Raw genomic sequence first — 72089 nt, forward strand, 5'->3', positions numbered from 1 at the left:
CTGTCACAGGGATGAGTTCTCTTGTCTTCATCATGAAAGACCCTAAGCAGATGGTCTTGCTTAGCTTCTTGCCAATTTCTTCCCTGATTTCTGATTCTGTCCTTGCACAAACAAAATTCCCATGGGAGACGAGGGGCTGCAGGATCAAGTTCCTGGATTTTTATACACTCACACTCTTCTCTCTTCCCCCCCACCTCGTCCTTTCTCCCAGCAGTAAAAGGGCACATGCAGAAGTCCAGACCAGTTACTGTTATACCTCAGGCTGATCTGCCCTTTGTAGAGTACAGGTATCCATCCTGCCCCCCACACTCAAATTACAGCCAATTCCCTCCCCTCTCGCATGCATTTCACCTTCCTTCTCCTCCCCCTCCAACCCCATTTCTTGGGAGTGAAGCAATAAGAGGAGAGAAGGAGTTACCAGACAGGCAGCCCTGTTTCAGGAGAGGCTTGGTGGCTCCAACAGCTGTGGGGGGTTTGAGTCTCTTTGGCAGATGTTTGCTTTTCCAGCCACTTCATTAATGTTGGAAACAAAACCCCTGATTATTCCTGACCAAAGCACTCCTTTTATGATTGACAGCCAGCGTGTGTTTCATTCCACATAACCCATCTTATTGCTCTAGCCTTTTTTCTTTTCTTTTTTTTAAAAAAATTCTCATTATTAACAAAGTTCGTTTGGACACTTCAGAGAACTGATCCCGTCTGCCAATTCAGCTCGCCCTGGGATCTAGCAGGGGAGTTTGCGGCTCCTGGAGTGGCTGATGAGAACCTGCTGAAGACGGAAGTGTCCGCGCCAGATCTACCAGGAACCAGACTTTCAGATGCAGGAGTGAAATAAACCGGACAATAAAGGACCCAAGTCCTTGAATCAGCTGGGTATAAAGAGGGACAGCTCCACTGAAATAGATTTCTGCTTTGCAGCTTGCCAATTTCATGAAAGGCTGTTTCACACTCAGCATCTGTCCTGCACCCTAAAATTAGCAGATGTCATAGATTGCTTTGCTGTGTCTTGTCAGCTTTAAGGGAAGCTGACATTTCACTCCAGCAATGCACTCTGAAATGCAAGGGGAAATTGCCCGTCTCCAGCTACCAGCAACAAACACAGAACGCACAGCAAACGCAAGGAAGTATCATGACCCCATTCCCTTTCCTATATTGTGGGGTTTTCCCGTTTCAGGAGGCAAACCCCCTGACTTCTTTAGGACTTTATTTACTTATGATCAGCAAACGTTCGCTATTTTATTATGACCCTGTGAGTCATCCTGAGCTATTTTATTTCCATGACTCGTGTTATCTGTTTGTTTTTCGATTTACAAACTGAGTATTGCTGTTATTACTATAAATTAATCTAATCTCTCGAGGTTTTGGGGGGTGGTTTAGCAATTTAAACAGTTCTTCTTCAATTTAAAAATAAAAACAATTTTTTGAACTCATCCCTTCCCCTTTTAGTGAAATTCCTGTTTACTGGAATCACCTTTAATTTCCCAGCAGCTAAATAAATAAAAATAAAAAAAATAAACTAAGTACGTTCCAAGCAAAGTAAATAAAATACTATTTATTTTAAACATTGATGCGTTCCTCATCACTTTTAAGGAACAAGAGTAATGGCAGGTTTCAGAGGAGCAGCCGTGTTAGTCTGCATTCGCAAAAAGCAAAGGCGGACTTGTGGCACCTTAGAGACTAACCAATTTATTTGAGCATAAGCTTTCGTGAGCTACAGCTCACTTCATCGGATGCATTCAGTGGAAAATACAGTGAGGAGATTTATATACACACCCATTTTTTCATGTTCTGTGTATATAAATCTCCTCACTGTATTTTCTACTGAATGCATCCGATGAAGTGAGCTGTTGCTCACGAAAGCTTATGCTCAAATAAATGGGTTAGTCTCTAAGGTGCCCCAAGTCCTCCTTTTCTTTAAGATGAATGGTGTTCTCTCTCCCCCGATTTATAAAAATTGCTGATTGGGGGTTTTTAAAACAGCCATCTTTCCATACGTTTAAAAAATTGCTCTATCTTTGAAGAAAACATCAAAATTAGGTCGCCTGTTTCCCTGAGCTTGCTCTTCCCATTTTTGACCGTGTTTAGAAAGGATATACATGTTGTTTTTATGGTTCTCAAAACAGACAGTAAAACCAAACTATTTGCAATGGAAAAAGAAATACTGATCAAACGGAAGACAGTCTGAATAGGATTCCCATATATGTTTTTAAACTGGAACCACAGCAGACAAAAAGTTACCAAAACAAACTCCATGCTAAAGACTCTGACCAGATTGTTTTTTCTCTTTCAAACACAGTACTTTCCAAACAAACACGAAATCGATAATTTCTCAACTTTCTAAAAATTAAAATAGATGGTTTGTTCCCTTAGAGGTCAACGTTACTTTGAAAATAAAAAAGGGAGCAATACGGTTTTGGGGAATATATTAATGTATTTATTACATCTAATAATAAATCTATACTGAGAGAAATTCAGTATATAGCTACTTTCTTAATTAATTTAACAATTGTTTGCATCGTAGAGTCGATTGACGCGATTTAGTTAATGAGGGATAGACCAGAATCAACCAACAATTGATGTCAAAAGTAATTCAAACAATTCTTGTGCTGAAAAATTCCTGTTCAAAACGAGGCGTGGGATCATTTCTCAAAGCAATACAAATCCCTGTCTCAAGAATGATTCTCCCTGCACGTCGGGAAGAATTGACACAGTGTGAACATAAACCAGAGAAATGAAAATCAGAGCTAAGTCACCAGGAAAGGTTTGGCTTCTGCAAAGCGCAGGAAAATTGCACGAAAGCCCAGAGGGATTTGAAATTAAACAACAAAGAAAAATTAATAATCTTTAGAATTAAACGAAATTGACACATGATTGCTTAAAAGGAGACGAGAAAATGAGCAGCACTTAAGAAGAACAATTATGGAACATTAAAAAATAATTTCTGCAAAACACTTGCAAGCAATGAAAGTGACGCTATTTGCCAAGACTCTCTTTCCATTTTAATCTGTGTGAGCTTTATACTCCGGAGCGAGGTGTTCAGTAGGGGGGAAACCTGCATTTCCGAAGATCACAAAGCTCTCCAATAAACAGCGGAGAGAAAATGGCCAGGCAGAAACTCATCTGAAAACAACCCACTAGCGACTAATGCTGCATTGGTGAAGAAAGTGTTTACAATACGGAACATCTCTAGTTTTCTCTGCGTAATATTCCAAGCCCTTGGCCGCAAAAACAGCAAATTCCTTGATGGTTTAGCCATTTTTAAAGCTCTATTAGCTTCAGACCACTTAACTACTTTCTATTTTTTCTCCCTTTACACGAACTGTCGGTAAAGAAATACTCATCTGTGGGTTGGCGTGTGCACAGATATAAACCCACAAGTACATCTCCCCCCGCCCCACCCCAACGAGTATTTCTTAGACAGTTCGTGCAAAGGCAGAGAAGTGGGTAGTTAATTGTTCTGAAGCGAAGGAAGCTTCACTCTCTCTCTCTGCAACACATTTCAGAGCGCTGGTGTGTATTTGCTCTCGGAATACAATTGTTCCAAAGTGCTTAATAACTTCCTGATGGACCACATTGCTACTTGAATTTTCAAGCCTCAAACTAAGTGGAGGGAGGAGTGGTGGTGCTGGGGGGAAGTCACCCTGGAACCTTTCCAGCATGAGAAGGCAAAGCCGAATTGAAAACACACCCCGGTCGCTTAAAATAGAGCGAGCGCGCCCGTGCGCCCGGGATCCTCCCAGCCGCGAGCTGGGGGAAGCATGGAGCGCAGGGGATGAGCGCAGGAGAAGCCGGAGGCTGCCCTGATTGACAGCTGAAGTGTCCTAAAAAGGGCTCGGCGAGATGCTTATCGGGAGGTTTATATAGCAGCCGAGCGAGCGCACGCTGGAGAGCGCTCCCTCGCCCCTGCAAAGCCAGGCCAGCCGCAGAGACCGCGCCTGGGGTGCGGGCCCCCCTTTGGCAGCCCTGCTCCGCTCCCCGGGACCCTCTCCGCTCCCCGGAGAGAGAGAGAGGTCCTCCCCCCGGCGTCCTAAAGCCTGGGCCGCTCTTCGGGGAAGGAGGCTGAACCCGCGGCGGCTTCCACCATGCACTGCCATGGCGAGCTGAGGCTCGCGTCCCCCGGGCAGCTCAAGGCAGCCAGGAGGCGCTACAAGACTTTCATGATCGATGAGATCCTATCCAAGGAGACCTGCGATTACTTTGAGAAACTTTCCCTTTACTCTGTCTGCCCTTCCCTCATCGTCAGACCCAAACCTCTGCACTCCTGTACTGGTAAGAGCTTGAATTTTCTCATCTCTTCCCCGCGCCCTTCCCCTTCTGCATCTACCTCCCAGGAAGGTGGATCTGGGGGGTGAGTGTGTGTGTCTGACCCTGGCACCAAGCTCCCTGGGATTTTGCAGCACCCAGCCACCACAAGGGAAGGGATTTTTGTCTCTGCAAGAACCCTGGGCACTAGGGTTTAGCCTGGGATTGGCACAAGCCAGTATGTGGTGGGGAGCTGAGAGGGCACAGAAAAGATTTGCAAGCAAAGCCCTTTTTGTGTGTGTGGGGTGGTGGGGCAATAAAGTAGCTCTGTTTCCCAGTGTGGACTCTGCATGCACAATGACATATTTGTAGCGGAGAAGCTAAGGGAAACCCTTTCCCCTAAACTATCTCCTCTCTGGCCAAAACGTTCACAAACTCCTCAGCCAGTCCATGCATCTTTCCTCTACTCTCTGTATTTTTCTGTGGTTTGCTCAATATCCAGTGACACCCTATTTACTTCCCTATTTACAACAGACCCAGCTTCAGCTCTCTCTGGAACATCCACAAATAAATGGAGGGGGGGGGGAATCCAGAACATATATACCCCCTACGAGATGGATTAAAGCCCTGATCAAGACTCATAAAGTCACTTATAAAATTGTCAGTGACATCAGTGGGAACACGAATAAATAATAATTATTAATAATAATAATTAATAGCCCTAGTAATAATAGTTCCACTGTTGTTCAATGGCTTGATCTTGCATTATTTGGATACCCAAATCTCCCATTAGCTTTGGAATAAGTTAGGACGTACCAAATGGGAAAATGGAAAACATTCTGTTCATGTTACAAACACAGGGCTGGATCCTATATACAGATTTGCACTAGTAGACCCCTGAACGGTTGTGGAGCCCACTCACTTCAACTGATGGATGCCTTCAGTGGAAGTGATTTACAGAATCAGAGCCATATGTGCTTTTGAAAACAAATTAGTCTGATACAGTTTGTTAGGCGTGCACCCAAAATAAATGCCACTCTTCTGATACATTATAGGCAGAAAAGTTTTCTCCTAGCTAAGACACTGTGAAGTTTGCAAGACTGCTAAGCAGTTAGATGGCTCAGCAGACTTTTATTCTCCCCAAAACTCTGTGTCCTCCCCACACGCTTTTAGTAGAGTCTCCAAAGTTATAAATGTTTCTAATGATAAAAATGATAATTTTTTTAAAAAAATCAAAGTTATTTCAAAAAATGTTTCTAAAGGACCAATTCCTGGTGATGCGGATGTGAAAAATACATGGAATGTTCTGAACCTGAAAATACAAGAAGTCTCTGCTGAAATCAGTGAGGAGTGCTGCTTACAGATTGATGCCCCACAGTTTGGCCCCTGATTCCTCTCTCAATTACCTGGGAGTAAATGAAGAGGAACCTCACTGGTGTGAATGAAATTATACTGGTGTAAAACTTGATTTAAGTGACATCAGTCTGACACACAGATTTTTAATTTTTTTTAAAAATCGGGACTTATTTCGTTCATGCAAGATCTACAGCTCCCCCTGCCTCGATACCCCAATTTGAAAATATTATTCATTAAATGTCAGGAAAGGTGCTGGAGACCAATACTGTAGAAAATGCCAATTATACCTGCTTTTGGAGGGAGGGTGATTATAGTGCAGTTCCTATTCATAATAAATTTCCTCATATTGATTCCTGCTTGGTTTTTAACCAACCGATGACATACTTCTGGTGGAAGGGATAGTTATTAATCAAGATCCCACTGGCAAGGGATTTTTTGCAGCTAATCCTCTGCTACAGTTTAGCTAGTGAAACTCCGTCAATAGCAAAAGTGGAATGAAAGTCCCCAATGGCTCCAATGCACAGCAGAGTGCAGGCTGCAAATCCTTACGGAGGGCCAATCCTGCCCATATTGGAGTCAATGGCAAAACACCCGTTAACTCCAGTCATGCAGGAATTGGACCAGACAAACCTTCCACTCGGAGTAAAGATTTTTCTATTTTCACTGTAGGAAAATTCTATTTTACATAGAGGGGAAGTACCATAAAAGACAGTAGGTTACCAAAAATGCTCCAAGACTTTCAGAGGGGCAAGAACCCAATAATTTACAGGGCTGTAAAAATAGCTCAGCATTATAAAACAATTCTTAGCTGCTTATCTGGGGTAAGCGCTTCTGATTTAGTTTTGATGGATGAATAAACGGTCTTTAGCTGTTACGTTATCATCAAGCCCGTGGGAAGGTTGAGTGTATTTTTATGGGTGATTCCATGCCAGCTATGGAAAACATTGGTTTTGCAAGGTTGAGATAATAATTCATAGTCAAATGAACTGACTTAGCAGCTGATCATGGATGATGCTATCATGACACACATGTTCTAATTATTTAAACCCTGTTACTTTCTGTGTTTAGTAGTTCATTGAATTTCCACTAGGGATTCTGTTAATAGCCCCAAATCCATCTGATTTATACCATGACTGGGTTGACTGAAGATTCTGGTTTCTACTGGAATATGCTTCATAAAGTTTCATTGGTTGAGAAGCACTGGGAGGGATTTGCTGGTGGGATTAAAACCATAAGAGAAGAGGCTACAATAGTCCACACTTTCAACCTGTAAGCCACCGGTTGTGTGCGTGTCCTCTCAGGTGTAATTCTTAACAATAGCTACAGTTAAAAATTTAGGTCATGTGCATCCTTTTATTATAAAAGAGAGGAAATTCTGTCATTGGCCAAGAAATGGAGTTAAACCCATAAATAAAATAAAGATGAAAGAAAAAAAAAACATAAAGCAAATCAAATAATCACCTACAGTCCACACCAAACATTTCAAAAGAAAAGGTCGCACTATGGCATTTGCCCTACTGCTTGGCTGTCTTTTTACATTTTGATGCATTTACTCTCTAAGCTGGCTAAGGGAGATAGGCCAAAAAATTTGTTTGAGGTCCCCTTTCAGGTTGATGATATAAAATGTCTTATGTCTAAGCAGCACAGGTATCCAACATTGCCCTTTTCTGATCGGAAGAGAGCTCTTAGAAGCACTGGAAACCAAAGGGAAAACATTTTTCTTTTGCCTACGGTCAAGAGTTAAATATTTAACATGTGCAGTAGAGTTAGCACAGAATGAGCTCACCCTGCAGAGTGTGCTAGAGAAGGAGAATGAAAGTTCTGAATCGTTTCAACGTATCCAAAAGGGGCAGACTGAAGTTCTGATTGAGGGGGATGTTCACATCTCTGAACCTAAGCCTGTTGAAGTCCATGGAAAGACTCCTGTTGGGTTTGGATCATGCCCAGCGTAAAATTGGGAGGGGCAGGGGGAATAACCTCACTATAAAAGAGACCCATTATGATGTCCATACATTTTCTGCAGAAATGTAAATGCCTGACATTTGTTGATAAAAAGCAATGAGAAGGCCCTACAAGTATATAACTTAGCACAAAACAGTTAGCCAGGTTCAACTATATGTGATGGTTAAGATCCACCATAATCAGATGCCAAAAATTATATATTCCTAATAAAGAGGAATATTTTTCAGATGGTTGTTAATAGCTCTCTGATGCTAGCTTCTTGGACTCTGATATCTCGGACTGTAAGAATATCCCTGTTCATTCATTTAAATGGCCTCTGCATATTATGTAGCAACTAACTAACTAACCTGACTTATTAATTGCTGTAGTTCTATTGTTTAAAGTTTTCTATTTTGGGGGTTTTGTTATTGTATGATTTGAAGGTCAGAGAAGCCTTCAGACATCACTTCCAACTGAGTAGGAATCCATTATCAAAATGCATAATATTTATCTTAAGTAAACAAAAATATGCTTGAATGAAACTGTATTAATCCTATCCTGTTTATTGGCTTTTTTTTTTTAATCTTGATTTCACTCATTAAACTTGACACCCGGTTAGCTCTTGGGGTGATGTATACTGTAAGTGTTTGGAAATCAAAGATGTATCAGTTTCTAGGGCCAACCTGTAACTTCATTGTGTTTTCCTGGAATTGGTCCCTTCAAAATAAGTTGGATCCTTTGAAAAATAAAAGCCAGGGCACTGGATACTTAAAAACAAAATGTTATCTCTGGAGTCCCTGATGTTAAATAGTAATAAAAACAAATAGTATTTGCTCTACGCAGCTTCTAAACTATTTACATTCACTGGGTTTGTTGAATATAAAAGAACCCCAAGAGCCTTGTGTCAGGGCTCCATTTCAGTTCATCAGAGCTGACATTGCAGGGCATTCATTGTGTTTGCCTACTCTATGTATTCCATCTCCCACAACATCTGTACTGTTGCTCAGCAGAACTTGAGAAAAATTTTCAAAATGCCCTGATGACTTAGAAGCTTGGTCTACACACAGTTTTTGTATCAGGATAACTATTTCAGTTAGGGGTACGCTTTTATTTTATTTTTTTAATTGAAGTAGTTACACTGATACAACCCCTAGCGTGGACGCAGTTATAGTGGTAACAAGGTGCCTTTCGCTGGTATAGTTTATTTGCCTGCCCATATGGGAATGCTATTCTAGTATAAGCACTTCTATAACTGCATCCACATTGATGGGAGTTGTACCATTTTAGCTATATCAGAATAGTAGAAGTGCTACAACTTTTGTGTATAGCGAAGGCCTTAAACTCCTAAATCTCCTTCGGCCCTTTTGAAAATGTTAATCCTCTCCTAGTTATCCTCCTTGATAGATACCAATGGAACAGCATGCTTCCAAAGGTGACTTTCCTAGCTTTATTCTGCTCCCACTGAAATGATACTTTCCGCTGATTTCAGTAGAAACATGACTCAGTTATATATATATATATACATATATATATATTTTTTTTTACCTGAGATTTGAGAAATATGACTCTCTAATGTAAAACCTATTGGAAACTTGAATAGTTGTTTGACATCTTTCCCTAAGGGAGATAGGGAGAGGCCCAGGTTAAAGCTTTTTGGGCTACTGTTTTCTTTTCTCTCTCTTTTTGGTATGTGGATTAAACTACAGGGCATCTGTAAATGTTGGATCCTATGGGAAGTTGTGGGCTTACGCAGCAAATATTTGATATTCCTGAACTTCTGTCAGGCTTGTCAACTTTTAGGAAACCACACGGTGAACGTAGATTTCTTATGTCTTAACACAGCTCAGTTTTAAGACCAATGACTGCAGAGCAATATGAAATCCCATGTGGTCTGGGTTGAAAAAGCCTAAGAAATGGACAAGCTAACTCCACTTTGAATTTGATCTGGGACACAATTGAAAATCAGGGTGGAAACCAATTGTGTTGGGTTAATGTTTAGCCAGACCTTTTCCTTTTAATTGAAGGGATACTGTTACGGAGCTCCTGGGGGAGAGCAGGGAACTGTGGGAAAGGAAAGGGGAATGGATACAGCATGTGTATCAAAGTGTGGAGAAAAATGAGATCCCCTTCCATCCATAGCCTATGATCTGAAACATAACAGCTGTATTAATCCAGTTAAATAATACAAATGTAAAGTTGTGGGTAATACCTTCTACCAGACTAATTTACACCTGAGTACACCAAAGCTCCTGTCAGTCATGCATCTTCAACTGGGATTGAATTGCCATCACAGGAGTATAACACAACTTTATCTGTCCGGAACTAAAAACCAGAGAGAGAGGCCAAAATCATCAATTTTTTTAATATAGCCCCAAAACAGCAGCAGGTGCAGACTTCATCAGATTCTATCGAGTTCAACATCTATAAAAGGTTCTGCGAACAGGAACTGATACTGCTGTCACTTTCTTCTTGTACAGTGATGCAAACAAGAAAACAAGTCTCTCTTTTTAAAAACCATTTTATCTGTCAGTTTCAGTTACAACGGCAAATAAAATCCTATTGATTGATGTCAAACAGTAAAGACAAAATTCAAAAGAAAACAGTAACCCTGGAAAAAATATGAATAATTATTTCTCAAGTATAAGTCTCCAGATCACTCTGGATCTTTTATTAAGATAATCCTAAAAATAGTTCCTAAATATTCCTAATATTAGTAAGGCACTTGAAGAAATACTTTACAATGTAGGGAGACTGTATGATACATCCATGTTAATATACAGTGAGATATATCAGCATATCCAAACATTGTAATTTTTCTTGAGAAAATCATAAAGGCTAGACTTTGCCATAAGACTCTCCTCCGAACCATCCACGCACACATTGTTCTGCCTTTCAGTCATAACCTAACAAAAACTTGAGCTTTGTCAGAATCTCAAAAGACAAACATCTTCCTGTCTAGCATAAATCAAAGTTTGGCAGGAAAAAGTACTGATGCAATTATTATACCAAAGAAAAGCCAGATCCTCAGCTAGTGTAAATCGGCATAACTCTGTCGACTTCAGTGGAGTTGTGTCAACCTATAATGACTGAGGATCAGTCCCTAACTGATCTAATAATAATAATTTTAAAGATCTTGGTGTGCTTCAGGTGCCTAGACTTTGTCCTATGTGTTCTGTATATCTGCAGCAGAAAAAATAATTTATAAGGTGGCAAATGCCAAAATATGACACATGAAAGAAAATAAAGAGTTGGCTAATGATAACAATAATTAAATATTTAAAGAAGGGCCTGAGCCAATGTCTCAGACCTGAATACACTCAGTCTTTGATGGTGTCTGAGATTCAAAGCTGAATCGGGGGTCTGCATATTGCAAATGACCCTTCTCTTTCTACTGAAACCGAACAGAAAATCCCAGATCTGAACAACTCCAAATTTTGGGGTTTCTAACATTTGAATCCAAACCTGAATTTTGTAGCTTTAGCCCATTGCTAATAATAATGAATAAAGTAACTAACAAAAGGGAAAACTGCCTGGCATAAAACAGTGGCAAACACATCAAGGGAAGAGGAAATAGGACCACAACACGGGAAGCAATCAAAGTTCAGTCCAGTTGCGGTTAAGTATGATTCAGCATTACAAAGGAGCCCTATACTATATCACTTTTGTATCACTGTGTGAAAAATAAGCACAGACATAAGTAAGCCAAGATTTTCACTTGGACAACACGTTTGCTTAAAAACTTGACTGAGTACTACCTGAGCCCACCCAAGGGTATTTTCAGTGCATTACCTTAGAATCATGTGCCAGTAGGGTGACCAGATGTCCTGATATTAGGGGCTTTGTCTTATTATGCAACTATAACCCCCTGTCCTCCCGAAAAACTGTCCCTCATTTTTCACATTTGCTATCTGGTCACCCTATGTACCAGGGATTTTTAAATAGAACACCCATTGGAATCAATGGAGCACTCTGTTGGAAAACTGATGGTGTGATACGGCACATAGTATTTTATTAATTATTAGTGGTGGTGTTTTGTGGGCATCCGTAAAAAGCAGGCACCACAGAATGAACATCTCAAAAGTTTTGAATTCAGGAAGGACGCGGCCATCGGCCGTGGTGGGGGTTAATTTAGGGGGCTTGGACGATAGAGAAGGGTTCCGGAATCTGTGATGACCTTCAGATACTTTTGTGTCTTTTGTCCTCATTGAAAAATGTATAAGTGAGCTATGGTTATATGCTATTGGAGGCAATATACAGTAGAAATATGATGTGTGGAATGGGCCCTTGACAATTAGCAGCTGGACACTGCAAAAAGATTACTAGATGTATTCATTGTACATGTTTATTAACCAGTGCTGATGTGTGTTGAGAGGGGGGCCAAACTCTGCTCATGGTTACTATTGTGCAGCCTCCTTGATTTCTGTACATTTGGATACAAGCATTCGGTTCTACTCAGAGGGGCTGCATGGGTGTAAGTGACAGCAGAATCTGGCCCACAAAGGGACTGGACCCTGATTTCCTTGCACAGCCCCAATCGTTCCCTGATTTCCATGAGAGTCTGGGGTGTACTCTGGGTCGGACCATGGGTCTTCAGAGTGTATAAAAAACAACCTTCCCATCAAAGGGAAAACATGAAGAGTCCCTCCAGCTGGGTTGTGGAGGCTGGTAGCATATACAAGTGTAGGGAGGTACCGGTTTCACTAAGGGCTGTCGATCCTTACCTGCTTTAAGTGAATTAGCTAGAAACAGGACATAGGGCCTGATTCTGCTAACATGTACACCAGAGGAAAGCAGGTCTAAATTGATGGAATACACTACAATACAGTGGTATAAGGGAGAGCAGGAGTAGGTCTCATGGAAATGACCTCAACTGATATCCACCCATACCGTTCAACATAGATACAGATGACTGTCCCTCGTTTGCTTTGCTTTTAGTTTCCAGGCCTGATAGGAATGTTTTCATGGAACTGTGTGCTTCATCGTTCACACATGTTGTCTGAGTGTGAAGAACGTGTTTCAGAGCAGGCTTAAGTATAGCACATTATCCTGAGGTCTTGTAAGTGTTTGCATCCAGGAAAACACCAGAGGTGGATTCCTGTTGTGTATTTCTGCCTCCGGATGGCTTTTATTCTGAGTGTGCTTCAGTTCCTAGCAACTGAGCAGGGTCTTGCTGGGAAGCTTCTTGTGGGTCAATGTGAAATTGACTAAAAAGTTTCATTTTAGTGGCATCTTTGAAAAATTCTAGTATTACGATCTGGGCTCACAAAGTAAATATTTAATATTTTTCTTCTTCCCCTCATTTTACCGTCCATTTTCATTTATTAACTGAATCCTTTCCACTATCCCTAATGGACAGAATGCAGCTCTAAGGAACTCTGGGTAATCAATAACATGCTATGGTGAGGAGGCCATTTAAGTACTTAGGTGGAACCTGAGTTTAATATAGACCAGGGGTCACACAAAGGGTTTGATTTTGCTCTCAGCTTCCCTTGTGTAAATCAGGAGCAACTCCAATAAAGTCAGTGAAGTTATACCAGCGTAAAGTGTAAGCTGTAGCAGCAGGAGGGCCAAGCTGTTTATTTTTGAAGAAATATACTTGCTTCCTTGTGACGATTCCCCTCTACCTCGAACATGAGATGACAATTCAGAATCTTGCTAAGTTATCTACCCCAAATTATTTTCTTTTAGAGCATAACAACATTTATTCTATATGTACCTCTGCATAGCTGTGCGGTGTATGTATATATATTGCAGTAAGGGAATTTGCTCTCAGTGAAGTCAATGACCGGTTTTCTGGGATACCAGGATCGTGTCCATTATTAGAGATGGCTGGGAAATGATTTGTTTTTTCTCCTCTGGAAAAATGTTGATTGAAAAAAATGTTTCTGTCAGCTTTTCTTTGAAATGTTATGGGTCTAAAAACCACAATCCGCAAACTAACAAAAAGGCTTATTTTCGGGTTTCAAGGTTTTTTTTTATGAAAGCCCATTTTGCGGGGACAAAAACGGACATTTTCAGCAAAACTTTTGTTTCATTGAAAAAGAGACATTTTTTTCACGGAAAAAGTTTTGATGGAAAAATTTCAAATGTTTTTGTCTCTGAGGCTTGGAAAACACCCTAACAATTGCGCTGTGTGTGTGTGTGTGTATTCTAGTTTGCAGAACTTTACCGCATTCGTATTTTTGACTCATGTAATCAGTTGACTGATTTTAATGGGACTGCTCATCCAAGTAAAAACTTGAACTATCAGCTCCTACATTTTCTGGGTATGTCATGTAGTGTTCTTACACTATTTATAGATTTCTTTCAAAATAAGAGAGAGCTTTCAATATAAACCTAGTCCAAGTACAGTACTTCACTCACACTGCTGTTTTGGAGGAGAAGCCCTGCATTTTAGGGATCCATATATTAATAGAACATTTATACTCCAGATTACGCATGGCAAAAACAATATGTTACTCAGGGCCATATCCTCAAATGAGGCAAATCCCTTGATTTCAGTGGATTCATCCAAAAAATCCTGATCAGCTTTAATCCTCATTATTAAAGCAGAAGAGGGAACAGGATTCTATCTCTTTAGGCATACAGGAGCCTATTCCCTGTATACTACACATATATAATAAAACCTCTTTTAAGTAAACACACAAGGATGGGTGGCTTGAGAGAGGTGTTCTGCAAGGCAAAGAAATGTTTGTGGTTACTTAGGAGATCTTTTAAGATTAATAAGGTTGATCCCTAGATATGATTCATTGTACTAATGTACTTATATGGAAGAGCTTAAAATGTAGCCACAAAGCTATATTGAAATATATAAAAGCAAGCAATAAAAGATGTGAAAAATCTCACTGAAACCTAGAATAATAATGAATAATCTCCTGTTTTATTGCCGAGCGTTTCCATGAATATTTTACAAACACACCTGTCTTTATCCTTCCATCTGTTTTTGTTCAAAACTCCCATTAGACCTCAACAGTTGCAATGCTTTTTATTTTCTGAGGGCTGAATGCTGGAATACTTGATATTTGAAATAGTCTATAAAGCAGGAGGGTGATAGAAGGAACTGTAGATAATTGCAGACTGATGTCCTTTTTACTTGCTTTTCACGAGAAGATTTGTTTTAGATCACTTGATAACAGTGAAGCTTGAAGTGTTGGTGTAGCTGTGTTGGTCCCAGGATATTAGAGAGAGAGAAGGTGGGTGAGGTATATCTATTATTGGACCAACTTCTGTTGGTGAGAGACACAAGTTTTGGAGTTTACACGGATCTGAAGAAGAGCTCTGTGCAAGATCTAAAGCTTGCCTGACTTCCCAAAATGAAGTAAAAGATATTGTCTCGCCCACCTGCTCTCTCTAATAGCAAATTTGGCCATTGAGTAGTAGGGGACTGTGTCAGAATTGGAATAGTTGGTTTTGCTTCATTGCAATACATTCTAGAACAATAATTAATGATGGAACAGAGTTTGGGATATGGGTGAAGAACAATTGATGGATTGTTTTATTAAGAATGACTCCATTCCACTCCTACTGAAGTCAATAAAATATGAGTTGGATCAGTGCCTCAATGAGTCAATTTGAATCATGCTTTCATTGTAAAGACTTAAGTCACATTATAAGGTAGTTTAGCACCTATATTTAAGTCATGTTACAACAAAAGTTTTTATGAAGGCTCAGACTGATAGATTTATTTTTTTAAATTTTAATGGACCCATTTTGTTGTTTGATTTAGACATCTCTCACAGTGCTTGGAAGCAAATGTTGCAGCACTTGGCTGTTGTTAAACAATGTTATAACAAGTAACGTTATAACTATGTTTCTATCTATCAAAGCCTATATTGTTGAAAATCACACCAGAACAAGCAAGTGAAGTTGACTAGAGAATAACTTAGAAAGGGCCCAACCCTGCACACCTACTTGCATGTGACTTTACTCATGTAAGGCCATTGTGTTAAAGGGACTACTCATGTGAGTAAAGTTATGCTTAAGCATTTGCAAATCAGGTTCCAGCATGATAAGGATTATAGTTTGTTTCCGTTGTCTGAGCTGAGTGAAGCACAAAGTACAAAAGGTACACAACATACATGATAAAAAATGAGGTAAGCTTGTAAATTCTTTCAGGTTTAATAATATAGGTTTAATTGGTTCTACCTTGGGATGGGGGAATAGACTAGATGACCTCTCAAGTTGCCTTCAAACCCTACATTTCTAGGATTCTTGTAAGGAGTTATCAGCAACAAAGGTCAGGGTATTTGCTTTGTAAATTATTACTTTTAACCCTGACTTTCTCTATTTCATGTTGTGGGCCTTTAAGTAGGAGAGAGAGTTCCTGGTTTTTTTAAAATCCAAAATATTGATCCTTTTTATATTCAGTGCTTCCCAAAATTTCTCCGAATGTAATTATTTTCTGCAGAATTCAAAGGTATGTTCCCAAATGTGTCTATTTATAGCACTTGAATGCTGACAAGTCTAGTGTCCCCATGCTTGTGTTTGTTCTGAGGGACAGGCTGTGCTCATGGGGTTGTGTTCCTAGTGCTGTCTCCGTCGATCAGTCAAAAACTTTGGACATTGTGGATTGTGACTGTATAAGTGGGAATGAGTAGGGCTCATTCTTATCTATCTGATTGCACTATATTTGTCCTTCCATAGACAGGAGGCCTTTTACTCTATGCCAAACATTGAAAGGAATTCTGCAGGGTTTGGTGTTGGGGCCTGTTTTATTGTCACACTTTGTAAACAGCTGTGTCAAAATGAAAGATGAAGGGCCCGATTCCCATTTTCACTAAGGTCGCTTTACATTGCTCCGGCTGTGTAAAAGGGTCTTAAAGTGGATGGAAATTCCAGAGCAGTGCAAAGGAGCATTAGTGTAAATGAGACTGTGGTCCAGAATGTTTCTAATGGCTGTAAGAAAAGGAGTACTAGTGGCACCTTAGAGACTAAGTTGCCACAAGTACTCCTTTTCTTTTTGTGAATACAGACTAACACGGCTGCTCCTCTGAAACCTGTCTAACGGCTGTGTTCACCTTCTACTACTGCCCCGTAGGAGCAGGTGCAAATGACAAGCAGCAGTTAGATTTTGATTATATTTTGCAAACATTCCCAGATATTTCCCTTCCCTTTCATAAAAAGGAAAAAGCCCAATGGCTAGCGGGACTAATTACGGCCTGACTTTCAGAAATACTGAGCCACCCACATTCCTAGCAAATCGGGAGCTCAGGACCTCTGAAGATCAGGCTATCTAACTCTGTAGTCATTGTGGCCTTCCGCTCATTTTAAAATACAACTAAGGATGTGAGTGAAAAATACTGACTAAATGGATTGAGGTTCTTTTAGGACCATCTCAGGTCTTTTATTTTCTTTTTAAATGAGACTTTCCACTGAAATAAATGGGAAGCTGCTTAGAAATTGAGAGCCCAGTTAGCACAATAGCCTTTAAGTTCTGCAACATTGTTTAGCCAGGTAAATTGGCTGTATTATGGGTTTGGCGATTTAGGAAACTGCTTCCTATGAGACATCACATATCATCTTCTTTTGCTCTATCAAATAGTTGAATTGTGATTTCATCTTTCCTTTTACATCTGCATTCTGTTTTCAGTGCAGTTCCATAAGGGACAAGCCCACTTAAGTGGTCTCACAAGTGTTTTACAAAACACTCATTGCAATTTTATAAATACACGCGTAACAGTGCAAAAAAGACACACCCCTGTCTCCCTTTGTCAAGAAAAATGGAATTCCACACCACCCAGAGAGTTAATGCAGTGATAAGTGCTTTCCATGTTACACATTCCAACTTAAAAAATATTTGCATTTTAATTCTCTATATGTACTCTAAGTCACTACACCAAAAGCAGTCCAAAAGCAGTCCATATTGTATGGCTTTGTACCACATGTAAGAAGACTTGGGTTCTATTCCTGTAATAGATCTCTCTGTGTTCTTTTGCTCTCTGTGTCTCAATTTCCCCTGTGTATGTGGACATGATTATACTTACCCTTGGTTTGTAAACTGCTTTGAGATCTGCTGATTAAAAGTAATATATAAAACTGAATGTTATTACGTATTCATACATACTGAACTTGTAGACATGACTGGTGTTAACTCACTGGTGATGTTAACCTTGATGCCAGGTTAAAAAAATAGATAAATATAATGTTTTATCTATTCATTCATATTCTCTCTCTCTCTCTCTCACACACACACACGTAATGGAACCTGCTTATGATGAATTCACATACAGAAAAACTCCATTGACCATGGCGAACAATGAAAGCCCCAGAATGTTTCCATGCATTGCAATGTACCAGTTGTAATTTGAATTACACAAAACATCTGCTTAGAGGGAAGTTGTTCTATGAAAAAAATGACATTGCTATAAGAGGCTTCACTTGTGTAGTTTTTATAGATGAAAAAAGCTGCAGTTGAATAGCTTCTCTTGGCACTGAATTATTCTCTTTATTTTATTACTTAGTTTAAAAAAAAAAAAAAAACAGAAGAAGTCTAGAGTTAATTTTTGGCTTCTGGTGTGTAGGACAGTTTAAGGTGCAATGTGTTGTTAAATATATTTTTCTCAAAATGTTGGCTTTTTCACCTGTGCTCAGGGAAGGATAGTCCAGAGCTTAGGGTATTTGCTTAGGATATGAGCAATCCAGGTTCAATTCTCTGCTCTGCCATGGTATTCCTATGTGACCTGGGGCATGTCACTCAGCCTCTGGGTCTCAGTTCCTTATCTGTGGATGCTTCCCTACCTCAGGGGGTGTTGTCAGGATAAATACGTTAAAAAATGTGAAGTGCTTTGAGATATACTGATGAAAAGTGCTATAAGAAATAGGCATTATTATTTAGCTATTCTTAACCCATCACAGATCATTCACCTCCAACAACTGGTTCTAAAACTGGAAACACTTGTCCATCTTATGATCAACTGAGGCCATGTCTACATTAGGGGACTATACCAGCATAGCTACAGTACCTACATGGAGGGAAGGTTTTTTCCCCCCATCAGTGTAGTAACACCATCTTCCCGTGTGATGGTAGGTAGGTCGAAGGAAGCCTTCTTCCATTGACCTAGCTGCATCTACACTGGGGGCCAGGCCAGCATAGCTACATTGCTCAGGGTGCCCTGAGTGAGGCAGTTATATAGATGTAAATCTTAAGTGTAGACCAGGCCTTAATATATGTGTCTGGAGAGCTACTACTCCAGTTAGAGCTGGAGCATTTTGTGCTTTGAGACTTGACTCAAAAGTGCACAGTGATCGCTCTGTCTCCTCCTTCATTTACTTAATCTATTTTTGCTCTACCCAAGCATTCTCCATCCAAGCTTCTGGCATCTTACAACAACAAGTCAATCAAAATAAAGACTTAGTTAGCACAGATGTTTGAAGGGTCAATTCAACTCATTGGATGCTGTAGACTGTACACCCAAATTCTTCTTGACTCAACTCTCCCCCCCATTACTCACTGAAGTCAATGGGAGTTTGGGGCGGGGGGTAAGGAGAGAAGGAATTGTGTCAGTATAGGTATACAGAAAGATCCTGCTAAGCTGGCAGCTTGGAATATGCCACTCTTGTGAATGGAGATCAGTGAACTTCACAGAGTTTTGAGAACTATATAAGAGAGGGCTGAAGGTTTGGAGCTCTGAACTCTTTCCTCAATTCTGCCACTGACTCACTGTGTAATCTTCAGCAAATTACTTCCTTCACCATGCCTCAGTTTCCCCATCAGTAAAATGAGACCAGCACTTACCCACCTTTATAAAGGATTTTGAAGTGAAGTGCCAGAGCAGTGGTTCTCAAACTTGTTCCGCTGCTCGTGCAGGGAAAGCCCCTGGCAGGCTGGGCCGGTTTGTTTACCTGCCGCGTCCGCAGGTTCGGCCGATCGCGGCTCCCAGTGCCCGCGGTTCGCTGCTCCAGGCCAATGGGAGCTGCGGGAAGTGGCGGCCAGTATGTCCCTCGGCCCGCGCTGCTTCCCGCAGCCCCCATTGGCCTGGAGCTGCGAACCGCAGCCACGGGGAGCCGCAATCAGCCGAACCTGCGGACGCAGCTGGTAAACAAACTGGCCTGGCCCGCCAGGGGCTTTCCCTGCACGAGCAGTGGAAGAAGTCTGGGAAACACTGTGCTAGAGAAATACAAAGTATTATTACTATCTGGGTTTGCAACATTAGTTCAAGTTAATGTCACCATTTTCTTCAGAAAGGTGATTCAACTAAACTAACTAATTTAATAGCCAGAGAGGCACCTGTGCCATGTAGAAAGGATAGACCAGCCCTCTCCGAAAGTTATGCTGATACATGCAGGAGCGCACAGACAGTATGTACACTGTATTTATTCTTTCACTGAGTTTCTCATTCCTCTCCTCTGGTCCTTTTATCCTGTTAACCTTTCATTTGCTTTTCACTCTGTCTACTCTCTGCTACCTATTACAAGATATCTTTTTGCTGCATTCTCTCTCTCTGATCCTTTTTTTTCAGTCTCCTAAGTGGAACGTTAACCCGATGACATTCGAGTTCAAGTCAAACTTTTGAACCTGTGATGTAGAGTGGATCTGGAATTAGGCAAAACCAGTGAGCCCATCCCTCATTGTAAAAGGGTTAATCCTCTTAAATTATTGAGAGAGAAGGGCAGGGAATTATGAAAGGCGCCCCTGTTTTATAAGTGTTTATATTACCAGTGATTGGATACCAGTAATAAGTAGGTTGCTCCTGTGATTAATGACTGCTTTGCAACATGTTGATGATGGGTGATATGGTTTATTGTTGTAGAAGCCATTTAAGGGTGCAGGCTTCTTATCATGGCAGTGCTAGAAATTAGATGTTAATATCACATAGAGTTATTTGTTTCCTGTGTAAATAATTTAATTAAAGATAATCTTCTAAAGAGGAGGACATAATTGATCATGTGCACTGTTTTCCTTCCTTACATTGTCTAAGACCTCCAATAATTTATTTTTTAACGTAGGCTTGTTTTTACATTAGAAATTCACCTTGTGTCTACCCCAGAAATCTATATGGACCACTGGAGAACTAGTAAGATTATGACATCATGAATGAATTTGATTTAGAAGAGAAATCATTCGTGGTCAGGCTCTTTAAAGCTTTTTGCTTGTTTTATTTTTTTGCTAAGACCATGTTAGGGAAGAACTGGAACCAAAATCACTAATATGTGATTTGTAACATTAGTAATTTCAGGGCAAGACTCTTATTTTGGATTAGGAGTGTTTTATTTTGATTTATTTTAAATTGATCTTTTGCTGACTTGAGTTAAATTGAAATAGGACCCTCTTAATCTGAAATAAGTGTATTCCCACATACATTTGCACCGAAATAACTGAGAGGGTGAATCATAACTGATTTACTTAGTTCAGTTCCGACTTGGGTGTAGACAAGCTCTGGGAGGAAAGACTGCTTTTTAAGAGTTTTACATCCTCATCCCTTCAATGAATGACTGTGAGAGTCCCCAGAACACGTTTGAACCTTTGGGTAAAATCCTGACCTCATTGCAATCAATGGCAAACCTCCCAGGATTTCACCCTATCTATATTCAATGTTGCACAAACTTAACGAAAGATATATTTCTAAATTAGGGCTGTCAATTAATTGCAGTTAACTCACGCGATTAACTAAAAAAATTAATTGTGATTAAAAAAATTAATCATGATTAATCGTAGTTTTAATTGCACTGTTAAGCATTAGAATACCAATTGAAATTTATTAAATAATTTTGGATTGTTTCTACATTTTCAAATATATTGAGTTCAATTACAACACAGAATATGTGTACAGTGCTCAGTTTATATTATTATTTTTGATTACAAATATTTGCACTCTAAAAATTATAAACAAACAATAGTATTTTTTCGATTCACTTTATACAGGTAATGTAGTGCAATCTCTTTATCATGAAAGTGCAACTTACAAATGTAGATTTTTGTTGTTGTTACATAACTGCACTCAAAAACAAAACAATGTAAAAATTTAGAGCCTACAAGTCAACACAGTCTTGTTCAGCCAATCACGAAGACAAACAAGTTTGATTACATTTACGGGATATAATGCTGCCCACTTCTTATTTACAATGTCACCTGGAAGTGAGAACCGGTATTCGCATGGCACTGTTGTAGCTGGCATTGCAAGGTATTTAAGTGCCAGATTTGCTAAACATTCGTATGCCCCTTCATGCTTCAGCCACCATTCCAAAGGACATGCTTCCATGCTGATGACGCTCGTTAAAAAAATCATGTGTTAATTAAATTTGTGATTGAACTCCTTGGGTGAGAATTGTATGTCCCCTGCTCTGTTTTACCCGCATTCTGTCATATATTTCATGTTATAGAAGTCTCGGACGATGAACCCGTACGTGTTGTTTGTTTTAAGAACACTTTTTTACTGCAGCTTTGACAAAGTGCAAGGAACCAATGTGAAATTTCTAAAGATAGCTACAGCACTCGACCCAAGGTTTAAGTATCTGAAGTGCCTTCCAAAATCTGAGAGGGACTAAGTGTGGAGCATGCTTTCAGAAGTCTTAAAAGAGCAACACTCTGATGTGGAAACTACAGAACCCAAACCACCAAAAAAGAAAACCAATCTTCTGCTGGTGGCATCTGACTAAGATAATGAAAATGAACATGTGTCGGTCCACACTGCTTTGGATTGTTATCGAGCAGAACCTGTCATCAGCATGGATGCATGTCCTCTGGAATGGTGGTTGAAGCATAAAGGAACATATGAATCTTTAGCACATCTGGCACGTAAATATCTTGTGACGCGGGCTACAACAGTGCCATGTGAACATCTGTTCTCACTTTCAGGTGACATTGTGAACAAGAATTGGGCAGCATTATCTCCAGCAAATGTAAACAAACTTATTTGTCTGTCTGAGCGATTGGCTGAACAAGAAATAGGATTGAGTGAACTTGTAGGCTCTAAAGTTTTACAAATTTTATTTTTGAATGCAGGTTTTTTTTAAATAATGCTACATTTGTAAATTCAAGTTTCATGATAAAGAGATAGCACTACAGTACTTGTATTAGATTAATTGAAAAATACTATTGCTTTTGTTTTTTCCAGTGCAAATATTTGTAATAAAAATAAATATAAACTGAGCACTGTACACTTTGTATTCTGTGTTATGATTTAAATAAATATATTTGAAAATGTAGAAAACATCCAAAAATATTTAAATGTATTCTATTGTTGTTTAACAGTGCAATTAATTGGGTGATTAATTGTGATTAATTTTTTTAATTGTGCGATTAATCACAATTAGCTTTTTCAATTGCTTGACAGCCCTATTTTAAACTGATTTAGTTATACCAATGGAAGAACCCTGTGTGGACACTCTTAAATCAAATGATGCAAAATGCATTTGGAAACTCTTAAATCAGTTTGAGCCTCCACGCGAGCGCTTTGAACAGTTTTAACTAAACTGATTTAAAAACTGGTTTTTAGCTAAGCTGGTGCATCAAACCATTAGCTTCCCGAAGTCCTCTAGGAAAGATATGACGGGAGGACTACACATATTGTGGCTGATATTTCTCAAGGGAATTGAAATGTAAGAGCCCCCAAACCAACAGCAACAAATCCACATTTCAGACCAACTTTGTGCATCACAAAGAACCCATGAAAAGGTCACAATTTACTAGCTTGATATTTCTTCCATGTGCAGGTTGACTTCCAGGGCCTAATTCTCCTTTCATTTGTACCAGTATAAATACGAAGCAGCCCCATTAATGGAGTTACAATGGTGCAAAACTGGTGTAAATGAGAGGGTAATCAGCTCCTCGATAGGGAGAACCTGCCTCTCAATGGAGCCTGATCTGAAACCCATTGAAATCAACAGAAATAATCCCATTGACTTTTGTGGTGTCTGGATCAGGCTCTGAATGAAATGCCTGGTTATCACAGACATGCAAAAGGCAAGCCAAGAAATCCTGGAACTTCCACATCATTTGCTGTCAAACGGAGAGGATGTATCTAGTGGGGTTCCACAGGGATGTATTCTGCATTATGTACTATTACATATTTTCATTAATGACTTGGATAATGGAGTGGAGGTTATGCTTATAAAATCTATGATGACACTAAGCTGGGAGGGGTTGCAAGCACTTTGCAGGACAGGATTAGAATTCTAAAGGACCTTGACAAATTGGAGAATTGGTCTGAAATCAACAAGATGAAATTCAATAAAGACAAGTGCAAAGTATTTCACTTAGGAAAAAAAATCAAATGAACAACTACAAAGTGGGGAATAACTGCCTAGGTGGCAGTACAGCTGGAAAGGATTCCCATCCTGGGAGTTGTAGCAGATCACAGATTGAATGAGCCAACGCTGCGGTGCAGTTGCAAAAATGGCTAATATCATTCTGGGGCATATTAGAAGGAATGCCAAATGTAAGACACGGGTGGTAATTGTCCGGCTCTATTTGGCACTGGTGGGGCCTCAGCTGGAGTACTGAGTCCAATTCTGGGTGCCACACTTTGGAAAAAATTGAAGAGTCCAAAGGAGAGCAATAAAAATGATAAAAGGTTTAGAAAACCTAATCTGTGAGGAAAGGTTAAAAAACTGGGTATGTTTAGTCTTGAGAAAAGAAGACTGAGGGGGGAACCTGATAAGTCTTCAACTATGTTGAGGGCTCTTATGAAGAGGATGGTGATCAGTTATTCCCTGTGTCCACTGAAATTAGAAGAGGAAATAAGGGGCTTAATCTGCAGCAAGGGAGATTTAAATTAGATATTAGGAAAAACTTTCTAACTAGAAGGGTAGTTAAGCTCTACAATAGACTCCCAAGGGAGGTTGTGGAATCCCCATCACTACAGGTTTTTAAGAACAGGTTAAACTATCATCTGTCAAGGATGGTCTATAGATATACTTGGTCTTGCAGCAGTGCAGGGGATAGACTAGATGACTTCTCGAGGTCCCTTCCAACCCTACATTTCTATGCTTCTCTGATTATTGTCTAATAACATATCAGCTGTTCTCAAGACATAACAATAAACTCCGAGGAGTTGTCTGACCTGGTCAGTGATTGAAATTACAAGTGGGTCATATCACCTGTTAAGCTGAATCTTTGAAAGTGTAGTAAGGGCTCCGGCAATGCAAAGGAACTCCCAATTTTCAGAGTGCAGCAGGAAACTGCCAGAACACTAGATCTTTCAGAGTTCCATCCGGACCTGAGAAATCTGTTTGAGAAGTGTCAAAATATTTGCTTTGGATTTATGCCTTTAAAAAATGATCATGCCATAGAATATGGGAGAGGTGGTTGATGCTTGGCTAAGTATGCTGCTTTCTTTCTCAATTTGAAAATTATAGATATGCACAAAGTGTTACTTTGGTTTGAAAATTTCGCACAGCATAAGTGCCTATTATTGGAGGTGGAATACAGAGATTGCTTGATTATTAGCATATATATTAATGGGACACTAAGGAATTTCATAATCATATGACACACGAGAATTCTCAGTGTGATGTTCGTGCAATTTACGTATGCGGAAATGGGCGTAGCAAACTGTGGGATAAGAATATCTTCCCTTAGTGCCTTCCATTTGAGGATCTCACAGGATTTTTACAAGCACCCTGGTGTAGTAGGTACCATCCTTATTTTACACATGGAGAATGTAGAGGCACAGGGAGGTTTAGAGACTTGGTTGAGGTCACACAGGGAAACCTGTGGCAGAGCCAGGAATACCACCAGGTCTTTCTCTTTCCAAACTTGTACCTGAACTACCAGACCACCCTAATCTATCATGGGGCTTCTCAGAACCAGATTAAACTATATAGCTACAGTAATACGCTGTTTTCTATTTCTTTTTTTGCTTATACACTTTGTCATTAATATTTAGTTCTCTATAGAGCCATAGGTTTACCTACTGCTTCACAGAACAGCACAATTGTCTAGTGAGCCATTCCCTGTCATCCCGTCCCAGCTTCTGGCAAGTATACATAAGTTTTTCAGGATCAGGGCCTATGTGTGTCATGTGCCCTTTACTGGCCGGTCTACATAGAGGATAATAGCCTGCTACTGCTACAAAAATGTTACCTCCTTTCACTGAAATGGTACAGGCCTGTGTTTTGGTGCTAAAATTTTCATCAGTGCTAGAAGCCATGTTACAACAGTAGATTTTGATGAATTTGATATTAATAAATTTTAGCCATCTGAAAAATGAGATTTTTTATATGACTTAAGTCTATTTTGTTGGTGTATGATCAAAATGAGCATGTACATGTGTGTACTACTGCTCTTATCGGATGAAATGAAAATAGCTCATCCATATGTCATAGGTCTTATACTGCTGACAGCTAGGGGAGAGTTTCTTTTCATTCAAATAGCTGAGGCCTGTGGGTTTGAAGCTTCCTGGGTAGTCATGGGCTTGTTACAGTAGAATCTACAGTAGAATCTACAGCTTGAATCTATTTGTTCTGAACACATCACATAACATTTAAAGGAAACACAAAACTGACAACATCATCATCAACAACAAATGTCAGGACTGGATGAAATCCCTGAGCTCATGGAGTCTGGCCCCAGTCTGTACTCCACGTGGCTATGGATTCCAGCATGCATGCTCTGGACTTCTTTGAATAACACTGCTGTTGGCAGTATGAGTATCTTTATCCCTGCTGTATGTTGTTCCTTCATTATCCAGCCATGAGGGATTTGTCTCTGTTCTAATTGTCAAACACAAAGGATGAGAAGGTTGGACAAAACTCGCTGGTGTATCATTTGCATCCTTCTAAATTGCATTGTGTGTGCAGCTGTTCAGTCAAATTGCCCACCGAGTTTATTTTTGTCCCAGAGAGGAAACGGAGACGGGTGTTCTCTCTCTTAGGGCAGATCCGAGATCAAAGAATCACATATGCAGCTCAGGAGACACCTTTGCTTGGAGTTTTTGGGTTGGAGAGAGATTATAACAGGACAACATTTGAGATAATAACAGGCAAAGTTTTAACCAAAACTCAGCACATCTCTAGCAGATTTACACTGGCACCTGTTGAAATGCTCCTTTCATTTCATTCACAGAAAGTGGGGTTTCTTCCAAGAAAGCAAGAATTAAAAACTGGTCACTGGCCCAGAAGATAAAAGCATTTTGCACAAGGCCTGTCAAGCCAATATTAAATGGATCTCTGTTTAGCAATAATTAAACTCTATTTCTTCCCTTGTGTCACTCACCAATTTGGTTTATGCCTCTGAAGCAGGAAGAGAGAGTGACATTTATGGCCAGCTTTGTGTTGGCACGAAAGACAAGAGTGGGCTTATGAAAGCTGAAGAGTGCTTTTGTGTGAGCTGCTAGTCAGCTGTCCAAAGTTAGTGTTTGCTTATGGCTGTTGTGATAACAATTAACAGAACAGGAAATAAAGGACTGATTGATTTACGCACACACAGCATGATGCATGTAATTTAGACACAAACAATGCCATCCAAAGTGGGAGTTGACCTGCCTTTCAAACATGTGTTTCTAGGGGCACTTCAGAGTGTTGCTTTTCAATCAGTAAACCTACCAGACTACTTTCCGCCTCACTTAGGGACAATGGGCCCGTGCAAGGGAGAACTCACCACAGGATGTGCTCCCCTTGCAGCTGGGCATGGCCTAACAGTCTCTCCTCCTCTAGCACCTTCTGTTGGTGGTCGCTTCTTCCCTGCAGCGGTCTGCTTCTTCTTGTGACTCAGCCCTCCAGCCTGAATCCCACCTCTCCCAGGGTGACAAAAAGTCCAAGCAAATAACTGTCCCAATTCTTATGTCCAGTCTTCAGCCCTCAACTCTGGGGTCACTGTACCCCTCCTCTCAGGACTTTCAACTGCCCTTTATCCCCTTCTCAGGGCCTCCCACTACACTTGGTTCCAGTCTAGGGACCCTATAAACCAGCAGCTCAGGCCTGCTCCATCAGACCCTGTGCTGCTACCCCCGTACCACAACCTGTCAGCAGGCCTCTCCCACAACCCCTTGAAGTTTCACCCTTCTTTCAGGGCCACAGCTCGCAGGCTCTCCCCTGGAATCCCCCAATAAACCCCCAAACCAAAAGTATAAACTTAACCCAACTTCTGCCCTCCCTAGGTTTGACCTTTCCTACCTCTGAAGTTCCCCTTGCTCTGTTCTTCAGTTGAATGCCTCACAGGGCTCTCTCCCTAGGAGTCCAGATCCTGCCATTTTATCAGGAATCCTCATCACTGGAGCTTGTTCTACTTCCCATGGCTGCTCCATGTCTCTCCTGGCCTCTTGCCAGACTTTGCTACTCAAGAGAGGGTCCCCAGGGCTTCTTCTATGACCCTGCTGCTCTCTCAAATGCCTGGAAAGGGACTGTAGCATCCTTTCCCTCTGTCCCGGCAGCCTCCTTCTAATCTGTGCTTCCCTTCATTATAGTCACTGTCCAGCTCCATCTTTAATTAGGCCAGGCTCACCCAGCTGGGTTAACTGGCCACTCAGGCCCAACTTAACCCTCTCAGATCTAGTATATAAACTATTACAGGGCCACGGTTCTGTCAGAATAAAAGAGCTTCACCAACTCAAGCTAAATATAAAGGGGCGCTTTATTCCAAAGTAAAACCATCTGCACACACACTTGCACTGAAGGAGCAAAAGGTGCAGATTCAAACCCTTATTATGGTGCAAGTGGGCAGTCCTTGTTTTGATGGCCTCGCGCGAGTGCACTGGCAGATTCCTGAGTCTGAACAGAGCTGAGTGGAACCTGTTTCTGTTGTAGACGAATGCCTCACAATCGTTTTAATGGGGAAGCATTATCCCCATTGTACAGAGGGACAGAAAGATGAAGTGACTTGCCCAGCATCATCCAGACAGTCTGTGGCAGAGCAGGAGGATTGAACCTGGGTTTCCAAATTCTTCCTCAATGCGCTGAGGTTTCTTTTCATCTAACTGTCATCTGTGTAAGACAGACGGTTGCTGTGGGCTAATCTTGAGTACACCGAGAGCTGTATCTCCTCCATGCAATATTCCCTTCCTCACCCCCAATAAACAAGACCAGATGCTGTTTGCAAATCATTTCACCGCTTTTAAGCATTTGATTCTGTAATCTTTTGGCTACTTTGATTTACTGAACTTGGTCCATAAAACTCTGAAAGCTAGAGCAGGATTTTATTATTGGTAATGGATGAAATAGTTGGCCAGAACATTTAGCGTGACTTCGTTCAAGAGAATGATCTTTAAATTGAAGTTAACTTGCTGGAGCTGAAAGGTCCCTCAATGCAGACATATAGAGCCCTGCAAATCTGTGGATATCCACAGCCATGTTTGCAGATTGGATACAAATTTTGTATCTGTGCAGGGCTCGACAGATACAGTAAATGGACTGATGGCTTGTATCCCAGTAACTTTCCTGCGTTGTCCAAATGCTGTGGTTTACAGAGATGTGCTTATATGTATTTCTCTGGGACTGACATACCCTGGCCTTAAAACTCCCTCAGAGTCCAAACGCGAAAGGTCTGGAATAGGAGCTCATACCTAAACCCGCAGCTCATTTGGAACTGGTTCCAAACGACATGGCTTCAGGCCCATTCTTCTTTCTAGGGGACATAATGGGCGACCCTCTTAGGGTTGTGAGCACCACCCCCGTTCCCAATTAAGTCCATGGGATTTGAAAGTGCCATGTGCCAATTGTAAAGAATCCCAGAAAGAGTCACTTTCTTCTAAGACTGATCAAGAGACTTTATTAGAATAAAGAAAATAGTGTCACCTTTAAAACTATTCTGCCTCTCTCTCTCTCCCTCTCACTGCTTTCCTGTACAGCTTCTGCCGAGAACCTTTCCCCACCCACCTCACCTGTGCTGTCTCCTGCTACAGATTTAAAGAAACAGCACACACCTCCTCTAAGATGGTGCTCAGCACCTTTCAGGATTGGATCCATACGCAGCTATGGAGTATAGATTATCATAAAGGGGCCTGTCCTTCCAAGGCAGAGATTGTGGCTTGAATATATGAAGCAGGGTAGATTAATTAGGAAAGCAGTGTGTATTTTCCTTAGAAATGGTTAGTCCAGAATCACTCGTGCTGTGACATTTGCTACACAGGATTTCTTGAGAGCCAACCTGATGGTTTTCTTAAAAGCTACTTTGAAAAAAAAATCCTCCTTTATTTATAAATGCTCTTCTCCAATGCGGGTAGAACAGGGCTCTGGAACGCTCTCCAACTTGACAGGGAGTCTGGGATAGAAGATGCTAAACATAGCAATAACATTACTTAGCACCTACATCGTGCTTTTTCTATCCTTAGACCTTAAAACACTTTAAAAATGTGGCTAAGCACTATCATCCTCTGAGATTGGGAAACTGAGGCACAGAGCAGTTAAATGAGTTGCCCAAGGTCAATGGCAGAGGTGGATCTTCTGACCCCCTCCAGCTCCTGTTCGGTGCCCCGCCCATACTGCTTCCTGAATAGTACAGAAGTACAAAGCATTATTATTATTATAGGCAAGAGTTACTGGCATCCATCAGGGCTCTGCATTCAAGACCTTTATGGATTTTTGGATTGTGTATATTAAAGTAGAGTTAGATGCAGGGGGATTAGCTATCTAATGCAGGGTTTTATACTCAGTTACCTTTGCTGCAGTCACCTAGCTGAGCTCTTGCTCTGGGAGTTTCTTAGACTTGTCCCACGTTCTGGGCTAATTAGTTAATGTCTGTGCAGTGTCTTGAAGATTTAAAAAGCATGGCATAAATATTAAATGTAATTATTAGCAAATAAGTATTAATTATCCTTCTGGTTAGTTTTTGTTAAGGCCTCCAAAGGCCTTCAGGCATGGGTGCCTCAATACATTCACACTTATTAATTAGTATTATTATGTAACCATGATAGAGAAACATTGAGTTGACAGGTTGCTAATGGGGATGGGCCTGAATCAAAGCCCTGGCTCTCAACAGCTCCAAACTTTGGGGAAATTTCATGTGCGGGTTATCTCCTAAATTGGGCCAAACCCAAACCCTCCAGAACTTTGGAAACGTTCAGCTATGGAACTGGATCTGAATTTGTCACTAAGTCCTATGCCTAGTAGATAAATGTATATGCAGTTGATTTTTATGGGTTTATTTATTTGCATTTAATCTCTGTGAAGCACGTTGATGAAAAGCAATGTTTAATTGCTAGGTATTATTATGATAACAACAACAACTAATATTTACACAAATTGGGATAGTTAGTCTTCTGCTTGCAATTGATTCCAGGTGCAAAACTACTGACACAAAATTGAAATCTGCTTTTAAAAACTGTGATCTTTACTTCTTACTTAGTCAACTACTTTCAGCTGTGAGACTCTACAGTGACTATTACTGTCGGAAGCCTAAGATAGCTGGATACTAGTATATCCATACTTTTCCTTCCTTGTCTCCTTCCTCAATAGCTTCAGAATATGTGGCAACCTGCAACTTATGAGAAATGAACAATAACAGCCATGAATATTGTCAAGGCAACACACTGTAGAGCTGGCCCCTAATTCTCCTGTGTCTTGCACCCTGTGTTGTCATTTACCCCAGTGCAAAGTGGGTGTAAAATACCACATATTCCATCTGATAGCATTTTTATACCCCACATTGGAGGTGTATAAATCACTACACAAGGTGCAGGGCAACAGAGAATAGGGCTCTTGGTCAGAAAATCTCAACAGCTGAAAATGGGCATTTTAAAGAGAAATTGCCACAAATGTTTGTTTTCTTCCCATTTTCCTCCAGCTCAGGACACACGAGGTGAAATCCTGGCTCCATTGAAGTCAATGGGGACATTGCCATTGATTTCAATGGGAATCAGGATTTCTCCCAAAGGAGAGAAACCACTGGTTACTGAGAAGCCCTTTGATACTTGATTGGATTGCATTTAACTTTGGCAACACTCGTCTTCCTTGTCAGGCTAGTAAAGCTCAATGGACTGAAATGGAAACTGAATACGGTGCAAGCTGTACCTGTGAACTCCAATGGGGAGCTGTTGGACTGTGCACCCAGTGAGGAACCTTGATGAAAATGATTCTCTGGCACCATCAGGAATGATTCTATGCTTCTATCTGAGCACTAACTGCTGCACGTTTCCCTCCAGCCTCCGTGAGACTGATGATTCCCGTGGCTCTGTGACCTTTGGCTGAGTCTTGGGGCTATTTTTGGAAACTTTCAGAATGTTCCAGGAGTGCCCTTTGCCACTGCATATGTACAGAAACTTCGGCTTGGCTACAGCAGGCCTTTGTGTGCAACCAAAAAACAGAGAGCCAATTAAAAATCCTGGCTATGAGGCCTCTCTTTGATCATCCAAGTGACTGTGCTCCCATGTACTGATCCCGAGTATAGGAATTGTAACGAGGTGCAGGCCTGGAACAAAGTAGACTCCTCTTCAGAATCCCTGTTTAATACATAATAACTAGAGACGGGCCTGAGCTGTAAAGCTGAGATCTGATTCCAAAGTCTGGTCAGAGGATTTGGATCCAGAGTTTCAGTTCAGTCCATTATACAGATGGGAGTCAGCTGAAAAATGCAGGTCTGGATCAAAATCCAAACTGTTCCTAAGTTCTGGGTTATTCAGATCTCAAACCTTGATCACTCATCATTAATATTAACTGTTTCATGGCTGACTTCTGAACCAAGTAAGTGTACACCCAGCAAGTGTGATTTACCCATCATGAGCCCCGTCTTCACTAGATTTTGTTTGGCCCTCTAATTCCCAACAGGTGCAGCTCCGCTGGCAGAAACTGCACTGTGCTGGAGATGAGACACACAGAGACTCAGGTACGTCTACCATTGTATCATCTAACCCTGTTAGGTGAAACAATGGTAACAACAGCTGCACCCTCTCTACACCACAGATGCAACCACTGGAGTAAGTTCATCCCTGATGTAAATCTACTCAGGCTCATGGTTTGAAACTAGGGATAGACTTGACTCTTTGTTTCTGTGCTGCGCTGTGCACTGTTTGGGCCAGATCCTCAGCCGATCCAATTACTTCAGTTGACCTACACTGACTTACCCCAGCTGAGAATCTGGCCCCCTATCCTCCATTATTGTAATTTCCTGGTTCATACTGGTGAATATTTTGAGGGATCCAGTTAGCCCCAGAAAAGCTTGAATATCTTAATTATTCCTCATGTTTGCTGGAATCTCTGTGTGTAACATTGTTGCTGTTATTAAAAAACCTGATGGGAACCCTTTAACTCTGCCTGGTTTTGGCACAAATATCTGCTTGCTGAAACTAAGGGGGAAAGATATGGCATCCTGGGGAAAACTTAAAATAATTACTGCGGGTTTTTGGACGCCGCAGCAGCTGCTGCTGTCTGATCAAGCATCTGTGAGAGTCTGTTCCGAACATGACAGAAGATTGCCCATGTAGCACAGGGATAATACCTACCATCAGCAGGTTTGGTCAATGGTAGCAACTGCATGAAGACCTGATCCTCCTCTTAGGCCACATGTACGCTACGAGTTATGAGAGTGTAGATAGGTTGCAGTAGGGTGGCTGCTTTCTATATTGTCAGAAGGAGTTTTTCCATTGCTGTAGGTAATCCGCCTCCCTCAGCAGCGGTAGCTAGATCGACAGAAGCATTCTTCTGTCAGCTGAGCATACTGGGGGTTAGGTCTCTCAGGCATGTGACTTTTTCACATCCCTGAGCAACCTAGCAATTTCAATCTAAATTTTAACTGTAGACCAGGCTGGATTTACACTACTGCCCCGCCATGACAATTGTCTGATACTCCAGTAGAACCGGAATGAGTGAGAGGAGAGTCAGTGTCTTAAGTCATCACCTTAAAGCATCCCCTAAAAGTTTTCTTCCAGTATAATTTTGTGCAGACTTTGGTTGCCGAGCAGGGTGACAGGTACCTTGAAAATACTTATGTAGACACAGATAGATACATGTCACTATGGCTATGTCAGGACCAGATTCCCATCTGGTTTGCACAATGGCACATGGGTAGCAGATCATGGGTTACAGCTGCCCAGAGCGGGAGGAGAGTAGCCTTCATAGGGCTGTTCTGTTCTATCCTCACACAACTGGGTAGGAGTGGATGGGGAATGGGGAAAGTCTGGGCTCTGCTCACACAATGCACTGGCTAGAGAAGCTAGGTTGGTTTGCTGTGGGAAGTAGCTCCACCAGGTATTGGACCTGGTAGGAATTTCCTCCCCCTGGCAGGGGGTAGCTCTGATTCTTCCGTGGGGCTTTTGGCAAAGCCATGGAGGAGTCTTAAATCTGTCCCTGTGCTGTGCGGGGGTAGAAGAGACTGGAATCGTAGAATCATAGAAGATTAGGGTTGAAAGAGACCTCAGGAGGTCATCTAGTCCAACCCCCTACTCAAAGCAGGACCAACCCCAACTAAATCATCCCAGCCAGGGCTTTGTCAAGCTGGGCCTTAAAAACCTCTAAGGATGGAGATTCCACCACCTCCATCAAAAGCTTTGTTAAAGTCAACGTATACCATGTCCACTGCTTTCCCCACATCCACAGAGCCAGTTATCTCATCATAGAAGGCAATCAGGTTGGTCAGGCGTGACTTGCCCTTGGTGAATCCATGTTGACTGTTCCTGATCACCTTCCTCTCCTCTAAGCGCTTCAAAATGGATTCCTTGAGGACCTGCTCCATGATTTTTCCAGTGACTGACCAGTCTGTAGTTCCCTGGATTCTCCTTCTTCCCTTTTTAAAAGATGGGCACTATATTTGCCTTTTTCCAATGGTCTGGGACCTTCCCCGATCGCCCACAGTTTTCATAGATAATGGTCAATGGCTCTGCAATCATATCAGCCAACTCCCTCAGCATCCTTGGATGCATTGCATCCAACCCCATGGAATCCAGTATCGCTAATCCAAAGGTTCAAAAAGCATGAACCTGGACCCCCCTCAAATAATGAAATTTGTCTTAAAAATCAGGAGATATTTTAAAAAGAAATAATACATGCTGTTTTATTTGCCCTTTGAATTTTGAGACTTTTGGGTGCATTTGGGTCACTTTTTATAGCTTTTCTCTGCAACCATAAGAGTTCAAAACATACCTTTCAAAAAAACCGAAAGCTGAGATTCCCATGCCGTCCCACAACTCCAGGAGCTGGGCCTTTAAGTAAAATGCCAAATATCCTGAGACTTGTGATAAAATTGTGTGAACTGGCAAAACTGGGAATATCCATTGCAATTCATGGCTGTACAAGCAACCTAACAGAAGCCTGGGTGGCAGGTGTTTCTTTGCTTAGCTTTATGAATCAAGAAGAGGTGCCGATCTGAGCACCTCTGACAATCACCTACAATATACTAGAAGTACTTGTGGCACCTTAGAGACTAACAAATTTATTTGAGCATAAGCTTTCGTGAGCTACAGCTCACTTCATCGGGTGCATTCAGTGGAAAATACAGTGGGGAGATTTATATACACAGAGAACATGAAACAATGGGTGTTATCATACACACTGTAAGGAGAGTGATCACTTAAGATGAGCTAATACCAGCAGGAGAGCGGGGGGACACCAATATCTATTCAGGGGACACCATCATAGGGCCTAATCACATCAGCCACACTATCAGAGGCTCGTTCACCTGTACATCTACCAATGTGATATATGCCATCATGTGCCAGCAATGCCCCTCTGCCATGTACATTGGGCAAACTGCTCTACGTAAAAGAATAAATGGACACAAATCAGATGTCAAGAATTATAACATTCATAAACCAGTCGGAGAACACTTCAATCTCTCTGGTCACGCGATTACAGACCTAAAAGTCGCAATATTACAACAAAAAGACTTCAAAAACAGAGTCCAAGGAGAAACTGCTGAATTGGAATTAATTTGCAAACTGGATACAATTAACTTAGGCTTGAATAGAGACTGGGCGTGGATGGGTCATTACACAAAGTAAAACTATTTCCCCATGTTTATTCCCCCCCCCCCACTGTTCCTCAGACGTTCTTGTCAACTGCTGGTAATTGATTATCACTACAAAAGGTTTTCTCGCCCCCCCCCCCCGCCCCGCTGGTATTAGCTCATCTTAATTGATCACTCTCCTTACAGTAAAAAGAAAAGGAGGACTTGTGACACCTTAGAGACTAACCAGTTTATTTGAGCATAAGCTTTCGTGAGCTACAGCTCACTTCATCGGATGCATACTGTGGAAAATACAGAAGATGTTTTTATACACACAGACCATGAAAAAATGGGTGTTTATCACTACAAAAGGTTTTCTCTCCCCCCGCCCCACTCTCCTGCTGGTAATAACTTATCTAAAGTGATCACTCTCCTTACAATGTGTATGATAATCAAGGTGGGCCATTTCCAGCACAAATCCAGGTTTTCTCCCCACCCCACTCTCCTGTTGGTAATAGCTTATCTAAAGTGATCACTCTCCTTACAATGTGTATGATAATCAAGGTGGGCCATTTCCATCACAGGGCTTAATAACATCAGCCACACTATCAGAGGCTCATTCACCTGCACATCTACCAATGTGATATATGCCATCATGTGCCAGCAATGCCCCTCTGCCATGTACATTGGGCAAACTGGACAGTCTCTACGTAAAAGAATAAATGGGCACAAATCAGATGTCAAGAATTATAACATTCATAAACCAGTCGGAGAACACTTCAATCTCTCTGGCCACGCGATTTCTGATCTCAAAGTGACTATCCTTCAACAAAAAAACTTCGAAAACAGACTCCAACGAGAGACTACTGAATTGGAATTAATTTGCAAATTGGATACAATTAACTTAGGCTTGAATAGAGACTGGGAATGGTTGATTCATTATAAAAAGTAACCTATTTCCCCTTGTTTATTCCTTCCCCTCTCTCCCCCCCACTGTTCCTCAGACGTTCTTGTTAAACCCTGGATTTGTGCTGGAAATGGCCCACCTTGATTATCATACACATTGTAAGGAGAGTGATCACTTTAGATAAGCTATTACCAACAGGAGAGTGGGGTGGGGAGAAAACCTGGATTTGTGCTGGAAATGGCCCACCTTGATTATCATACACATTGTAAAGAGAGTGATCACTTTAGATAAGCTGTTACCAACAGCAGAGTGGGTTTGGTGTGGGGGGGAATAAAACCTGGATTTGTGCTGGAAATGGCCCACCTTGATTATCATACACATTGTAAGGAGAGTGATCACTTTAGATAAGCTATTACCAGCAGGAGAGTGGGGTGGGGGGAGAGAAAACCTTTTGTTGTGATAAACACCCATTTTTTCATGGTCTGTGTGTATAAAAACATCTTCTGTATTTTCCACAGTATGCATCCGATGAAGTGAGCTGTAGCTCACGAAAGCTTATGCTCAAATAAATGTGTTAGTCTCTAAGGTTCCACAAGTACTCCTTTTCTTTTTGCGAATACAGACTAACACGGCTGTTGCTCTGAAACCTCTCCTTACAGTGTGTATGGTAACACCCATTGTTTCATGTTCTCTGTGTATATAAATCTCCCCACTGTATTTTCCACTGAATGCATCCGATGAAGTGAGCTGTAGCTCACGAAAGCTTATGCTCAAATAAATTTGTTAGTCTCTAAGGTGCCACAAGTCCTCCTTTTCTTTTTGCGGATACAGACTAACACGGCTGCTACTCTGAAACCTAAAATATACTGACAGGTTTCAGAGTAGCAGCTGTGTTAGTCTGTATCCGCAAAAAGAACAGGAGAACTTGTGGCACCTTAGAGACTAACAAATGTATTACAGCATAAGCTTTAAAAACAGACTCCAATGAGAAACTGCTGAGCTTGAACTAATATGCAAACTAGATACCATTAACTTGGGTTTGAATAGAGACTGGGAGTGGCTGGGTCATTACACATATTGCATCTATTTCCCCATGTTAAGTGTCCTCACACCTTCTTGTCAACTGTCTAAATGGGCCATCTTGATTGTCACTACAAAAGTTTTTTTCTCCTGCTGATAATAGCTCATCTTAATGAATTAGCCTCTTACAATTTGTATGGCAACTTCCACCTTCTCTGTATATATATATTCTTAACTATATGTTCCATTCTATGCATCCGATGAAGTGAGCTGTAGCCCACGAAAGCTTACGCTCTAATAAATTTGTTAGTCTCTAAGGTGCCACAAGTACTCCTGTTCTTTTTTCTAAAATATACTAATCTCCAAAGAAACTGACAGCATCTCCATACCCTAGCATAACAACTAAATAACCAGCAACACAGCCATAAAGCAAATCCCCCTATAGATCACCCCCAACAGTTTCTACTTCTTGAGCAGCACTTCTAAAATGATGAGTATTCTGCTATGCCCTGAAGATTGACAGATACATGCTATCGCAGACCACAGTGGGGAATACGTCCCAAAGAAAAGGGGCCTGGCAAGGAATGCTCTCTGCGGAAGCCCCTTCACATTTATACTGAGTGGAGGACCCAGTTCTTGTATCCCTGCTAATCTGTTGTGGCAGTACGGCACAGTGAGAGAGCTGCTGCTGCAGGTAGGAAGGTCTGAAGATAGTTAGAGCTTTCTAGTTCAATACCAATGGTTTACTCTCTGCCCCGAAATGCATAGGCAGCCAGTGCAGATCTTGGAGCACCAGTTGCCTATGCTCCCGGCAAGAAATTCTGCACCATTAGCAGCCTGCTGTGTCCTGCACTAACTTTAACTTCCAAATGAATTTTCACCTCAGTGCCTCCTTCTGTGATGGGAGTGCTCTGTGTCTATATATGTGGAAATAGCTCGTTAATAGACAAGGTCCTAATAGATGGTGCTCCAGAATCTGTAGCATATTGTGAGGCTAGGAACTATCAAGAGATTTTAAAAAAATAGACAGTACATTTTGGGATCTTTTTATTTGCCTTCCATTGTCAGAGCATTTAGGGTACATGTTTTCCAGCTTTTCTCTGCCACCACAAGGGCTGGCACCTTAAGTTTTATTTCTAAATGAAATCTGAAATTCCAAGGTAGTAACCAAACTCTGACGGTGGGAGCTTGAGCTCTAAGAGAAACAGCGCATGTAGCTTATGCTGAAATAAACTGGTTAGTCTCTAAGATGCCACAAGTCCTCCTTTGCTTTTAGCGCATGTCGTGAGACTTGCGATAAGATTGCATGAATTGGCAACACTGCTGTTCACATTCAGACCCCTCTTAAACACCTGCTTCTCCCATGCTCCTTACCGTGAACCAAGCTTATTTGTGAGTATGTGTATTGACTTGCAGTATCATGATACTCCACACCTGAACACAGCCGTTATATGAACAACATACTCCCATATCTCAATGTCCGTACTTTGACCCGTTAAACTTTTACCCCCAATCGGGGAGATAGCAGATAATTCCTTACGCCACCTGTTCCTAAACTGAATTTTGCACCCCTTGATAATCTGTACCTTATTCCCTGATAACTAGAAACTTCTGTACTTAAACTCTGTACCGTTTTCTTTTTACTTCAACATCATCTTAATAAAATTATTAAATCTATTGCCTATTTGGTGCAACAGGTGATCTTGGCCAGAGAGCCAGACAACAGGCAATTATATACATTATTGTCATTCCTCTTTCTCCTTGCCTCTGAATATGTGTCTGTGCGGAGATTGTGACCCCCTCTGAACACCGTCTTTCTCCAGCATTTGGAAATCGCTTGGCAAATATTGGATGCTACCCTGATTACATAATACATAATTACAGAGTGTGCTGGTCCTAATATGAGAACTTAGGTTTCCTTGTACATTTGAATATGGGTCATGAAGGAGAGGGCCTATAAAAATGTGACATCAGAGCTGGGAGTAGATAAGACAGAATTCAGGGGGGCTAGAGCAAACAGCAGGAGATTTCTGCTGTGTCGGCAGGAAGATAGCAGTTCCGTGAGCTGTGTGGGCACATTGCCCAGCCTGTTGCTGCCTGACTGCCATCCTGCCCTGACACACAGCGTTATCGCCAGTGCGACAGGTGCATTTGGACAGAGAGAACCAGCCATGGGTACCTATGAAAAGGCTGATGAAGGACTAAATGAGCCCTGCCCGGTGCTATAGGAAATGTCCTCCTGGGGAAGTGGGGCATCGTGTGCCTGCTGAAGCCTTGGGCTGCCGTGGCACACCGCGAGAGGGGAGAATGCACACAAGTGCTCTCTGAAAGAAGGAGGCATCTATGGATAGTTCTGCAGCCAGCTCCAGTGTGGCTGGAGCAGGGAGGGATACATGCTTGCTCCCCATGCCAACGAGGCTGAAGGGAGAGGGTCAGCCCGCGGGAAGGTGTTATCATTGCTGCCCTCCATCTTGATTTCTGCTGGGGGGGAAAGCGGGTGCTTTAGGTTATGTCTGTGGCTCCATAGAAGGCCTGTTGACAGAGGCTGCTTAGGGGGATGGTGAAGCCGCAAGTCCTATGCTGCCTTGATCATACTACCTCCCTCCCCAGTACTGACCGGTTCTTGGACAGCACTAGCCCCTGCAGTGCAAGAAAGAAACTATGCTATGACATCCTCTCCTCCTGGGGGTTTGCTTTCCAGGGACCCTGCACTAAGACCCTGCACTAAGGTTTGCACTAGCTTTCTGGCTGCTGGAGCAAATCAGGGTTACTACTCCTGTTGGGACAGATCCTCACCTCCCACTTCAACAGAGCTTCACTAATTTACACCAGCTGAGGGTGTGGCCTGTGAATAATAAATGCCCTTGCAGTGAAATTCACCTTTGTGCAGAGAGCAGGTACAAGGACTACGTACCACCTAGATCTCGCTTAAAGGCCAGATCCTCAGCTGGTGTAAAATGACTTGGATGCTGATGTGCATGAGCTGAGGATCTGGCCTGAGGAGTGACATAACTAGACCACAGGCTTTGTGCTGGTCCTCTGCCCCAGGGTGAATTTCACCCACTGCCTGTTTGCTCCAGCACTAACAGACTCAGTGGGATTTTCAGAAGCACTCAGCATTGGCGTAATCCTGCTCCCATTGAAGCCAGGTGTAAAACTCTGCTTGATTTCAGTGGGAGCAGAATTAGGCAACCCCTGAGCGATTATGCAAATGATTTATCTTTCCTTATTTCTAAGCAACCCTGGTCCAAAAAAATTACCAGCAATTTTTTTAACAAAAAATTGGATTTTTGATTAAACAGACATTTTTGTGGAAAGTATTGGCTTTCTTAGAACATGTTTCAATATTTTTGTTAGAAAAATGAAAAATGACAGCCAAAATTTTTGGTTGCTGAAAACTAATTTTATTGTTCTCTTTTCAGTTTTTTGATGAAAATTCCCCATTTTCTGCTCAGCTCCATATTTAAGGTTTCTTTTCTTCTCTTTGAGGCTAGATCTTTTCTTCCTTCAGGCCGCCTTCACTTTCACCGCAGTCTGAAGCTGACGTTTCATTTGGAAAATGAACTAAACTCCTCTTTGGTTTCCTTTTGTTTTGACACTTAGGACGGTGCAGATTTATAGACTTTCCTGTGTCGTAAGTTCATTTTCTTCTTTTATTTACCTTTCGCTGCAGCGTGTTCTGAGTGAGATCTCATTCTGCCTCCAAGCTGAGCTAACCTGCCAAGGGGAGCTGATCCATAAATCTTTCCTTCCTTCTTCTTTCTTTCCAAAACAGAATTAGCTGACTTTGCCCAGGAGGAGAAACTGTTCTGCCATTGCCGGCAGTCACAGTGCAATTAAATAGTGCTTTCCCTTTTCTCCCCTAGTTTCTATTTGTCTGTGTCAAAGGTATGCAGCATAGATCGCACAGAGCCCAGAGGTGGAAGGAAGAAGTTAAAAAAAAGATTTGTTTGAAGTATTTAATTTTCATTAAACTTTTGAAATGTGATCCAGTGGGGGTTGTGGTGGTATATATTGTGTCATGTCCAGTGGTCATAAGAAGTTTAATCAAAACCTTCCAACAGATGGTTGGAGCGGACTTCAGGTCGGTCTCATGAAAAGCAAGTGTTTTCAGTTCCTGTTAGCACATCTGGGCTCAGAAACGGCTCAGGGGAACTTGATTCTCCATTGGCTTGCACTTTGTGTTCACGTCTGTGGGAAGTGGATGTAACATGCTGCTGGAGCAAATCAGGGTTACTGCCATATGGATCTGAGTTATACCTCAGAATGAGCCTGATTTGACTGGTAAAAAGTCTCATTCTGGATTAAATCCTTTTGGGGAAATGGGATGATTTTCCTGGTGTTTTCTTGGTGTTCATGATGAAAACTCCCCACAAAATATCCTTCTGAATTCTGAGCCTTTTTGTATTTTGTTATGAATATTTTACATGCCTCTAACTTGGAACCAGGACTCCTGGGTTCTATTCCTGGCCCTGCCACGGAGGCAGTATGTGGCTTTGAGCAAGTCAGTTAACCTCACTCTGGCTCATTTATTCACCAGTAAAATGGGCACAATATTAGTCATTCATCTCATAGGGACACTGTGAGGCTTGACTGATTTCTTTTAAAAACACTTGGAAATGCTCAGACGAAAAGTGCTATAGAAATTCAAAGTATTATTATTATATGACAACCCGTGGATAAATCAGCCTTAACATCTGGTCACTTCAGGGACAGTCCAACTATTGTTGGTGTTGGGTACAGTGATATGGGAAAGTTTATAGTCTGTATCCAACTGAAACTGTTCAGTAAGACAGAGCTACCGAGTGGAAAAACAGCTGTCTCAGCTCCTTTACGTTTGAGACTGAGCAAGTCATGACAGCACTGAGCAGACGGAGCCATTTGCCAATATTTAATTTGTTGTAGATTAAGAAATTGCTTCATTTCCACAATTACTGTGTCTGTCTAGAGAAGGATCCAAGCACTGTTGAACTCTGGGATGTTCAGAATCTATATCTGGATCCAAACTTAGGGTGTTTGAAATCCAGAACTGTGTTTGGATTTGAATTGTGCAAATGGAATCTAGACACAATAGTGACTGAAACATTATCAATGGTATATCTAGACAGAACAGGAAGGGCTTTGTATCCAAACACCCCCAATCTTTGAGGTATCTAGATTCAGATCAGTTTGTACCCTAGCTTTTTACTTTATGATCTAGAGCCTAGATTTCTCAGTGATCAATGCTCTATAAATGTATCTAGGTAGTCAGACCCATGGGGCCTCCTCAACGCCTCACTTACACCTGTATGGCTGGGATTTTGGGAGTTGGGTGCCTAACTCTCTAAGGCTCCTTTGAAAGTCTCAACCATGTCACTCTGCTGGCTACAATGCTGCTATCCCTGATTTAAACCAGTGAAAGAGGAGACCAAGGATCATAGACTTTGGCTCATTTCTGTAACTGTAACCTTCCCTCAGACAGTGTAAGGTAGTCTCAGATCCCAAGTATCTTTCTGAGTGCTCTCCTTGCTGTATCTCTCAAACATCCTGCATGGCAAATTCTCCTTATTCCTTCAGAACTAGGGATGAGAAATCTGAGAAACCTTGTCAGGTGCTGGAGTGAAGATGAGGCATCTTCACTGAATTATAGAAATGTAGGGCTGGAAAGGACCTCAAGAGTTCATCTAGCCCATTCCCCATGCCAAGACAGGACTGAGTATACCTAGAAAGAAGCTTAAACATGAAGCTTTCATTGGGGCAGAGACCATCTTTTTGTGCTATGTTTGTACAGCACCTAGCACAATGGGTTCCTGGACTATGAATAGGACCCCTAGAGGCTATGGAAATACAAATAATAAATTATTATTTACTATTATTACTAATAATGGTCAATTAAAGAGATGCTGCTACAATTGTTTGGCCCAATATTTGATCTACAGTTTTTTTTAATATTCCTAAATAATAAATGAATAGAAAATAGTTAGAGCCAATGGCTCTAACAAGCTGCTTACTGCCTAGCACTCTTGAGCAGCCTGACAATAGCAAATCCTGACTTGCAACACAGCACTCATGGGTAACAGACCAGATTTTCCAAAGTAAGTGCGTGCTTCTGTATAGAGACCAAAATAAAAAGGTGCTGAGCTCTTTTGAAAATCTGGCTAGATGTGTCACAACAGGATCTGCTGGGTGCTGAACACTTTGGAAAATACATCTCTTATTTAGGGGCTTAAATGGGAGTTAAGCACTTAGAAATATGGTCCCAGTTGAGGGGACTGAGTACTTGAAAATCTGGAACCATTTCTCGTGAAATCTGGTTCCTTGTGCTTCCCAGCATTCATCAATTGTGTCTTACTCTGCACACCTAACACTACAATAATAAACATACACATAGGCCAGTGATCATGGTACAAGGAAGGAGATTCCCCTTTCCCCTCTACATATTCCTCTTACATAAGTAGCTTTCGGCAGTCTAAAGAACAATCCCTGATGTCTGAGTTTTTCCTAGCTCTGGAAGCTGTTCTAGTTCTCCCACTGTGCAGCCCCATGTGCCACCCCTAACCCAAAGAAGAATGCTGATTGCTCTGCTATAAAATACCCTTTGCTAAGCTTCCTACAGGCCAGTCCCTTGTAAAAATGCTTCCCTCTCAAGGTTTCAATCAGCTGGAGCCCTTCAGAAGTTTCTGAGCTTGGGTGATCTATTGCTCTTTAACAATCTTGTGTTTTCTTCCCTGCTACACTGGAAACACGCAGGGGTGTAAGGGAGAAAGTATCAGTGAGATGTCTGGCTGTGGCCAAAAGCCACTTATGTGCAAGAATAGGAATGGTATTTTGGGCTATGAGAAAAGATTTGGAGTGTGAGCCCTGCAGCAGAGCAGGGAGGTCTTGAGCTCTGTACCAGGGTTAGGAAGCTGTTAACCAAGATCTCCTGATATTGGAGTAGGAGATAGAGTGGGCCATATCCATTCCTGTGTTGGCACAAGGGATTGTGCTTGCCCTCTCCCTATCCTGGGCCTGATGGGGGCTGGTAGGGGCCCTTGAGGCTGCCCTATTATAGCCCAGCTGCTATGGCCCCCATGGATCATAGCAGCAGGACAAGGCTTAGGACTGCCACCCAGCCACTCCACCAACATGTCAACATGTTTGGTCCCACCCAATATCATCCCCTGTGCCAGGACTTCCTGCCAGGCAGGGCAGGGGTAGAGTTGGCCCCATGGTTCCTGCAGAGGGCCTCCTGAATTGGGGGTATTCTCCAAGTGGGGGGCCCTGCAGCTTGTTTGCCCTGGTGTAACTGGCACAAAGGAGGCTGCAGGCTGGGGGCGAGCACATCGCCGTTCATAAACCACAGTGGCAGAGAAAGAAATGGCAGCGGTCTCCTGGCGAGATGGTTCCAATGCAGTGGGCGAGGTTCTGCCCTAAGTTACTCCCATGCAACCCAGCTGGTGTCAATGAGGCTGCGGAAGTATCAGTGAAGGCAGAATTCAAGACACTGGGCACTGGAAAGTGAAGGGCTGAGTTGTACCTAAACTTACTCTTTGTACAGCCATTGGGGGGGTAAATTGGGGCAGAATTTGGCCCAGCGAGCTGGCGGATTTGTAAATCACCGTTGTCACGAGGTGCCAAAGGATCCATAGAAACAAAACATCACTGTTTTTTCCTATTACACCAGTTAATGGTTGTTGGTAAATTCTTGTCTTGTCTTCTCTTGGATTTCAGGTTTTGTTTTTGTTTGAAATTGAATAAAGTTTTGATGTGAAGGGAAAAATAGTGGTAGAGATCACAGCAATCAGCTGGGTTTTGTAGATCGCTGCAGCTACTGGAGGGGTTTGGATAGCACTGCAATCATTTAGTCAGATATGACTAAATTCAGCCATCTTTCTTAGAACTGCCCTTTTTTAAGACTTCACCATGATTATGTAATTTTTGATTATCGAGCTGCTAAGTGCAGGCTTATTCTTTGGCTTGCTCTGCGCTACTCACCATGGGGAGCATGACTGATTACGTCTGACACCCCTGTCCTCTAGCTCAGAGGACAATAATAGAATCTAATCCTGGTTGCATGAACAATGAGATTCTGAAAGGATAATTTATCCAGAAAGAGAGAAACTCACAGGCTTTTAACAGCATTTGTAACGTGATTGCTCATTCTCTGAGCCAGATGGTCAGCCCCTTACTTTCAATGGTGAACAGTTGCTCATACTAGGCCCAATGAGATCCACAGAACTGCTTGTGTAAACAGGTGCTCATCAGTAGCAGTAAGAGGTTCACAATCTGGCCCAATGATGGTACTCATACCTGGCCTTTCTAGAGCACCATTTGTCTAAAGATCTCAAAGCACTTTACAATCATTAATTAAACCTTAGGTAAGTCTTAGCTCTGAGGTAAGGATTATTATTCCAGTGTTACTAATGGGGAAACTGAGGCACAGAAAAATGATGTGACTTGCCCAAGATCACACAGTAAGTCAGCTGTAAAGCAGTGAATCGAATCCAGGATTCGTGACCCAACATTTCTTGTTCCTATCGCATCACAATGAAACACACATTCCCCACAAATTGGTCCAGTTTCACTGTACAAAGGTGTAAGAGGATGCCTGATTTATAGGGCTTAGGACCTGGGATGCTGCTGAAGTAGACTCAAGCCTGGGTTGGGAAGCCTGGGTCGGAATCAGAACTTCCACGAGCGTTTGGGCATGTTTGGATTTGATGTTCCAGAATGGCCCCCGAGCCACAAAGATTGGTGCTTGAGCCAGAGCTGAACGTCTTCCTAGTTCTGAGGGTTAGTACAACCCTGATGGTTCAGTGTGGGCCCATTTCTAGGGATTCGTTCGGTGCTGACAGAGAAGGAAAGTTGCACAGATTAAACGACTGATGGGCATAAAGTTTGGTTTGATTTCATCTCTCAGCGAAACTACATGGTAAACTGAACCACCTCTACTGCATAGATCACTCACGGCTAGAACTGAGCAAACAATTGTTTTTTTCGGTTTGGTGGCTGAACCTAACAATCCAAGAAAAAAATCATCATATCGGGTCGACCCAAGACAATATTTTGTTTTTTTTATGTTTTAGTTTTTGGATTTTTTTTTAACCTTTTTATTTAAATAGATCTAATTAAATTTAGAAATTAAATCTTGTTTTGAAATGAAAAATCAAAATGTTTCATTTTTGAAAGTGTCGAAATGAAACGTTTCAGATGTAAAAAAAAAACCAAACCTCCCCCCTGATTGTTTTGGCTAAATCTGTTTGCCCAGTTTGATTTGAATTTGCAAATAGTTTTGGGTCATCTCCAACTGCATTTTTTTGAGCTAATTAGACTCTACTCATCTGAAACGTTTGGCCCCGCTCTGCTCATGACTGAATAGATTATTTATTAGTTGTATTACAGTCGCACCTAGAGAGGGCAACTCGGCAAACACACAGTAGAAGACACTCCTTGCCTCAAGGGTCTTACAATGTGAATAGATGAGACAGACGAAGCGGGGGGCTGGGGGGGGCGGGGGGCGGGAAGGGAAGAAACAGAAGCCCAAAGAGGGGAAGTGTCTTGCTAAAGAAGGTCACACAGAAGGTTAGCAGCAGAGCCAGGAATGAAAACCAGGTCTCCTGACTCCCAGTCCAGGGCACTATCCACTAAACAATTCTGCCACTGAACTGTACTTCCCTTCTCTGCTTCCTCCCTCCTAGGGTCCCCATCTCTGAGGGCATATCCTCTCATCTCCGTCATCACCCGGCAGCCCTCTGTGGTCCCTCACCTTGTCCCTGCAGCTCCCAGCTCCCGAGCACTGTCACCCCACTCCTCCTTGGGAGCCACCAGCGCGGAGACACCAGCCAGCGAAACTCATGCCAGCAGCGAGTCAGAAGGGGAGCAGCCCACCCCGCGGTTGAAAAAGCCTCGCCGAAGCCGGACCATCTTCACAGAACTCCAGCTGATGGGGCTGGAGAAGAAATTCCAAAAGCAGAAGTATCTGTCCACGCCAGACAGGTCAGAGGAACGGGATTGGGGTGTGACTGGGGGTAAGGCTGGGAAAGTGGCTGCAGGGCCATGACCCTTAGGGAAGAAGCCTGCAACTGTGAGTTGCAAATCCGGGCTCATGCTACAGCGCTAAAAATATCTGTGTGGAGCCTGAGCTCTAGGAATGGGGGTAGGCTTCAGAGCTGGAGCCCGAATGTCTACACAGATATTTTTTGTGCTGTAGTGTAAACCTGAGTCTGTAAACCTGGGCTCTGAGACTTGCGGCTGCAGAATCTTGCTTGCTGTGTAGGTGTACCCTATGAGACCGAGCCATCTACAGGGGATTTACATACATGACTCTCAGAAAACCAGAGGAAACGTAGGTAAAACTCTGAGCTCACAGAGGAGAATATAGGGCCCAGTGCAGCCTTGAGCAGGTGAGTGAAATCACAGACTCATAGAACTGGAAGGGACCTCAAGAGGTCATCTAGTCCAGTCCCCTACACTCATGGCAGAATTAAGTATTATCTAGAGCAGTGGTTCCCAAACTTGTTCCGCCGCTTGTGCAGGGAAAGCCCTTGGCGGGCCAGGCCGGTTTGTTTACCTGCCGCGTCTGCAGGTTCGGCCGATCGCGGCTCCCAGTGGCTGCGGTTCGCTGCTCCAGGCCAATGGGAGCTGCTGGAAGCGGCATGGGCCGAGGGACATACTGGCTGCCGCTTTCAGCAGCTCCCATTGGCCTGGAGCAGCGAACCGCGGCCACTGGGAGCCGCGATCGGCCGAACCTGCAGACGCGGCAGGTAAACAGACCGGCCCGGCCCGCCAAGGGCTTTCCCTGCACAAGCGGCAGAACAAGTTTGGGAACCACTGCTCTAGACCATTCCTGACAGGTGTTTGTCCAACCTGCTCTTAAAAGTCTCCAGTGATGGAGATTCCACAACCCCTCTAGGCAATTTATTCCGGTGTTTAACCACCCTGACATTTAGGAAGTTTTTCCTAATGTCCATCCTAAACCTCCTTTGCTGCCATTTAAGCCCATTGCTTCTTGTCCTATCCTCAGAGGTTAAGAAGAATAATTCTTTTCCCTCCCCCTTTATCAACCTTTTATGTACCTGAAAACTGTTTTCATGTCCCCTCTCAGTCTTCTCTTCTCCAGACTAAACAAACCCAATTTTTTCAATCTTCCCTCATAGGTCATGTTTCCTAGACCTTTAATCATTTTTGTTGCTCTTCCCTGGACTTTTTCCAGTTTGTCCACATCTTTCCAGAAATGTGATGCCCAGAACTGGACACAATGTTCCAGTTGAGGCCTAATCAACGTGGAGTAGAGCGGAAGAATTACTTCTCGTGTTTTGCTTACAACACTCCTGCTAATACATCCCAGAATGATGTTCGCTTTTTTTGCAACAGTGCTACACTGTTGACTCATTAAGTTTGTGATCCACTATGATCCCCAGTTCCCTTTCCGTAGTACTCCTTCTGAGGCAGTCATTTCCCATTTTGTATGTGTGCAACTGATTTGTTCCTTCCTAAATGAAGTACTTTGCATTTGTCCTTATTGAATTTCATCCTATTTACTTCAGACCATTTCTCCAGTCTGTCCAGATCATTTTGAATTTTAATCCTATCCTCCAAAGCACTTGCAACCCCTCCCACCTTGGTATCATCCACAAACATTATAAGTGTACTCTCTACGCCATTATCTAAATCATTGATGAAGATATTGAACAGAACTGGACCCAGAACCAGTCCCTGCGGGACCCCACTCATGCCCTTCCAGCATGACTGTGAACCACTGATAACTACTCTCTGGGAATGGTTTTCCAACAAGTGTTTTACCCATCTTATAGTAGCTCCATCTCGGTTGCATTTCCCTAGTTTGTTTATAAACAAATCCCCAGACCTCTAGGCTGAACTGTCAGCAGTGATGTATATGGTTGTGTAAGTCGCACATCGGGGGCCTGATTCTCCAGTGGCTAGCACTAAGTGCAGTCATTGACCCCAGAGCAAAGTGCATGTGTGACTCCCGTAAAGAAACGTGATCTCCATTTACACACTGCTTCATCGGGTACCTTTAACATTGTCTTTAAATACTAAAGACTGTCTCTGAACTACAGTAGCTTTTCCAAGGCGAGGGGACAGCCAGCATCCTGGAAACTATATCTGGCTCCTCCCTAGTTTACTTCTATTCATTTCAAATGGATCAGGGCATAGTGATGCATGGCAAGGGCTGGTTGGAGGACACTTTGGCCGTGACTAGCAAGGGCTTTCTGCACTGAGGGGAGAGTGTCTCCCATGGCATTGCCTATCACGACTACTTTAAAAAGACACAGGACAAAAACGTTCCTTAAAGTGGAAAAAGCAGAGGTAGCAGAAGGGCTGCTCAGCCGTTGTGGTGCTGAGCTCTCTCTAGTTGAACTGTGATGTCTTCTGGACTGAGAAAGATGACTTTGCCATTGGTGGAGGACTTGGGCAGAAGACCGGATTCGATTAAGGCTAACTTTTCCCAGGATCAAAGGTGACCTGAATAGAATGAATGAATGGAAACCACATACCGCGCGCATTATATAAAGAGAGGGCTCAATACATGTGCATAGCAGCATGTATTTATGCAGAGAGATACATGCAAGGAATAGAGAGCAAAGCATTTCCCTCTGCTTCACCCTTTGAAAGGGCACAGCGTGTTTTCCCTCTCCCATGCTGGCTCAGTTCCACTGGCTAGTGCAGGTGTGGGTGTGGGTGTGTAGGCAGAAACCTGCCCATCACCCAACCCCTCTAGAGAAGCTAGTTCCACTATGAGCACTGGACTGGAGCAGTCTTTGCCCTCAGGGAACATAGAGGACCGTGACTGTGACTAGCCCATAAACAAGAGGTGTAATGGGGAGCTGGGTTTGCTGAGCAACAGCCTCACTGCAGCCACCAGTAGGGAAGGTCACAATCTCTCCCTGAGTGTCTCTTGACCAATACTGTTTATGTTTATATTTAGAGCTGGTTGAGACGTTTATACCTTACAATTTCCCCTTTGGAAAATATGGTTTTGGTGAAACTGAAATTTTCCACAGGGAAATTTTAATTAATTGTTCCGATTTCTGACTGGAAAACGTAACCCCCAAATATTCATTTTGAAATCAGTGTGTTTTGTTTTCCAAAAACTAAAACAAAAATGACATAAGAATGGCCATATTGAGTCAGACCAAAGGTCCATATAGCCCAGTATCCTGTCTTCCAACAGTGGCCAATGCCAGGTGCCCCAGAGGGAATGAACAGAGCAGGGAATCATCAAGTGTTCCATCCCCTGTCGCCCATTCCCAGCTTCTGGCAAACGGAGGCTAGGGACACCATCCTTGCCCATCCTGGCTAATAGCCATTGATTGGCCTATCCTCCATGAACTTATCTAGTTCTTTTTTGAACCCTGTTATAGTCTTGGCCTTCACAACATCCTCATAAAGAGTTCCACAGGTTGATTGTGCGTTGTGTGAAGAAACGCTTCCTTTTGTTTGTTTTAAACTTGCTGCCTATTCATTTCATTTGGTGACCCCTAAAACAGTAACATTTTAAGTTGAATGAACATATTTGTTTCATTTTGAATCAATGTATGTCTAAATGACATGTTCATTTTCACTTAAAATGTAGTTTCCTTTCAGGTTTGGGAAATAAAACATTTCAGCTGTTCATTTTCAGCTTTTGGATTGGGGAAGTTTTACCCATTTCTCTCTCTTTTTTTTTTTACATTAGAAAAAGGGAGCAAAGGTAAAAAAAGGCAAATGAAAGTGAGGAAAAAACCCACTTTTCACATTTTTAACTGTTTTCTAAAATGTTCATGTACTTTTTCACTATTTTCCAATTTGTTTTCAGTTGGAAAAAAGTGTGAAATTTGTTTTCATTCCCATTTCACATACTTTTTACTCCACCCCCCCAATTTTCCCAGTGGAAAAAAGATAGAAAAAGTAATAAAAAAAAAAAGAGGGGGAGAAGTGTCTGGGTTTCCTGATCAGCTCTAGTTATACTGAATTAGGCTTGTTTGACTGCTGTTTGTCTGGAACCCTCACAAAGGAGATCTGAGACTACCCTTTGAGGCAATGTGGCTCTGTGAAGTGTTTTCCAATGGACACCTCATTGGTGTGGAAGCCAGGACACTTGAATTTTGTTTCAGGCTCTGTTTCTAATGTGTTGTATGGTAATCTTGGACAAATTGCCACACCGCTCTGTGCCTCAGTTTCCCTTTTTGTAACTACTGACTTACCTCATGTAAGGAGTTCTGAAGCTTGGTGTATTACTATTTACAAAGTGATTTGAGATTTACATATCATGTCAGCCTAACTTTTTGGGTTTATTCTGTGCCAAACGCGTTACACGTGCCTCTCGTTAGCGAAAAAAGAAAAGGAGGGGTTTTTTTGGTTTGTTTTAAAGAACTTGAATTACCCATGTGTTGGGGTGTGTGGGGAAAAAATTGTTGGTTTAAATTACAGGAGAAAAGGTTGCCAACACAGAGTAGCTTTGCAAACCTAAAGAAAGTGTTTGAGAGGTTCACAAAACCTTAAACCCCATGTGTCACCAACCCCTAGTTTAAACAATTTTTAAGGCCTAAGGTTGGAAGGATTAGATTTTTATCAGTCAGTGAATGTTGTTTTCACTGTACACACACAAACTGACTAAATCCCCCCCACCCCACCCCCCGCCATAGATAATAAACAAAATTTACAGATAGACAAAGTAAGAAAAATCCTGCTAGAGAACTTTTTATTGTTTGATTCAGGACATTTTACTTTGTATATTTTGACGTGATCTTGACATTTATAAAGCTTTAGCTTTTTGAATCTTGACAACATCTGTCATTTAAATTATTATTGTGTGACTGCCCCCTTTTGCCTGGCCCTCCCCCCCCATAATTTTCTGCAACTGTGCAAATTTAAATTGATTAACAATACAAAAAGCTTACAAATAAATATTATCTGTCAAAAGAAAAAAAATACATATGGAATTCTGCCAAGCCTGCCTCTAAGCTATATGCCTATTTTTTTCATCTGATGACGCATGTCACCAAAGCACAGGTCACATTGGGCCAGATTTTCAAACACTTAGGACCCACAATCAAGGACAGGTTTTCAAATGAGTGCAACTCCCATCTAAGCATCTAAATGGGGTCAAATTTTAACTAGCTCCCATAGTGACTCCTACGCCATGGTTTTTTTGAAAGAGCTCAGTACCCAGCATGCTGGGCTCTTTTGATATCTGGCCCATTTGGCATGATTCTCTATCCCCTAAGGCTCAGGTGTTGTGCTGACTGGCTCAGCACTGCCTCATGTGACCAGCTGAGTGACACCATCAATCAAAGCAGTCTTGGCTGCTGAATTAATTAGAGACATGAAGGTTTCTTGACTTTGTACATGACCAAGGCTGATGAGCAATCTCTGCTCCCCTAGCTCTTCCTTTCTCTCTCTCTCTCTATTTGTTTCTTTGGTTTCCTAGGCTAATGCACATGGAGAGAGGTTGTAAAGGTTACAGGTAATCTAGGTGTGACAAGACACAGGCTTCCTGGCAGGAGTTCGTCAAACAGACATATTTCCCATGTGAGCTCATGAGTTGGTAACGCAGTGGCAAGGGCATGGATTGAGATGTGCACTCACTCTTGTGTCCTTTGACGGGGGCTACATTGAGGGGCATGGTGAGCTACTTAGTCGCATGGCTAATTAGAAGCCAAGGAGTGCAGATGGGATAATGTCTGGAACCTGTGGGCTTGATTCTGATCTCCCAAACTCATCCATGTAGCTCCTTTGACTTCAATACCCCAGCTATTCAGTATGGTGAGTGATATAAGGTGATGGAGAATCAGCCCCTTTAACTGCAAAGGGGTCCCAAAGTGGGGAAAGCACGTGCGGGTTTGTTTGTTAGGGTATTTGAATATAGGTGTGTGTGACTGTCCCCACTATCTATCCAGTTGGATCACAACTTTTGTTATGAAAAACTCAGCTTTGGAAAACGTGTTTCCAAAGTTGTTTCAGGGACATACAACATGTTGACAGGTTTCAGAGTAACAGCCGTGTTAGTCTGTATTCGCAAAAAGAAAAGGAGTACTTGTGGCACCTTAGAGACTAACCAGTTTATTTGAGCATGAGCTTTCGTGAGCTACAGCTCACTTCATCAGAACTGATGAAGTGAGCTGTAGCTCACGAAAGCTCATGCTCAAATACAACATGTTGTTTCAGGGGCTACAAAAAGAAAGTTCACAGGACCTAAAATATGTTTAGATGCAACTCCATGTTTGCACCTGAACCCATCTGAGTTTTGCATGGCTTCACATTGTTGCAGAACATTTGCCCAGCTCTACTTAGAATTTCTGAATCACATAAGGCCAAATTCATCCTGAATGCAGCTCCACTGCACCACTAGGTCGAGATTTGTTCTCACTTAAGTGACAAATAAAGGAATTTCATCAGGGATGAATTTGGCCCAGGATCTCCAGATCTCAGGCTTTGTAAAGAAATAAATAGATTAATAGTCATAAAGGAACCATTACAGATTTGGAGGTTTGGCCCGGATAAGTTAGGATAAGCATTTGTGCTGTCTACTGTAGCTCCCCGGAAGGCCCAACACACACAAATTTATTTATAGGCATTTCTAGAGCTCTCATCACTGTAATATCAGCAAATTAATAAATTCAGACACACAACACCTTTTTGAGGTTAGAAAGCATCCTTATCTCCAGTCTATATATAGAGAAAGTGAAGCACAATAAAGACAGCCAAAATTTTCAAAGATGGCCTCTGATTTTGGGTGTGAATTCTTGGGTGCTGTCTTGAGACACCTAAGGCCTGATTTTCAGAGGTGCTGAATGTCAGGGCCAAGTTGTCTCCAGCTGGATGACTGAACTTTTGTCTTCGTTCACTTGCCCAACAAAACACATAGGATAGCTGGTCTGTTTCCATCTCTTCCAATCTCCCTATTCTGCGTCATAACCACAAAACCATTCTTGCTTCCTCCATAAGACCATACTTCTTTGGATCCTAAATTTGGATCATGACTGTTTATACTGATTTGTAATTCTCCTCTGAACTGGAGAGAAAAGACGAGTTAGGAGAAGCTGATAGCGATCTTTTTCTGGAATTTACTTCACTGTATGTGAGCCCCCCATTCTCTCTACAGGATACAATCAGGGATTGGCTACTGCAGTGCATCTGGACTCATTTCCTTTGTCAAGTCTCTGTATCTCTTGTCTTCTAGGCTGGACCTTGCCCAGTCACTGGGGCTGACTCAGCTCCAGGTGAAGACTTGGTACCAGAACCGCAGGATGAAGTGGAAGAAAATGGTAAGAGATCAAAAGGTTCCCAACCAGGCCTCCAATCTAATGTCAGAGAGATGAATCCTGAGCTGGAGTAAATCTGGGTGTACATTTGGAAGTCTTTGGCATAAATTCTGCCGATGAAGCTATGCTGATTTACACCAGCTGAGGATCTGGTCCAGAATTTTAAAGTTCAGTTTGTTACTGCTAACTGGTTGCTCAAAAGCTCACATGGCTGAATGTATGTTGGGTAAGACTGGCCATGGATAGCAGTGCGGATTCAAAGCAAAGGGACAAAAGGGGGAGGAGCAGAAATTTCTCCCTTTTCATTTTTTGGCAACCCTGGGGTCTTTATTGCTTGTGGGAATTGGGGGTGCACCTGGATCATAAAGAGACTTCAACTCAATGAAGCTAAGTCCAGCTTTGATAAGTGATGTCCCTGCTTCTCACTTTTAAAGCTGTCTTTAACTCTGACCCTGCCTCCAACTCTTCCTGTACACCTGCTCCTGCTCCCTATGGTCTGCCCACATTTCTCTCCTGACTTTTCCCTTTATCTCCTTCATGCACTCCCAACTTCAAGCCTTTACATGCAGTTTCTCAGTTAGTGTACACCAAGCCTCCTCCCTGTCCTTCAAAAAACATCTAGAATGCCCACTTGCCCAGTACATCACTCCAGCTACAATAATGACAACACTGTGTCTGTCCTGTATTGTATTAGAGGAAAGGAAGGGCAGTCAGGTCCCATGAGTTCCATTCTGGTTCCGTCACTGACTCACTGCATGACCTTAGGCAAGTTGCTTCCCCTCTTTGCCCCAGTTCCACTGTATGCAAAATGGAGATAATAGAGGTGGCAGAGCTATTTTGCTGACTCATCCTGGTAGGAAGACCAGGTGGGTCTCATTAGTTCCAAAGCAGGAGTAAAAAGAATTGAGTCTCTAAGAGATAAGAGAGAGCTGAAGGGAGGAAAAAAACTCACTTTGGAAACTCAGGCGGAGGTTTGATTGTTGTTACTTAAGCTAAGAATGAAAAGAAAATCTCAGTAAGGGAGCTGAATTTTGGACAAGCCTGTACGTGTGCTGTATTGAGAGTTGGGTCCCTCCCAAGTCCTCCCCAGCCTGGTGAAAATGAGCAAGTGAGTGAGGATGCAGGAGAGCGAGCGACAGAGGGAGGGGGGAAGATGGAATGAGCAGGGTGGGGCCTTGGAGAAGAGGCGGTGCAAGGGTGTTTGGTTTTGTTGGATCAGGAAGTTGGCAACCCTATACTGAGACCCCTTTACAACCCGCCTTGAACTCAGGACCCTACGTAAAGTCTGAGATATTAATGTTTTCTGGGTTTGTACTTGCCTCCATTTAAATTAATTAAGCCCCATTTAAGCCCCACAAGGCCTACGCATCACTTAAGTTCTACTTGAGTCCGGAGTAGGAGGTAAGGGTGCCTAAACCTTGGGCCCGCTCTTGAACAGGGATAGATTTCATCCTAATGTTAAAAGTACCATCAGGAACTTGGATGGCAGACACCACTGCAGTTCAGAATGGTCCAAACACTTATTATCTTTGTTCCAGGTACTGAAAGGTGGACAGGAAGCTCCGACAAAGCCCAAAGGCCGCCCCAAGAAAAACTCCATCCCCACCTCAGAAGAGATTGAGGCAGAGGAAAAGATGAACAGCCAAGTTCAGAGGCAGATATTCGAGACATCTCAGGCCCCAGAAGAGCCTGAATTGACAGAGGAGAAGCCTGAAGTCTCCCTGGAGACAGGAAAGTCTCTGGAGCACACAGTGGAGCCCTCCCCAGAGGAGACGACGCCCTCAAGTTAAAAGAGGAAAAACAGAAAAAAAAAAAAAGAAAAAAAGAAAAAAAAACCACAGAAAAAGGAAAGAGAAAAAAAACATAAATAAATAAATAAAACAAAAAGACCTTGTGTATAAGTCAGGAGCTTGTGCACTTTGTGCCATTGGGAATCAACCAGCATGGGCCACCGTGGAACAAAGAAACCCAATGCATATGGTGATAGTCTTTCCCTTCCCAACAGCATGTGTAAGTCCTTCCTGCAGATAACAAGGGGGCCTGAGTACTTTACTGCTATCTTCCAGAAGAAACTGTGTCTAGAAATGTGAGACAGCCTGGAGAATCAGGAAAAGCCCAGGGTTCCTTTCATGCCGTGGGAGGTGGTTGTGTAGTGATATGACCATCTTGGAGGGTTCGGTGTGTTCGCTTGGCCGTATCTTTGCCTTTTAAGGTAGAAATGGACAGAGCACTTAGTCTGGCCTCAAGGCAGTGACTGCCAGGAACAGGGGAACTTTTACAGCACGATTTCTCATTTAACCAGCACTTATTTCTGTTAGGCATGGGCCCAAGCGAAACAGTTTTTTGGAGGATGCACAGACCTAGGGTTTTGGTTCAGCCCATTATAAAGATAGGTGCAAGATTCAGACCCAGGTCATGGTTCAGATTTCAGATCTCTCCTGGAGGTTTGAGGTGATCAGATCTGGGTTGTGGGGCAAACCTTTATAAAGGTAAAGGCCACTGGGTAAAATCTGGATTGAGATCACAGTTTGGATTTCAAGCTGCTCCAGAACTGGGATTTTTGCTTCAGACCCATTTCTAATTATTGTAGGGTTTGTATTTTTTTTTCCCCCCCCAAGAAGCATTTAAATGTTTTCAGGGTTAGGGGAAAGTAATGGAGTTAAGAAGCGGCTGAAGAAAGTTCGCATTTGTTTTTAAGACCTGTGTGCCAAGACTAGATATGCATCGTGTTTCCTAAAGTCTTGTTGAGGGTGCATTTTGCCCGAAGGCTGCAAGAGATGTATTAAAATAACCTTTATTTTTTAATTAAAAATTAAATATATAAATAAGACTCCGTGTCATTTCTCTTCCAAATCCAGAGGATTTCTTCTGTGTGTCACACTAGCACAGACAGAGTCAGGCAGTGTCAGCAGAGGCAGCGTCAGGACCAAGGTGGTCCTCGGGGAGTTAGGGGGAAGCTTTACAGCTGTCTTCACGTTCCTGTGCTGGGAGGATCCTCCACCAGACAGATATGGCATTTAGGGCCCCTTTACACCTCTCCTCCCCTTTTATATGGCAGAAAAGGATGAGGGTATTACTTTTGATCTCCTAACTTGTAACCTTGTGTCTTAATCACAGATATCCTTCCTACTTTAGGGATTGTGCTGAAATTTTTCAAAATTTTTGAACAGGTGCCCATTCCACAAAGTCACCAAACACTCGGCGATGCAAAAGAAAAGGAATGAGTATAAGAGTGGAAGGCCAGAAGTCTGGTATCTGTCCTATCAGCTAGAATATAGGCACAATATGTTGTGGTGAATCCCTGGAAGTTAAATAAAAACTGGGTGTTTTTCAAACATATGCTCTAGTTCAATCACAAGTAATGACTTATTCTGGTGTTCTTACTACATGGAAGTCCTATGACATGTGTTATGCAGGAGGTCCGACTAGATTATCACACTGGTCCCTTCTGGCCTTAAAAATCTATGACTTCCTAGTAGCCATAGATTCAAAATTTTGTAAATGAAATGTATTCAAATGTCTCAAATCCAATCATTTTCTGTGCGGACTAGAATTAGGAACATAATTTGTTGTGAATAGTTTACCTAATGAATTTCACCTTTCTATTTGCCAAGTGTCTGTACATGTCTAGCAGTTTGTCAAGTTTATTTGGAATTCAAAATCTTTTGCTAAATTATTTTTGATGTGCAAATCCTTTGTGGAGCTGATAACAACAACTTCACAAAAATGTCAGTTATTTCCATTTTGCAAAGTTGGAAATAGAACAATTTTTCCTTTTTTTCAAAACTTTTTTTTAAAAATGCTGAATTTCTAAAATTTTGAAATTTCATTGTCCACCCTTTATTTTTTTGCCACTCAGCGCCATGCCATGAAAAAACGTTCAGGGCGGTTTGTTTTTAAAGTTTTCCTTTCCTCAGTCTAACTTCTCAAAGTTCAGGACGTTTTTAAATGTGACAGTGGAAAAAGGGAAATTGAAAGAAAGAAAGAAAAAAAAATGAGCCCATCAAAAAAATAAAAATAAAAGGAGAGGGGGACAAAAATATAAAAAATCTGAAGTTTTAAAAAAAATTCAGTTTTCAAAAACCTATAACAAAACGAAAACGTCAATTTAAAACAAAACAAAAATTTGTTTGGCTTTGAAATTTCCTATTGAAAAATTAATAGCGTAGAAAATGACATTCCCTGCCCCCTTCTAAATTGTTTTTGACAAAATGCCATTTTTCAGTGGGAAAAATCTTAATCCAGCTCTAATCACTGTGAATTATTTGCTGTGGGTATTTAATGTTTAACTGCACTGGTTATTTTTGAATGCATCCATAAATCACTCAGAGTTTCTGTTCTTCTTTTGGATGAGCATCATTCTTTGCATCTAGCTTTCCAGGGTGATTTATATTTACGAGTTCAACATTTACTCTACAAATATTCTGATATTCACTTAAAATCAGTCATTTCCACCATCCTTCCTGCCAGCGAACTCGACCTCTAGAAAGTTCATAGAAAACAAACTCAAATCAAAAGAGGAGAGAACACTGTCAAAGCCAGGTAGTTTATAAACTTTAAACTACTTTTGCCTAAATTACTGTTCAGTATTTGCTCAGCTGATACAAAACCCATGAACATTGATGGGAGTCTTTCTATTGATTTCAATGGGCTTCGATCAGACCCTAATATTCAGAGATCCCACCTTCATCAAGACCCAGTATGAGAGGCACTGTGGCCTACTGGATAGACTGGAACTCAGGAGACGTGAGCTCTATTCCTCACTCTGCAAGTGGCCTGCTGGGTAACATTGGTCAAGTCATTTCAGATCTAGATCAGATTTAGGTTAGAATTCAGGGTTTGGGTTCAAGGCTGAATCAAGACTATATGTGGGTACAACACTGCCAAAAATCTCATAGAATCATAGATATCAAAGGGAGAAGGAGACCTGTTAGAACACCCGCTCCATCATCCTGCCAATGCAGGATCACTCCTCACCGAACATGCTTGCCCAGTCTCCCGCCTCCCTCTTGCCCCAGAATATTTCCATCCCTTTCCCCCCATGCTTTCCCCTCTCTGCCACCACCATGTTCCATTGCACTCCCTCAGTGTGCCTCATTTCCCTACACTCTCCTCAGTCTGCCTCGTGCTGTCTACATTTCTTGGATTTCCTATACTTCCCTGTTGCATTCCCTCTCCTTGCTGATCCAACAGCTCCATTGATGGCACCTCCACATTATCCTGCCCCTTGCCTGACTCTCTCACAGGGTGTTAAGGGGCCATCATCTTCCTTGAAGGCAACTTGGCGTTAGCTCTATTAGAAGGGCTGGATGGAGGTGGTATCCATTTTTTGCCCAGGACCGCCTCAAACTCAAAGGGACATGGCAGCCATCTTACTAAGGGAAGAGTCCCACTGGCAGTAATGGAAATAGCAGCCATTTTGGATAAGGGCAAAACTGGTGATGAGCTTGAAAGGCATAAATCAGAAATTAATTAGAACACCCCAGACTTCAAAAGAGAGTTGGGATCACTATATATTCACACCATAGTCTAGTAGAAGTGAAAGTTCGGGGTGGGGGGGAGGTTTGAAACCTAACCCAGGGTGTTTTGGGGCATCTTCAGAAGATATTTCTTACTAAACCAAGAGGAATCCCTCTTTCCTCTCAAGCAGGTGCCTGCTATGAGCAGGAATGCTATCCGAAGCCCCTGCCACACTGCTACAGCAGCATGCTTATCTGAATCACTGGAACAATAATGCGGTCGCATAGCAGTACTTGCTACAAAGGAGGCCTCCTGCGACTGCTGTGATCTGCCCAGGCCAAGCTAGAAAGGTATGCTGCTAGGTTGTTGCCAGTCGAACGAAGTGAGCTAACCCCCGTCCAGTCTGTTCCAGCACATCCATTATCTGCTGGAACCACTGATTTTCCTTTTTTTTTTGTCAAACAACCTAGGGCAGGAGGAGGGTGAGTGGCTCAACAAATACTAGGGAGCTACTCCCAACCTCAGGTGGTCCGGGGCTGACTCAGCTTTTTGTTTGGCTTCCTGTGGTTAGCAAGAATGTTTTAAAAAATTCATTAGACAAAGGTGTTTCTGAGAGAAGAAGGCTGGTGGGAATGCCAGAGTGCAGGCGCTGGCCGCAGCAACCTTTGGGTGAATGCTTCCCATATGTCCATGAAGTAAAAGAAACCAACACACCCGAGACAAAATCGCACCCCCCACTTTCCAGGTCTACTAAAGTCCTTCCCAAACATTAGCTAACACTCATGTCCAGTAGGACGGGTAGTAATGAGTTCATGGCCATTTATGCTCTCATAGCTGTCAACACAATGTTACATGCACTGGGAGCTTCATGGCGGCACCGACAGAACTGTCATCTTCCTGTTCCAAAATGCGGGCCCCTGACATTTGAGCTAAAGGAAAATCTTCAATAGCAGTATAAGGCCTGTGACACACAGATGAGCAATTCGGAGTCAGTGGATGTGCACCTGTACCCCACGTGCTTTAGGCTGCAGAATTTGACTTTGTTTCTCTAGGGGAGGGGGTGAGAAACAGTGGGGAGGAAACATGGATGTTAGCTGGATATTCTCTCTCTCTGCAGAGAGTAGCACAGCAACTTCGAGAACAGGAATTAAAGACAGGCAGCCCTGTGGACTCATCAGCTGATCAACACAGGACCAAGCGATGTGCCTGCTGTGACGGCTGGATCCCACTCCCTGCCCCACTTTGGATACAGGTCAGCGTTCTTCCAGGTTTATTTACCAGGGGAGCTCTCCATTAGAATAATGTTTGGTCCACCATGGAGTATTTTATGGACCTGTAGGAAGAGCTGGGGGGAGAAGCATTTGTCTCCTCTAGAGGCAACAGACCCTGTGGAACTCACACTGAGCTATCCGCTAAGGGCTCTGAAGTGGGATTCTGCCTCAGAGAGAGAGAGAGAGAGAATGGGGCAGCACTTAACGAGGGGAGGATTTGTGAATTCTTGTCTGACTTGGCTGGGTTTATGTGGGAGAAGATGGTGCCCTACAGGGTGAGAGCCTTATAGAGATCCAGAAGTGGATCTTTTATATGCTCATCCCAATCTGTGCACCGCTTTGGACACTGGCACAGATTCTGTTTCACAAGCAATTGTGAGGACTAGTCAGCTATTGACCCCAGGGCTGGAATGCTGCTAGCTATGAGGATCCCCAGCCTGTTTGTTTGCTGACGGGGTTCTGGGGTGTGTGAAAGGACTGAGACACTGCTTCAAGCGTGGCGGGTCCAGGTGACACACCCTAGGTACTATGGTCTGGCCATAAAGACTGAGCAGTCACCTCTGAGAGAAGATCAGAGGCGATGTGTTCGGATGTGTGTGCTGAAGCATAGACCATGTGATGCTGAAACCTTACATTTGAATGTTTGGAACAGAAACAAAAGGGGGAACATCTGCACAAGGCACACCAAAGATTTACTGGTTTTACTGCTTTTGTTGAAAAGTTATTCATAGGATTCCAAACGCTGTTTACAATATTTTATATCATTTACAGTTGTTTTGGGTGTACTACATGTTTGTTTTACTGAGGAAGTGTATGGTGTCTCTCTTTGAAATTGTGTGGGGGCTATTAACATCTATTTGTCGGGGGTTTACATCCAATAGCTCTGTGCAATGCTTTCTGAAAAGGTGCAGGAGGAAGGGGAGTGGATAGTTATACAGAATGTTGCCAGAGCATCCCCTTTCCCCATTACACACAGAGCCAATTTATTGTAATAGTTTCCTCATTAACAAATGGAGGCCTGGAGAGGTGAAGTGACTTGTCTACCATCACAGAGCAAGTCAGCAGAACTAGGGATAGAACTTAGGAGCCCTGGGGCCTCATTCATCCTCCAGGATTGTCCTGGAGTCTCCAAGAATTAAAGATGAATCTTTAAGTAAGATTCTGTCGTGTGATGAAACCTCCAGGAAACCTCTAGGAATATGTCCAACTAAAATTGGCAACCCTGTATCATTGTTGACCTGTGGCCCCTTTGCGCAGACAGGCTGAAACAAATGGGCCGGTCTACAGGCCTAGGCCACTGCTTGGAATTCCCCTGGTGCAGTGGGATCTCTATGACCGGCAAAGAGAGGGCCCGCTCAGCTCCACCCCCTGAGCAAGGCGCATTCTGGGGTATTGTGGGCTGGGGTGGGGCAGGGTTGGGTTTGGGTTGGGTAGCCCTGTGCCTTGGAGATTCTGCACCCCTCCAAAGCCTCAGAGGGGCCTTTGCAGCAGGTACACAAGTGAAGGCAGCCCAGGCCCAGAACACAAAGACGGTCCCTACTCCAAGGAACCTACAATCTGAGTAGTCCAAGGATAAGCCTGGCTCCTTGTACTCTTCTCAATCCCCAGGACCATTCTGCCTGCTGAACACCATGTTTACTGTTCATCAGTTTGGTCTCTTTCCTTTTTGTGGGTACACGAGTGAGGTGTTCTTAGCAGCCAGGGGTGGGGACAAGACGACAAAAATGTTTGGTATTTGGATGATTAGTCTTTCTAAACTCAGCCAGGCCTCTATCTTCAAATCTCATCAGAGCAAGCTTTCTTGTGGGATTACCTGGTACATCCCCGTTCCACACTCAGAGTCAGAAAAAGACCAAGAACAGATTTTCTCGTTGTTTCTGGTTCCAGACTAATCTAAACCCACGGAATGTAAAGCAGTGCAAGAATCACAATAGAAATCGAACGCTTTTCCAAACTTGGAAAAGAAAGTTTTGGTTCATATAATTGGTGATGGCTCAAGTCTGATTTTACCTTATTTCACCCAGTTAGTTAGTCCATCCCTGTTTAAATATGAAAGGGGTTGAATATTTGCATAGAAGTCCATTCAATGGGAAAAAAAATTCTAATCTGAGCCCTTTCCCATGACAGCCAGAAGTAGAGTGACGGGTCAGCGGACACTTTCAGAAATGTGATCTGCATTATAACCCATGAGATACTTTTTAACAAAGTGTAATATAATGGCAATACTGTAGTGTCTCTTGCAGCAGAAAAACATCCCATCTTGACTTAAAGATAGTCAGTGATGGAGAATCCACCATGACCCTTGGTAAACTGTTCCAATGGTTAATTACCCTCACCATTAAAAATCTATGCTTTATTTCCAGTCTGAATTCATCTAGCTTCAACTTCCAGCTGTTGCATTGGGTTATATGTTTCTCTGCTTGACTGAAGGGGCCATTATTAAATATTTGTTCCCCACGCAGATAATTATAAACTGCAATAAAGTCACCCCTTAACCTTCTCTTTGTCAAGATAAATAGATTGAGTTCCTTGAGTCTATTACTAGAAGTCACGTTTTCTAATCCTCTAACCATTCTCCCGGCTCTTCTCTGAACCCTCTCCAAGTTATCAATGTCCTTCAAAGGCACCTAGAGCTCTGGATGGTTTGGATACTCTTTTAGATTGAAATCAAAATAACTAACTAATTCAAACCCTTGTTTTTTAAGGTAAAATTAAGATATTTTAAAAAAAAATATGGTTGAGAAATGAAAACCCATTCTCACACAAAACATTCAAAGATGTTATTAAGAGTTTGAAAGGAACCCATGTTTTGCTTTTTCAAAATATATGATGATTTAAAAAAAAATCCCCCAATTTTTATTGAAAGCATTATGGAAAGAGTTTTCCAAATGGGTTATTGAACATTTTTGTTGACCAAACCCCCAGCTTTTAGGGGTTTTATAATGTTTTCAACAGTGATTTTATTTCAGAAAAGATATTGAAAGGAGGGTTTTTATTTATTTGTTTAACAAAAATAAAAGCAAAAATTCCAAATGTCAACAATTTTTGACAAAAAAAATAATATTTTTTAAAGGGTTATTTTTCAACAAAGAAAACCTTTGCTCAAAAATTTGCAACTAGTTCTATTCCTAACTATGGTCCCAATCCTGCAATTGGATCTGTGTGGCTGGAGTCTGGCACTTGTGCAGAGCACCATTCATATTCAGATGGCTTTTAATAAACAAAAACACCCCAACCAACCAAAAGCCGCATCTGTGCATGTGACAGGTGCTGTCTCAATGTTTAATCCTTTGTATCAAAACAAGCTTATTAGTCTAATAAAAACAATTCTCTCCCTCCTGCAAAGGAGGTGCCCCGTTGTGAGTTCTCCAAATATTTGCTTAATTTGTCTCAACATTGTAAAACTAAAACATAATATTTGCCCCTCTGGAACATATCAGGGGCTCTATGTATCCCTTGCCCCACCATACCATTGCCCCATTTCTCCCGCTGTGGAAGGGTGGACTCACCACTCGTGTACCCCTCGTGGCTGGACATGATGTGGCAGCTCTTTGTTGTCTGGCGTCCCCTACCAACAGTCACTCCAGTCCTCTGGCGGCCTGCCTCTTCTTGCAACTCAGCCCCTCGGCCAGGTCACCTTTTAGTTCCACAAGTCTTCCAGGTAACTGAGAGGCCAACAAACAAGAGTTCAGTGAATAATTCCAAGACCTTTTGTCAGGCCTACCACTGCTGACTTGAGGCCCAGTGGTTCTTACACTCTTCCCTCTGGGCTCTGAATTGTGCTTGTCCCACTTTCCCCAGTGGCTGGTTGGGAAACCCAGGCTCTCCCGCCACACAGGTTCCAGCCCAGAGACCCTAGGATGAGCTGCCAAGGTCTGTTCAGCCAGACACCTTGCCGCTGCCTCCTTAACATTAGCCTTTCTTCAGGCCTTTTTCCAAGCCCGTTCCTGGGCTCTCTGTAATGAGCAACATCGCCTGGGCTTCTCCCCACAGGGTTAATCGCAGCAGCTTGTTCCAGTCAGGTGCCTGTCAGGGATCTTCACTTTCTAGTGCCCTGATAGTGACTGAAAAGCTTTTCCCTCTTCCCTGCAGACCCTCCAATCTGAATCTGAATGCCCCTTAGGCTTTACCATCACTGCCTCTTGAGTTCACTGCCTCCAGCTTCCTCCCGCCTGAGGACAACCAGCCTCTAGCCCCAAGCTGGCGGTAGCCTCCCCTGAGGTAAAAAAAGACAGGACATGCAGGATGGTCCTGGGCCTGTAAGACTGGACAGCTGGCTGTGTGTTTTGAGCACCTTACAGGTTTCCTTGGACAGCTACCTCAGAAAAGGGATGATCCTGGGAAAGCCTGGACAGGGTGGCAACCCTACTCCAAGCTTCATTACCCCTGGCCTCCTCCTGACTTGGGACCCTCTGGTTCTAGCTCCAGACCACTCTCAGCCCTGCTACCTCTCACACAGGTCTCCCCATAGGCCTCCTCAAGCAGCTTTTCCCCTCCCCTATGCTTCTTCCTTCATGAACACCCAGCTTCACCCCAACTGGGTTTGATCACCAATTATGCCTGACACCCCTCCAGGTGCTACCCAGTAGCCTAATTAAACTCAGGCCCCTGTTAACCCGTGGCTACCTAGAGTGGGGTTTATACACCCTACCGCACACCCCCATGCCAGGGCTCTTTGGGCCTCCCATTCCCACATTTCTCCCCATTTTCCAATGTAAGGACCCCCCATTTTCCCCATTAGGGGTTCTGAATGCCCCTCTTTCCCCCATGGAAGGGGTCTGTGTGGCCTCCCATTTCACTCATGCCCTCCATTCCCCCTTTCCTTGCATGGCCAGGGCTCTGTGTGCCCCATTCCTCCATTCCCCTAATGCCCTCTTTTCCTCCATGCACCCAGTTCCCCCTCCCCCCCCATACCAGATTCCTCCATTCTTCCTCCTGCCAAGGATTCTGTGTCACCCATCCCCTGTTCCTCCCATTCCAGTGTCTTTATGTGCCTCTCCATTCCTTCTCCCATCATAACAGCTTCCCCTATTCTCCCCCGCCCCATACCAGGTGACCTGTATGCACCCCCATTCCACTCATGGGCCCCACTCTTCACCCTACCATTCTTATTTCTTTTCTTTCTGTCAGGCAAATATTTCATTCATAATGTCAATATTTTAAATCTGTATTGGAGGAAGAGCAGAACTGAATGGAGGGAGGTATTGTTATGCTTGAAACTTTTAATGGCTGCCATCCTCTCCTTTTTTGATCTATAGAAAGCAACCAGATGCCAGGGGATCCATGAGTCCCTCATTTCCCCCTCCCAGTTCCAATTTTAACCAAAATCAATATGGTTCTGTCCACTGATGCCTAGAACGGTCCCTGAAATTTTGGAATTGATGGGGTGCGGCATTCAAACATTATTGCATTGCAGACAGATAGACAGAGAAATGCCATTGAGTTGAGTGTAAAACCTCACGTCACCTGGCAAATTAGCCTGTGAAACTCAATGCCACGTGATATTATTGGAGTCAAGGATTTAATAGGATTCAGCAGTGGATCACATATTCATAAGAACAATGGGAGGATCCATGGTTACATCAGACAGGATGAAAAATGCTCTCCTGAGCATTAGGAAGAAATCTTGGTCGGCTATTGGGAAAGAGACATAAGGATCCACCATTATGTTATCTCAACAGCAAGCCAGCACTGCACAAGCTCCAACTCTGTGAATGTAGTTTTGGCAATTCAACGGGGTTGTTTGTGATTCTTCAGGACACAAGGAAGTACAAAGTATGTTATGCCCCACTTATCTCAGTAACCTTCCAAGCAGCTGGCTCTAATCCTTAATGAACAAAATATGAACTTGCAAGCATGACTGCAATCCACAAACCGATATCTTGGGCCAATTTTGAGCTCAGTTACATCATTGCAAATCAGACACAATGGCAATGGGTACCCAGACAAGAACCCAGCTAGAGCGAGAGCTATTGGAGCAATGGAGTTACTCCAAATTTACACAAAGTATAACTGACAGCAAAATTCCAAGTATCAACCCAACCCTTTCCCTTTTCAGCCAAGAAGGGACAGGAAGTTGGAGTAAATCTGAACAACACTACTGCAGTCAGTTTAAACGACAATCTCCTTGCATACCTACAAATTATTTTTTTTTTAGCTCTCTGGCTTTGTTAATTTTTTTCCTTTTCCCCTCTGTTTATTTTTGTTGCAGATTTATTAGGTGCACAGATAAGTGCCATTTAGCTTTGCAGAACTGTCATCACCAGCACTTTATGAATGGGATCATTCACTGACAAACTATTTAAACACTAAAAGGGGGAAAAATTTACTGACCCAGGTCAGCGAGGAGGCCAAGACCAACCGAAACTCGGCTGTATTTCTCCTTAAATATAGGAATGTGAGGAGGACGCTGAGAGTTTTCTTTAATTTTATCCTCAAACATCAAATGTAATGTCACTTTGTCTGCAGTGATACTCTGTCTAGAGCGCATGCCTTGATTTTAGCTGCTAGCAAGCATGGGATCTAAAAATATCAGTAGACAGGGAATCATGCATCTGCTAATAAGGGCTGTGAAAAATATATTTTCAGTCACGCAATCATGCTCTCAAATAAAGTATGAGGCCTGCACCCCTATTCATCCCACTGTTGCTGCCACCAACAATCAGTTCAAGGCAGTGAAGTTGTTAGAAAATGACACAAAGTCTGGCAAGTAAAGCAATAAGCCTGCCTGCAAGAGACCTGAGTTCAGGTCTTACGTCTGCCCCAGCATTTATATTTGACCTTGCATAGATCATTTAACCTCTTTGTACCACAGTTCCTCACCTATCGAAAGGGGATAATAATATTTCCTTTCTCCCACCTATTGTCTAGTTGGATTGTGAGCTTTTTGGGGTCAGTGACTGCCTCAACTACTTTTGTACAGTGCCAAGCACAATGGGGCCCAGTGTCAATTGGGCCTTTGGGCATTACCATCATACTTCTCCTAATAATAATTTCCATAAAATGCCTTAGAATGATGATCTGATGTGGCTGTTTTGGAGATGTGTTAACAGAAACCATGTATATTCTCCATGGGCATAAAACACTTGCAATTTTCATTAGAGCAGAAGTTTACTCCAGTGTCTTTGGCCACCATTTCTCCTCCTTGACTGTTGTGCAAGGTATCAGAAACATAGGAATTAAGGTACTGGATCAACGCAGTGATCCTTCTCGCCCAGTATCTGGACTCCAATGGTAGTCAGCACCAGCTGCTTCAGAGGAAGACGCAAGAAACCCTGCAGCAGGAAGTTATGGAGTAACTTTAGGGAAAGTTTCCTTCTAACCCCCAATATTTAGAGCAGGGGTCTCAAACACATGGCCTGCAGAGTTATTTCCTGCGGCCCGCCATAGCTCCCCTCACTCCCTGTTCCACTCCGCCTCCACCCCCCCCGAGCGCGCTGTGTCCCCGCTCCTCTGTCTACCTTCCAACGCTTCTCACCACCAAACAGCTATTTGGCAGCGCTTAGGACTTTCAAGGAGGAAGCAGGGAGGAGTGGGTACGCAGCACACTCAGGGGAGGAGGCAGAGAAGAGGCGGGGCTGGGCTGGGGATTTGGGGAAGGGGTTGGAATAGGGGCAGGGAGTGGGTAGAGTTGGGGCAGGGACTTTGGGGAAGGGGTTGGAATGGGGGCAGGGCAGGGGTGGGAAAAGGTGGGGCAGGGCGGGGCCTCATGGAAGGGATGGAGTGGGGGGGGGCTTTTGTATCTTTGTATGAAAAGGCATCAGTGATGTGGCCCTCAGGCCAATGTACTAGTCCTCATGTAGCCCTCATGGTGATTTGAGTTTGAGATTCCTGATTTAGAGGTTGGCTTATGTCCTGAAGCAAGAGAGTTTGCATGCCTTCCAGAACTCTTGCTTTTTGTTTTAATATTTACTATTATAACCTGGAATGTTCTTGTCATCCATGGAAATGTCCAATCCTTTTTATGAATCCTTGTAAACTCTTGGCTTCAATAATATCTTGTGGTTGTGAGTTCCATAGGCTAATTAACCATTGTGTGAAATAGCATTTCCTTTTATTCATTTTAAATTTTGTCCCTTTCAATTTGTTCTTGTATTATAAGAGGAGGATGAGGAGAAGATCCTGATATACCATCCATTATTCTGTACACTTTTATCATGTCCTGTTTTATTCATCTCCTCTCTTAGGTAAATAATCCCAATCTTTGCAATCTCTCTTCCTAGGAGAGCTTTTCCAGGCCTCGAATGATTCCTGTTGCCTATTTCTCCTATATGCTGTTTGAGATGGTGTGACCAGAAGTGAACACAATATTCCAGGGAAGGTATATTGTTACATAATGGTGTTCTAATTCAGCACCTGGGTACCCCCGAGGTAGCAGCAGTTTAACAGTGGGATATACATACCAGCTGAGATTTTGATGGGAATTGGGTGAGCAAATCTCTTAGACAGTTTTGAAACGCTCTGCTATAATTTGTAAAGTACTTTGGGACCCCATAGGATGAAAACCGCTGTAGAAATGCAACATTTCTTGCTGGAAGCCCATTTAAAAAGGACTGGGCAGAGCCTTCGGGAACAGTCTGTAAGGAACAACCCTGAATTGGCCAAGTGGTGAGTAAAGGAGATGGCCTAAGATTTCCCATCTCCAACTTCTATGATGCCATGACCCTATGAATTCCACTGCTTTTTTCCCTGGTGAAAGTTTTCTCTTTACCTGATCCTGGGATATTGCCAGGCTTACAGCTCATTATACATGGGGGATCAAGTTGTATTGTAAAGTTGACAAAAATAACACTTTTATATTTTTTCTCTCCCAGCAATTCCAAATCACCATGCAAAGCCTCTTGACTAATATGGTCAGATTTAGAGTTAATCCTTGCCTGCTTGGTATATTTGCATGTAGGTATTTGAGAGATTTAAATAGACACCATTAGCTCCCATGGGGCCTCATTTCATAACATACCTTAGAAACACAATCTGATGGAGGAAGATAAGACACAAGGGCTTCTCAGTAGCAATCAGCTTTAATTCTGCTCTCCTTACAGTATGAAATCAATGAAAACAAGGCCTCCATACCCTTGGCTCATGAAGTGCTTTACAGACATTAATTAAGTTGCACCGTACCCTTGTGAGGTAGGTGAAACATCCATTTTACAGCTGGAGAAACTGAGGCACAGAGAGATTAATTGACTTGCCTAAAATCACTGAGAAACTCAATGGTAGAGCTTGGCATAGAACGCAGGAGCTCTGACTCCCAGTTTCCTGCTCTGACCTCTGGACAACATTCTGTTAGGATAGAAGCAAATTTTTCAGGTGCTTATATTAATTTGATTGAAAGTCTTTGGCATGAGAACCAGGCTAGAAATCCCACCAACTCAGGCCTGCTCATAAGTTTTCCTGAATGTCTATGGTTTTAATGTGAGTGGAAGTATGACAACAACCTTTCTGGTAGTATTTTACCACCTGCAATTCCAGGCAAAATCAGCAGGTGCAGAGGAGAGTAAAATTTAGAGATTGGGAACAAGCTACAGAATTCAGATCTGGATCTGGATTTTGAATGTGCAACAGTTTGGGGGTAGTTGGAGTTCGTGGTTTTGGCTCAACCTACTGTAAAGGAAAGGGGTGACATTTTCAAAGGAACCTATGTCACTTAGGCCCATATCCTCAAAAGTATTTAGGTGCCTAACACCCACTGACTTCTCTTTAATGAGAATTAGGCACCTAATTATCTTTGAGGATCTGGGTCTTAGCACATTAAGTGCCATTGAAAGTCTTTGTTACTTGGGCTCCTAAGTCACTTAGATTCTTTTGAAAATGTTACCCCAGGGCCATTCATGAGATTTGGATATGGATTCTGGGTTTGATTTCAAAGCCCTGGATGTTTGGGGGTGTTTTGATTCAAGCACTTTTCCAGGATACCAAACTCTTTTGGGCTCAGACTTACTCACTGTTTTAATCTCAGTTATCACAGGTCAGGCCCTCCCACTACTGTTTTATTGGACTGGTTCACTAGCACCACAAGAGTGTGGTCCAAAGACTATTGAAGTCAATGGGTGTCTTTCTGTTGACTTCAGTGGCTTTTTCCTATGTGAACTGGCACTGGCATCTGGTGGTCCCAGCAGAAAATTACTGTATAATCGCAAGTGCTAATTTTTGAGTAGTGCACACCTGTGTATCAATGAGCCATGTGCAAACAGAGCTCACTCCTCTTGCACGGAAACTGCATTTTGGTTTGGTCACACCAATATGAAGGTCGGAGCAAGGCCATGGTTCAAGGTCATTGTTAAAAACACACTGGCAATAAAATTAGCCAATGAGCAGAACTGCAAATTGTGATTGGAGGCACTGTGTGTGTGAGAGAGAGAGAGAGAGAGAGAGACTAACTTATCCCTCACCAGAAACAGAGGCTGTGACTCTGGAATAAGATGACAATAGTTTTACCAGCTGAGCGAAAGGAAGGCTTCCTATTTCCTGAACCCCAGATTCATCCTTGGTGTAACTCCACTGAGATTACCCCCAGGATGAATTTGGCCCTGAGTCAGTAGAAGCCGTGCTATGGTTTCTTAGCTGAAAGTTGCTACAATTTACATGCTAGCTGACTCCATCCCCAGCACCTTGCTCTGGTTTTGGTTGCTAGATGCATCCCTTTCTCTATCTGATTTTTTATTGTTTTTATGGTATGTAAAAAATGAGGCTTGCCAGAATTGACAGTTTTGCTTTAAGTGGCACGTAAAGAAACCATGTGACCTTTATATTTCCTTAATGCATTCAGACAGACAGATTTTATCCTCAGTTTTTGTTTGTAGATGTACACCATTAGGCTGAGATCTCATCAGAGCTTATAAACTAGAGTTCAGATGGGTGGTGCTTGGGTGGGAGACCAAGATAAACCCAAGAGCTACTGCACAAGGCGGTGTCTG

General features: G+C 42.6%; 1 protein-coding gene across 1 annotated transcript; it reads left to right on the plus strand.

Moving 5' to 3' along the window:
- The first annotated feature begins 4082 nt into the window (after nt 1–4082).
- BARX2 (BARX homeobox 2) lies at nt 4083–56232 on the plus strand. Its single transcript, XM_077839932.1, has 4 exons — nt 4083–4269; nt 46874–47171; nt 54361–54445; nt 55981–56232. The coding sequence occupies exons 1-4, from the start codon at nt 4083–4085 to the stop codon at nt 56230–56232; spliced, it is 822 nt and encodes a 273-aa protein (XP_077696058.1).
- The last annotated feature ends 15857 nt before the right edge of the window (nt 56233–72089 follow it).

The sequence above is a fragment of the Eretmochelys imbricata genome, chromosome 22, assembly GCF_965152235.1.
Source record: "Eretmochelys imbricata isolate rEreImb1 chromosome 22, rEreImb1.hap1, whole genome shotgun sequence".
NCBI lineage: Eukaryota > Metazoa > Chordata > Testudines > Cheloniidae > Eretmochelys > Eretmochelys imbricata.

Coding starts and splice junctions, on each gene's coding strand:
- BARX2 (XM_077839932.1), top strand. CDS start 4,083: ATGCACTGCCATGGCGAGCTGAGGCTCGCGTCCCCCGGGCAGCTCAAG. Junction 4,270..46,873: donor ACCTCTGCACTCCTGTACTG/GTAAGAGCTTGA, acceptor CCTCCCTCCTAG/GGTCCCCATCTCTGAGGGCA. Junction 47,172..54,360: donor TATCTGTCCACGCCAGACAG/GTCAGAGGAACG, acceptor CTTGTCTTCTAG/GCTGGACCTTGCCCAGTCAC.